At 41.2% G+C, this 67064-nt stretch overlaps 1 protein-coding gene across 2 annotated transcripts; it reads right to left on the minus strand.

Moving 5' to 3' along the window:
• Positions 1-1235: 1235 nt before the first annotated feature.
• Positions 1236-35916, minus strand: Il20ra (interleukin 20 receptor subunit alpha). 2 transcript variants are annotated; one of them, XM_042697254.1, is made up of 7 exons: positions 35818-35916; positions 15158-15293; positions 11207-11385; positions 9368-9543; positions 8419-8560; positions 5162-5301; positions 1236-2711 (listed from the first exon to the last, which is right to left on the minus strand). In XM_042697254.1, the coding sequence occupies exons 2-7, from the start codon at positions 15271-15273 to the stop codon at positions 1974-1976; spliced, it is 1491 nt and encodes a 496-aa protein (XP_042553188.1). In that variant the 5' UTR covers positions 15274-15293; positions 35818-35916; the 3' UTR covers positions 1236-1973. The 2 variants fall into 2 exon arrangements, with proteins under 2 accessions (XP_042553188.1, XP_042553270.1); XM_042697336.1 differs by lacking the exons at positions 11207-11385; positions 35818-35916 and having other exon boundaries at positions 15158-15227.
• Between the last annotated feature and the right edge of the window lie 31148 nt (positions 35917-67064).

The raw sequence follows: 67064 nt of genomic DNA on the forward strand, positions 1-67064 counted from the left end.
TATATTCGAATCAAAATAGTCAAATGTCTAAATGGCTTCTCTTTCTGATGCTAAAATTGTGATCTGACAGCTAACAAAGAAGTCATATTTACATAGCCCCCATCAGGTGCTGGCATTGCTCAAATGCCTTCTATAGTCTAAGTCTTCATTTTCAAAACAGCCTTAAGGAAATCATCGTGAATGTTTTGCAGATGACGACTAGAAAATGTTCAACAAATATTTTGTGAATGGCATCCATAAGCCAAGCTATCATAAATTATTTTTTTTTACTCTTGATCACAACTCTTTCTCTCTCAGTCCCAAGCTTCATTTATAGTTTGTGTTGTACATTTGTTCTTTAAAGCCAGCAGAATCATTTCTATCAAGATCAAGAACAGAACACTCTGATAAATATAATTAGGCTCTAAATTAAACCATTAAATCAGAAACTGTTTGGATCTGTGGATAATTGCAAAAGACTATGACCCCGGATCTATCTCTTCTACCAGGCATGTCTGCCTGGTAATAATAATAAGAAGAAAGATGTCTGTTTTTCTGAGAGCACGTCAGTGGATTATGAGTTCATGATGAAAACAAATATATATTAAGATAAACCATAACAGTTTCTACAATCTTACATGGATTCTATTACATGCAATGTGACTGTAGGATTTAATTTTCTTAAGTGGTGGTGGATAAGAAAATAGCTAATGGAATTTAATTAGGAAGGTAATCTTTCATGGTATATTTCAGTGTCCACCATAAGTTGTTTTAGATTTTAATAAACTCTCCCTTCCATATTCATTTTTTTCTTCCTTCTTCCTCCCTCCCTCCCTTCCTCCCTCCCTTTTTCCCTCTCTTCCTTCCTTCCTTCCTTTTTCTTTTCTTTCTGCCTGTCCTGGAGCTTGAACTCAGAGCCTGGGCACTGTCTCGGAGCTTTTTGCTCAAGGCTAGCACCCTACCACTTGAGCCACAGATCCACTTCTGGCTTTTTGATGGTTAATTGGAGATTAGAATCTCATGAACTTTCCTGCCCACACTGGCTTTCAATCATGATCCTCAGCTCTCAGCCTCCTGAGTAGCTAGGTTACAGGCATAAGCCACCATTTCCTGGTCTTATTCTTTTCTACATCCTGTGTTTACTTACTGATATTCATTCCTAACATCTTCTAAAGAGTCTTAAAGGCACAGCCCCATCCCTGTAGAATATTTAATTATAGTAACAACATACTTCAACTACTGAATATTTCCAAGTTCATAATTGTGTAAATGGCTTTTTAAACACCACATTTTCTGAAATAAATGTGATATTTGATTATAAATGTGTCATTTTCTTTTGTGTCAGTTTTGAAGGACAATAAAATGTCCCTACTGAATTATAGAGAGGGCATTTCCTTGACACCCAAAGAGCAATTATCTAAGTTCACACTCCAAAAGTACTAATAAGGTCTGAAGGGCAGGCAAAGCACATGATGTCATGAGGGTCATGCGTGATGTATCCATCTAAACACGGATTATTATGGTTAAATAGTAGGTTGAGACCTTTTCATGTGGCCTGCTGACTGCTGACTTAATGACATTTGCTTATTTGAAGTATTTCATTGTTCTCATAAACAAAAGTTCTGGAAAACCAGTATGTATAAAATGAATGCTCTTTATGAAATATTTTTTCAGTGTTATATACACATAGAATAACCAGAAAAATAGCTGGAAAAAGCATGCTTATTAGAATAAAAAAATAAGCAGAGTGGTCATAGTACACCTTTGCAAGTAAATTCTGCACACAGCCTGGCAAATACTGCCTGACCTCCCACCCTCTGTCCCCTGCAAGGGACCTGCGCGTGTATCTCAACCACCGGCAGAGGGCAGCACCACACAAGTGCAAAGAGCCGAGGGCGGCAGCCCGCGCGCGCAGGTGGGTCGCCCGTCTGAACCGTCCATCCCCGCGGGCTCTCCAACGCTACGGAGGGGTCGAGCGAGGAAAGCGTGGTAGGTTAGCTTCCCATTTGTACGTACAAGCCCCATTCCTCCATGAACTCCACGAGACAGTCTCCACACCCCTCTGCTGGCTGGTCCGGGGCCTGCTTCTCATAGAGTCGAGACAAAAGGCTCTGTTCTGGGAGTCCGTCCCCGTCCCCGGGGGCGCGGTCCTCGGGCTCCGGGTCCGAGCTGCACAGGGACGAGATGCGCAGCCTGCCTGTCCGGGGGTCCCAGTCCACCAGGGTCCTTGGCGGCTCTTCCCCCCCCTCTTCCGGGACGGTGTGTTCCCGCGCCACGTCGCAGAGCCGAGGGGTGTAGCCGCACAGCAGTGCCTGTTGCACGGGTAGGGCTCCCGGTCTGGGCCCCTGCTCCCGGGCCCCCGGCGGGTGGCCTGCAAGCCCCCGGGGGAGCTCAGCCCGGACGTGGTACTGGAGGGCAGGGGCTGCCTTCTCCGTGGGCGTGGCCGCGCCAGGCCCCGCCTCCGGGGTCAGGGCCGCCCCTTGACCGCTTTCCTCCACCTCCACCACGTGTGCGGCGTACCCCGAGGGCTGCACCCACGCGTCCTCCAGACGGGGCGCCCGGCCCCAGCTGCGCGCAGGCGCACGGAGCGGGGCTCCGGCATGGACGCTTTCCACTGTCTCCTTCGGAGGAATTCTGGAATCATCCCTAATAGTGAGGGTGATGAAGTTGACCACGGTTTGCTCGGCAGGCGCGAAGAACCTTTGGTCCAGTTCACTTCCATAGAGCAGAATCTGCCACGAGAGAAGAGTGAGTTTCTTACTTTAGAGAGAGATTAAAAACAGCTGTCAAGTAGAACTCCTGGGTAGCAACTGAGCAGCTCAGGCCAAAGTGGAAGACACGCTTGGAACACGTGGAAAGCCAGGAGCCACGAAAGGTGATGGAAGGGAAGGACTGTGGTTCGCACAGGTGAGGCCCATCCCTCCCCTTAATGTCCAAGAAAGTGCTTAAACTCTTGAGTGTGTGTGTGTGTGTGTGTATGTGTGTGCTCTTATGGAGCTTAAAATTAGGGGCTGGGCTCTGTCCCTTAGCTGTTTTACTCAAAGCTAGTACTCTATCACTTGAGCTCCAGCACCATTTTTCCCCACCCCCAAGTGGTTAATTGGAGATAAGAGTCTCACAGACTTTCTTGCCCTGGACTGGCTTTGAAATAAGATCCTTGGTTCTCAGCTTTCTTGGTAGCTAGAATTACAAGTGTGAGCCACTGGTACCCATCTACTGAATATAGTCAATTCTGCAAAATCAGAATTTCTGCCACACAGACAGTGGCAAAGACTAAGAGTCTGTGAAATTGATTTGGAGTACAACTATGTATTTGTTGATAAGCTGGGGTCATGTGGATACCATTCCTTTCTTGCAATTATGGTGGAGGTGAAATGTAGGCAGATATGAAGACTGAGAGTAGAAAGCAGATAGTTACCTGACTAGGGATTTTCCCATGTGAAAATCATGCTAGAATAAGGCCAGAAAAGGAAATGCATCTGCCAGCTGAGGACAGATAGGGTAACTCTAAATGAGGGATTTGAATTTGAGATTAAAATTTGGTAGGGATATGTGGAAGATGCCTATTATTTAAGAAGACATCGGTTAGTAATGAGTTAGGGTTCAACTCCATCGTCACTTTAAGATAGGATGTAACTTAGCATTGCAAAGTAGGACCTTCAACCTCATTCTTTTAAAAATGTTTTGATTAAAAACATTTTATGCAATCCTCCTGTGAATTTTTCTCCAAGCTAAAGTCTCCCTGTGCCATTAAGAAGCTAGTACCAGCAGAAAAAATAGAAAAATGTTTCAATTGATCTAGGAAAACACATGCATGTACAGTATTGTGTACTGTACATATACAGGAATGCATCTTTTAATAATTCCCATGGGAAAAATGTTAATGTCCATCATATGCCGCTTAGCTCTCTTTCATGTGTTAGCCAATGTTTAGTAAATCAGGTTTGTTCCTTCTACTTGCTTGCTTTTCCTTGCCCTGAATGGCCAAGTCTGGCCTGTGTCCCTTAACTGTGCACAGTTCCATTCCATCTCAATCCTGATGTTCTACCCTCCCCTTCTGGACTGCTATTGTCTTTCCCCTTGACAACTGTCATAGCCTCTTAGCTGCTTCTCTTGTTTCTAGTCATGTTCCTTTTAAAGTTACCCTAGAACTAATATCTAGTTGGATCTAAAAATTCAGAGGTGACTATAACACTCAACTTGATGAGCCCATGGCTCAGGCAGTAGAACACCTATGTAGCAAAGGTGAGGCCCTGAATTTGGAACCCTACCACTGTAAAGAAAAAGGTACACTAAATTTAAATTAAAATCTTAACTGAGATTTCTCTAACAAAGCCCACACTCTTTAGAATATTATCCTAGGTCTCCTAGTACCTGCCAACATCTGCTTTCCAGTTCAGCCGATTAGCAGGAACCAGATGGGCTGCTCATGAGTGGTTTCCCACATGTCTTCCCTTACCCTGCTCCCCTTTGCTCTGCTCTTTCTTCTGCCCAGAGTAAGTATTCTAACTCTTACTTTCATAACCAAACTTGGACATGAGATTTGAGTCCTCAGTGTATCTTCCTGCCCTCCCCCACCAAGCCACCAAGGGCCTGTGTTTATCATCCTTCACAACTTATTTTGAAATTCAATATGGTGACTAAGCAGAACCTCAAGAAAGGTAGGGATTGTGTATAACTCATCTATATATCCTAGGATTATGCAATCTAATCATTAAATATAAAGTCTTTTCAAAGCTAAGGAAATTGTACTTTATTGTTTTGTGCTTGTGCCAGTCCAGGTGCTTGAACTCAGGGCCTCACACTCTCACTTAGATTTCTTACTTATAGCTGGCTTATTGAGCCATACCTAGAACCATGCCTTCAGTCTTATCTTTCATTTCTTCCCTCCCTCCCTTCCTTCTTTCTCTCTCTCCTTCCCTCCCTCTTTCTCTCTCTTTTTTGTAGTATTGGGGACACAACTCAGGCATCATGTTTGCCAAACTAAGCAAGTGTTCTACCACTAAGCTATATTTCCAGCCCATATATATATATATATATATATATATATATATATATATATATATTCAATCCATCAAGTTTTTAAGTTTAAATCAATTCTGCTTTTAACAATTGTATCGGTTGTAGCATTCTGCTGGAGTTTGCTGCTATAAAAGAAATTCTTGCTGTGCCAAGTACTCACCAAATTCTCCGGGTGTTTCTCTTTGCCAACATGGATATATCGGTAGATGGAGCAGCCGATCCCAGAAAAAAGAAACAGGACAACAGATATGGGCAAAACATACCAGAAGATGATTTTAACCTTCAATGTTGATGTTTGATCTGTTAACAATACAAAAAAAGAGAAGTGGTGAATAGTTATGATTTTGAAAGGGTGAGAGACAGAAGTGTTAGTTTTCTCATTTGTACAGTGAGAAGCTTAGGCTCAGCGTAAGGGGGGTGGTCCCAGGATTCTTAGTCTTTCTGACAATAGATGGTCTTACTCTAGACCCGCCTTACATTTTGACCTTAAGGATGCATTAATAACTCAAGTCATTGGATATTCCAACAGTTTATGTCTAGCCTTGAGATTCCTGATGGTTCCTATATTTGAAGGTGAGGTGTCTCAGATAGTGGAACTCACCAGCTCTTCAAACCATGTAAGGCTGCTCCACTTTTCTGTGCTGCCCATGGAACTCCATCTTTTTCATGCCTTTGGCAAAGAACATGAATGTCTAGGTCACCACTAACATGCCCATCCTGGCACTGGTCAGCTCATGCTTCTGGGTATGGCTGGAGCAGGGGAATGTGTGGAGAAGGGGCTCATCTTCCAAGTGTGTTGACGCTCTAGGACCTGGTATGATATAGGCCTGTGCTGATGGGAAATCCACACAAAGAGGAATGATGAAGAGAAAAATTTTGAGAAAAGTAGGGTGCCTGCCAGTAACGACACCTTAGAACTGATGTCTAGGTTCCATTGTTACTGGCATATTTGTTAAGCCTCTGAGCTGCACTTGGATATTGGGATGGTTAATGTTGCATGTCAACTTGGCCAAGCCATAGTACCCAGATATTGGCAAAACATTATTCTAGATGTTTCTGTGGAAGCATTTTTTTAGATGAGATTAACATTTGAATCAGATTCTGAATAAAGCCTTAATAAAGCTCTGGATAATGTAGTTGGGTCTCATCCAGTCAACTGAAGCTCTTAATCTAAAATAACCAATGACCCTTGGGGAATTCTGCCAGCAGATGGGTATGGAACACACACTGGAAATCCATTTCTCACATGGGGCTCAAGCCTGATAACTGCCTTACAGAGTTTGGACTTGCCAACATACACAATTGCAAGAGCCAACCCTTTATTCTCTCGTATCTGTCCATTCTATTGGTTCTGTTTCTCTGGAGAATTCTGGCGAATACAGCAGTAGAGAAAGGAAGCAAACAGCACAAATGACAAATGCCCTAGACTCTTCTTCACATACTATTAAAATCACCAAGTGAGGCATGAGAGCATTCCAGTCTACGTGTACCATCGAATGCTGCTGATGCCTGGGCCTGAGACAAAGCAGCCAAGTCACTATTGAGTCTATTATTCAGTTATGCATAGAAAACAGAGGTATCATGGACAGAGAGGGTTCTTTCCACTGAGGGTGGACGGGGGACCATTGTAGGCTCTTCTATCCAGAACAGGCCCCAGAGAGCATGTTCAGCAGCAGGTCCTGCATAGTAATGTACAAAAGATAGTGAAGAGATGTGGCAGGTATGTGAATTCAACTTACTGTAGGCTGCAGCTCAGTCTAGTCCTCTTCATACAGCCCCTGGCCTGAGCTCGTTCTGGGTTGTGATGACAATGACTATGGCATTTAGTGTGATCTAGCATGTTTGCTACTGTATAGCTAATAGCTATACATAATATAATATATATCATAATATATTATAGCTATTTATATATATTGCTACAATACAGCCAATGCACTTGAATTTAGGAGATTGCTCAAAGAATATTAAGCAGAAATATTCTTTAGGCATAGCCTCAAAGAAGTCATACTAATTTTCTCGGAGGTAGTGTCTCTGGTGACGTCCTATGAAGGATGTCCAGGCAAAGCTCAGAACCAGAATTGGTAGTCCTTTTACCTTGCCCCCTTTCTTACACCAGTGAGTGAGCAGGCTCCATCTGCTTACTAGAAGTAGCTTGTTTAATCCGCTATTGAGTGGCTTTTGCTCTGCCAATGCAGTCCATGATTTCCCCCGGAAATTCATTCCTACCATTTGGCACTGAACAAACTGTGTGCACAACCAACTTTCCCCCCAATATGAAAATGATGTCTTCAATCTGCTTTGCTTTTGTTTTCCCTTCTGCTGGCTTGGCACTTCTCTTTCATTTGTAAAGTGGTAGCAAACCCTTCATTTCAAAGGAAGTTATGGTAAGGATGGGGATTCAATAATAAAGCTTTAACCTTTTTATATGTATTCACAGTAGTCTCCTTCTCCTCAGGAAAGTTTTCCTTTAAAAGATGGGAGGCCCGAGGGCACGTGAGAATGGGAATCCAGCGAGGGCCTGTGGCCAAGGTGAGCATTTGTTGAAAGAAAGAGGCAGAAAAGTATTGGATGAAAAGCCAGTGCTTGTGGGCAAACCTTAGGATTCTTTTCTTTCAGTTTTCAGAGTCTGAGTTAAAGCTCTCCTCACTCCATGGACAGAAAGATTATAAATGCTCTGTTTACAAAAAAATGCTCTGTTTACAACTCCACAATTCCTCATAGGATTGAATGACTTCACTACTTAGAAAAAAAATGACAAGAGTTATCCAAGAAATAAAAATAGAAAAAGGAAAGAAGGAAAGAAAAAAATCTCACAAACAGTACAATAAAAAAACCTCTTGCAGGCTGGGAAGTTGGCTCAGTGGTAGAGTGTTTGCCTTGCATGCCTGAAACCCTGGGTTCAATTCCTCAGCACCACAGTTGAGCTGTGGCTCAACTGGTAGAGTGCCAGCCTTGAGCTGAAGAGCTGAGGGACAGAGCCCAGGCCCAGAGTTCAGGCCCCACGACTGGACCCAAAACAAAACAAAACAAAAAAAACCTCTTGCTTCCATTTCTTGGAGTTCATTTTGATAAGCATCATTCTATATGATCATATGCACATAGCTATTGAGCCCTTGTGATCCCCTCCTAAGAATATCGTGTTCTCCTGTTAATGTTTAGAATACTGTTTAATCATGTCCAGGTGTAATGAGTTGTCTTTTACTATCCATTGGGTTTACTTGTAGATTTATAGGCACATTCTGATGATTACAAATGAGGGAAGCCATGCAGCCTATGTTTCTCTGTGTCTGGCTTACTTCACTTAGTATAGTTTTTTCTTAAGCCTTTCCATTTCCTTAGGAATGGGGCAATGTCATTCTCTTTGATGGAAGCATGGAATTCCATTGTGTAAATATGCCACATTTTCTTGGTGCTTACCTTGCAAAGTACTGACACACTGCTGAGATGGCTGAGTATGGCCAGGGAGCCCTGGGACGAAGGACTCCACAGTGACACAGTACAGAGTGTTTGGCTCCAGCCAGCTGAGCACCAGTGTGTGATTGGTGACAAACTGGGACCACTAGGGAGGGAATTGCAAACAGCAGTTAGAGCCAGAGGTCCTGGGACCACCCCAGACAATTCTAGGAGGAAACAAAACACTGAGACACCATTGGATCCTTTACCATCATTGTATGCTTTTTACCCCTTTCTTCAACAACAATTTCAAAATACCTTTTACTTTAGCCCAGCAGACCATGGTTGGGAGTTGGCCCAATTCTAGGACAACTCTAAAGTAACACAGGATGTCTTACTTAATGTTTTTCCTATGTTCTTGTTGACAATTTTGGCAGTACTGGGATTTGAACTCAGGATTTTGTACTTGTTTGGCAAGTTCTCTACCACTTGAGCCACACCTCCAGCTCTGCTTTTAGTTATTTTTTTATATAGGGTCTTGCATTTTTGCCTGGTCAGGCCAGAGGCTGTAATGCTCCTGCCTATGCCTGCCCTGTAGCTGGGGTTACAAGCTTGAACATCACCCCTGGCTTACTGACATTTAAAAAATCTGTTGTGGAGAGTGATTGATAGATGGTATGCAAGTAAAAGCTCTTCTTCCAAGTGAAGTGTACTACTGCTCTATGCTCCCAGAGCAACATCGTGCATTATTAGAGGGTTCTATCAGCATAATCTAAAGTCCAGGAAATTGATTCCATATCAGCTTCAACTGTATCTTGTTTAGTATTTGTTTCAAGTAGCATAAGATTCTGGATTTTCACACAGAAAATCAAATCAAATCAGATTAATATACAAACTAATGCTTTAGATTCCAAGGCATGTCCCAGAATCAGCTACAGAAGGTGATACATGCCCTATCCCATTTCAGGCTTACCATTCTTTTTGACTTAGTGTTATACACAGAGATGTTGTAGTTCAGACTGGAGTATATTTGTTGCATGGAAACAGTAGGGTCTTCTGGATTTCTCTTCCATTTCTCTGGTGCCGTTAGGACAATTGAAATGGACTTTTCACTAGCAGCCAGAGCAACCTCTGGTGGGCCAATTTGTGCTAAAAAGGAAGGGAGAAGATATCATCATGTTTAGGTATGAAAAATTAGCTTAGAAAAGGCTGCAACTCAATCCCATTTAGGTAAAAGACCTGAACCCACCTTCTCTTCTTCTTCTTTTTTTTTTTTTTGTCAGTCGTGGGGCTTGAACTCTGGGCCTGGGTGCTGTCCTTAAGCTTTTCAGCTCAGGGAGAGTATTATACCACTTAAGCCACAGCGCCACTTTTGGTTTTCTGGTGGTTTATTGGAGATAAGAGTCTCACAGACTTTCCTGCCAGGGCTGGCTTTGAACTGTGATCCTCCGATCTCAGCTTCCTGAATAGCTAGGATTACAGGCATGAGCCACCAACACCCAGCTTGAACCTACCTTCTTATAAGTCAGGAGGTACTCTGAATATAGTAAAGTAGGCACGAGTTGTATTTATTTAATTCCTAGTAACACAGTCAGTATAAGATGGTGCTAAACACAGTCAAATGTGTTTTAACTTTCTTGTGATTTAATAAAATTGGTGCTAAGTAACATTAACATAGTTTGATCAGTGGAAAAATCAGAGATGGGATTAAAATGACCCTGAACAGAGGCCAGTAAACTTTTATCACAAAGGTCAGGAGAATAAATATTATAGGCTTTGTTGTTCACAGCACCTCTATCTCAATCAATTTTGGATATGGTGTAGAAACAGTCATAGGTAACTATGTAAACTAATGAATCTGACCGTTGTCCCAATAAAACTTTATTTATAAACAGACATTCAAATCTGAATTTAATTTTCATGTGTCACAAAATATTCTTCTTTTGATTTTTAAAACTATTTAAATATGAATACCATTCTTATCTCTTGGCCTGTAGAAAAGTGTTGGATCTTGTCCACAGGATATAGTTTGATGACCTCTAATCTGGAAGAGTACTGAAGAAGGCCAAGGTCCCAGGCCATGCAGTGTCCTTCATGGCTGAGTCAGCCATCGATTAAAAGAAGGAAAATTATAAAAGCAAATTAAAGAAATACATTGCTTTAATTATGAATTACACTTCAATACATTACCAAGTTCATAACAATAAAACTCTTCCTTATTTGGGCAAACAAGACATGTTGTGTGTGTGTGTGTGTGTGTGTGTGTGTGTGTGTGTGTGTGTGTGTGTGGGGCACTGAGGATTGAACTCAAGGCTTCATACTTGCTTGTAGGTACTCTACACGTGAACCACATCTCCAGTCCTTTTTCACATTTGTCTTTTTCAGGGTGGGGTCTCACTTTATGCTTGGGCCTACCTATGTTACAATCCTACTTATATGTTCCCATGTTGCTGAGGATGACAGCCATGGATGTGTTTCTCTTGTAGCTGGTATAAGAGTTATCTACCACCATAGCTTGAGATGGAACCACACAAATTTTGAATAGCTCAGCTGGTCAGGACATTCCATTAAACAAAATCAAAAGCTGATAATATTGGCATCTGTCCTTAGTTTTGGATCTGGAAGAGATCTTAGAGATCCCTTGGCAGAAGTTTTCACCAACTGATGAGATTCTGAAGCCCTGCTCATGTAGAACAGAGCCAAACAGACCTTTTCCTCTGGGACAAGGTTGTCTATGGAGCCAAGACCATTACACCAAGGGTCAGATTAATCTGAGATCAATCCACATGCAACAGACAATGACATTACTTACTTTCCAACAAAGGATAGAATCGCTCGGTTTCAGCCCACTCAGAACAGTTTGCTTCCCAAATGGCTTTAACTTTGGCATAATACTGGTGTTCATAGTCAGAAGTTTCAGCAGAAAGATCACAGTAAGTCCTGTTGATTTGTCTGCATTCAGATTTACTCAGCCATTTCTTCTGCCCATATCTGCTCAGAAGGAAACTCTGAGTTAATAAGGAGGTGCCCTCCATGCCTTACAATTAAAAAACCAGTCATTATTTGAAATTGAATGGAAGACCTTTTCTTCTGAAAAACAAAAGTGCCTGTCATTGAGATTAAAAGGAATTCACTTTTGCTGCTGGCAAGTTTTCTTTTTCTTTTTCTTTTTTTTTCATTAGCTGTCAGGAACATGAGTCAGAGTTTCTGTAATCGCCTTTCTTTCCTCAGAATTATAATGAGGATAGTACATTTTGAAAGCATGTATAATATTTATTCTTCAGCTACAGTAAGTTTATATGAATTATGTGATCAGTTCTTCTAGCAATTATCTAAGTTTTTAGTCCACTATGAGGCTAGAAAAAGTACTATGACATTTTCACAAAATTTCAAACCTGATAGGTGTTAGAGTTTAGGGATAATTCACTAGGTTGGACAGCACAAGAAAATCTGCATTTTCTGTGATCATAATGATGACTGGTGACATTGGCTAGGTTGTTCATACTTTTCTTTTCCTTTGTTAAAACACAACATCTGGATCTGACATCTGAGGATTATGATTCAAAGCTGGCCTGGGAAGGAAACATTCACAAGATGCTTAACTCCAATTATAAAAAAAAAAGAGCCAGAAGTGGAGCTATGGCTCAAGTGATTGAGTACAAGCCTTGAGTGAAAAATCCTGAGTTCAAGTCCCAGTACTGGTATTTCCTCCACCAACTTTCATAACGCTTAGAGAGGGGGGAAATACCTTCTGCGTTTTCAGAAGAGAGAGAGACTAGTATAAAGAGTTTAGTAACATGAGGAATTAGTGGAAAGGATGGGATTGCATGGGAGGATACTGAAAAGACTGAGACAGAGACGCTGGAGCCAGAGAAGGGGCATGGCTTAGATATCATGGTTTTGCATGGAGAATGTGATGGGTTATGAGTGGCAGCCTGGAAAGCACTGGGGAGAATGCTGCAGTGGTCTGGATAGATGACTCAAGTGCCTTAGGCAAAGATGGTGGCAATGGAATGGCGGGAGTGGGGGTGGGGGTGGGGGTGGGGGTGGGGATGTTAAGATGGGACATAGTGGTTGAATGTGTGTAAGTAGTAGAACAGAATATAATTACCAGAGTAAGGAACAACAAAGAAGAATGAGTTTGGAAAATGGGGAAGAGTGGGACAGGAAGAGGGAAAGGTCAGTCTCACGTTGACATGTTGATCTTGAGGTGCAGAAGAACTACCCCAGTGCAGATGCTCAGTGCTGGAGAGGTGAAAGTGGACGGAAGCTGTTTGGGAATCAATGATGTAAACTATGCATTAAAGGCATAATAGGCAGGAATGAACTTATCTGGGGACACAAAGCGAAGTCTGGGCTCAAACTGCAGGAATGTAAAGATTTGAAGACTAGGTACAAAATTGAGTTGCAAACAGCAGCTATAGGTGGGTAAGGGTAGAGGGGAGAAAAACAGGCCTCACAAAATATATCTTGTTAAAGTGGATATGGCAACATCCAAGGTTTGAGGATGCCTTTCCTATTCAGATGTAGCAACAGTTCTGAATGCAAAGATCTCCTGTTCCATCAATACCATAGCTACCAAAACACAACAGAGGCACAGCCAGATCTTGCTGTTCAGGTCTCCCACCCAGGGAGCAATACACCTAGGGACCTTCAAACTTTTGGGGGGCTGTAACTAATGTATATGTGTGTATACATATTTATATGTATATATACATATATATTGTGGTTCAGCTCACCTAATACATATATTTAACCTACAAAAACCAAAGTTTTATAAGAGAATACCCAAGCTTTGCTACACGCTGCATGGCTGGTTATTTTCTATTCCATACCTCCCCACATTTTTCACTCCTTTCCATTAGCCATAATGCTAGTTGTATGAAGTCACTCCCAATTGATTTCTTGACCTACAGAGTTTTGACCTTGTGGTTTGACCTCCCCTCCTCACATTTTTCTCAATGTGTCAAGAGAAGGGCACCTTCCCCTCTGCCCACCATGGCTTCTGACAAGGGAGAAAATGTCTCTTTTCTAGATTCTGAATGAAAGATATCGAGTGAATCATTCAACTATTTTACCTATAACACTTATGAGAGTCAAAAGAAGTCTTGAGGGACCTAGGTGTCTGTTTCTAGTAGCAAATGCTAGTATCTGCTAAATGCCCATCATGCTCTGAGACAGTGCTCAGGATTTGCAAACTTTACCCCAGGAAGTAGCTTCCATTATTTTCATTCTACTTTACAGATTAGCAGATTGGAGCTCAGCAAGACTAAGGGATCCATTCAGATTCACACGACTATTAAAGGCTTATCTGAGATCAGAACCACCTTTCTCTGATGCCAAAACTTATGTTTTTGGCATGACCCACTACTGTCTGCATTAAATTCTTTGGTTGGATATAATTTAATCTTTCATTAAAATATCCCTTTGGAAACAAAGTACTCAAACAATATACAGAAATATATAGCCTGCCCAGGCTCGTCTGGCTTACTTCACAGCCTGGCCAGGGACCGAGGGCTGGCTGACTTTAGAGCAGCACTGGGAAACTTCTGGTAGTAGAATCCGGGCCTGGATTCCTTCCAGCCCACCTTCCACACCTGGGAGTATGTCAGCACTCTCACCAGGCAAGCTTCCTTTTAGGCACTGTTTTAATGATGCATAATCTAAATTATTTGCTCTCACAGAGCAGTAATGAATCTATTTCTAAGCCTTATACAAAACATATACAAATATAAAAGACAGAGCAAGCTCTTCGCTCCATCTAATGAATAAAGAAAAGAGGGTGCTCACAAGCCATTACCCTTTCCTAAAATACCAGCTCCTGAGAAACTCCTGATCTCCTGGGATGGGGTTCATATAAATAAGGTGGAGATGAACAGCCTTAAAACCTTTTATGGGCTTCATTTTTATCTTTCTTGCAAAGACAAAACCCCCCAGAACTAACTTGATCCAAGTGCCAGTGGCTCATGACTATAATCCTAGTTACTTAGGAGGCTGAGATCTAGGGATTATGGTCTATGTGACTCATCTCTAATCAACCTACAAAAAGTTGCAAGTGGAACTATGTCTCAAGTGGTAGAGCAGTAACCTTGAGCAAAGCAGCAAAGGGACAGTTCCCAAGTCCTGAGTTCAAGCCCCAGTACTGGCATACACATACATAAAAAGCATGTGGTCCCTTCTCCTTCTTTCCTTCCTTCCTCCCTTTTCTCTTCCTCCTCCTTCTTGTGGAATTATTTTGTGAAATTATTTTGCTGCTGTTCAGACTGACGTCAACTTCTGCATTTGTTTTACTTCTGATTCTACAGCTGTTGGTTGAGTTGCATTACTTAGTGGTCTGGGCTGTGGCTATTTTTCTTCTTTTCTGGAAGATAGACATTGCCTATCTGTCCTGCATTCTTTCTCACCTGCAATGAGTTTTGATGGAGAGGTGAAAGGTCACAATGTAGGACCAATTTATGGCACAGAATTCCACACTGTTTTATTTGCTCTAAAAAGGTCTGAAACTCCAATAAGCTGTCGAGACTCAGCGTTGGTGAACTGCCTTGTTAGCTTAGCCAGTGAATAATGTTCTGAATGACTTCTTTTGTCCATTTAAATAACTTCCCTTGAATGAGCATTCATAGATAATGTGTCAAGGAAAGTTAAGACAAAAGATCCAAAACTTTACCAACCTTAAGACCATAAATATTTTTTTATTTTTGCACAATAAGCAAGAGTATGAGTGTCATGTTTCTAAAGTAGAATAAAAAAAGAACCAGCTTACATGAAATATTGCACAGTGTAGGTAAGTTCAATTCCGTGTAGACCCTCTGGTGGATTCCACTGTAAAACATTCTTCATGTTAATGGAGAAGAAGGTGATATTTGTAGGTTTCGGCATACCACTAGAGACACAAGGCACTGAAAAAGGAGTAGAGAGGATCTGTGGTCTATGTGGAAGAACAGTAAAACTCTATCCCTGGAGTAAATAGCTGCTCTCCAAAGATGGCCCCCAAGAGCCATGTCTTCCCAGACACAGGCTGTGTACTTAATTCCACTTGGAGCCTGAGCTGGCTGTGGCTTCCTTGTACAAGACATGTATGTGGCAGAAGTGGCTCTAGTACTAAGCTGGTAGGTGGTTGAAAGCTTTTATTTTGGTGCCTTTGAGAGCCCTGAGTTGCCATATAAAACAACAGCTAAGTTGCTGGAGAGAGTGTAGCAGGAAGTCAGGTGAAGGAGAGGCTCCATGGTCCAGTGTCCCAGCCGAATCTAGCCTTCCAACCAAGGGGCCTGAATGCAGTTATTGTGGTCATCCCAGCCCCTACATGAAGGCCTTATGTGAGACCAGCAGAAGGACTGCTCAACATCATTACGTTTTGGGGTAGTTTGTCACGTACCAGCAGATAACTGAGCAATCCTATGTTTTAGGGGATCCTGCATAGGAGGTTCTATTCTACACCTGGGATATATTTTGGTATTTGTACACATGAATAAATTGTGAAAAAATCTAACTTACATGGTTATGAAAAAGAAAATTGGGGACAAATGTTTCTGAAAAGCTAGAGTTGAGAGTTGGATGTTGGATTTGGGTTGGATTTATTAACTTATACAATAAAGCAAAATAAAACACCAGAAAGTGGGTGCTTGAAAGGGGTGGACAAACGAAGATGGGAAGAGGGGAAAATGCAGACGAGAATTCAATGTTAATTCTAAATATCTATTCGCCCAACAACAGAGCACCCAAATTTATCCAAGAAACACTACTTTCTCTCAAGTCCCACATATATCCAAAGACATTAATTGTTGGGGACTTTAACACACCACTTTCCCCACTAGATAGATCAACTCGGCAAAAACTCAACAGAGAAACTGCAGATCTGAACAGCTGCATAGATCAACTAGATTTAACAGACATCTATCGAATATTTTACCCAGCAGCATCAGAAATACATGTTTTTCTCAGCAGCACATGGAACTTTTTCCAAAATAGACCACATTTTAGGCCACAAATCAAACTTGTCCAAATTCAGAAACATTGAAGTTATAACTTGCATTCTCTCAGACCACAAAGGAATAAAATTAGAACTCAACACCAAAAGCCACCGAAGGAAGTCCTGTAACACATGGAGGCTGAACAACACACTGCTGAATCACGAGTGGGTCATGGAAGAGATTAGAAAGGAAATTCAAATGTTCGTGATATTCAACAAAAATGAACACACAAATTACCAGCTCCTCTGGGAAACAGCAAAGGCAGTACTCAGAGGCAAGTTTATAGCTCTGAGTTCCTACATCAACAAATTGGAGAGATTTGAAACCAACAATTTAATGAGACATCTGAGCCTCCTTGAAAAAGAGCAGCAATCGGGGCTGGGAAGGTGGCTCAGTGGTAGAGCTTTGCCTTGCATGCATGAGGCCCTGGGTTCGATTCCTCAGCACCACATAAGCAAAAAGAAAAAAAAAAGCTGGAAGTGGCGCTGTGGCTCAAGTGGTAGAGTGCTAGCCTTGAGCTGAAGAGCTGAGGGACAGCGCCCAGGCCCCACAACTGGACCTCCCCCCAAAAAAGAAGAAAGAAAAAGAGCAGCAAGATATGCCCCAATCCAGTAGATGGAAGGAAATAATTAAAATTAAATCAGAATTAAATGAATTACAATCCAAAAAAACATAGAAAGAATCAATAAAACAAAGAGTTGGCTCTTTGAAAAAATTAACAAAATTGACAGACCCTTAGCAAATCTTATCAGAAAAAGAAGAGAACACACCCAAATAAATAAACTCAGAAATGAGAATGGAAACATCACCACAGAAACAACCAAAATTCAGAACATTATAAGGGAATACTTCTCAAAACTTTATGCTAATAAGTTTGAGAACTTGGCAGAAATGGACCTTTTCCTAGCAAATACTGACATGCTGAAACTAAACCAAGATGAGTTAAACCATCTTAACAGGCCCACATCAAGCATTGAAATAGAAACAGCAATAAGAGACCTCCCATCTAAGAAAAGCCCAGGACCAGATGGTTTTACAGTGGAATTCTACAAGGCATTCAAAGCAGAGCTCACACCAATACTCCTCCAACTCTTCAATGAAATTGAAAGTTCACTACTGAACTCATTCTAAGAAGCCATTCTAACCCTCATCCCAAAACCAGGCAGGGACTCACCAAAGAAAGAGAACTATAAACCCATTTCTTTGATGAACATTGATGCAAAACTTCTCAACAAAATTTTGGCCAATCGACTTCAACAATTCATCCAAAAAAACATACACCATGATCAAACAGGATTCATTTCAGGGATGCAAAGCTAGTTCAATATACGCAAATCAATTAATATAATTCATCACATCAACAGGAGCAAGGATAAGAAGCACATGGTTATCTCAATAGATGCAGAAAAAGCATTCGATAAGATCCAACACCCCTTTATGATGAAGGTTCTGAAAAAATTAGGAATCCATGGAACACTCCTCAATAAAATAAAGGCTGTATATGACAAACCTACAGCCAGCATTATACTTAATGGTGAAAAACTAAAGCCATTCCCTCTTAACTCAGGAACGAGACAAGGATGTCCACTCTCTCCACTTCTCTTCAATCTAGTATTAGAATGCCTAGCTATAAGACAAAATGCAAGCATAAAGGGGATCCAAATATGGAAAGAAGTAAAACTCTCCCTCTTTGCAGATGACATGATCTTGTATTTAAAGAATCCCACAAACTCCACTCCCAAATTAGTCAAGCTGATTCAAAACTTTGGCAAAGTAGCAGGGTATAAAATTAACTCTCAAAAATCAATGGCTTTTCTGTATGCCAACAATGAGAAAGTGTGGTTGAAATTAGGAAAGCAACTCCATTCGTAATAGCCCCACAATAAATAAAATACCTAGGAATTAACCAAAGAAATGAAGGACCTCTATGATGAAAACCTTAAAAACTTGAAAAAGGAAATCAAAACAGAACTTAGAAAGTGGCAAAAACTCCCATGCTCCTGGATTGGAAAGATCAACATTGTGAAAATGGCAATACTTCCCAAGGCTATCTACAAATTCAATGCAATACCTATCAATATTCCAACCTCATTCTTCAAGGAAATAGAAGAGGCAATCCAAAAATTCATATGGAAAAATAAAAGACCCCGAATAGCAAAAACAATCCTCAACAGAAAGAACAGTGCTGGAGGAATATCAATACCAAATTTCAAACTCTACTACAAAGCCATAGTAATCAAAACAGCTTGGTACTGGCACAAGAACAGACCTCAGGACCAATGGAATAGAATTGAAAATCCAGAAATGAACCTACAGACCATCTAATCTTTGATACGGGAGCTAAAAAAAATAGAATGGAAGAAAGACAGCCTCTTCAGTAAGTGGTGCTAGCAAAATTGGTTAGCTACTTGTAGAAAACTAAAGCAAGATCCTTATGTATCACCCTGCACCAGAATCAACTCTAAATGGATCAAAGACCTCGGAGTCAAAGCAGACACTCTGAAATCATTACAGGATGGAATAGGAGAAACCCTAGGACTCCTTGGCACAGCCTGAAATTTTCTTAATAGAGACCCAGAAACACAACAAATCAAAGAAAGGTTGGACAAATGGGATTGCATGAAATTGCAGAGCTTCTGCATGGCAAAGGACATAGCAAGATCAATAGAAAGCCCACAGATTGGGAGAAGATCTTCACTAGCCATATTACGGACAAGGGTCTCATATCTAAAATATACCTGGAACTCGAAAAATTAAATCCCCCAACAACAAATATTCAAAGAAACAACTGCCCAATAAATAAGTGGGCTAAAGACTTAAAGAGAAACTTCTCTGAAGAGGAAAGAAGGATGGCCAATAGACTTATAAAGAAATGCTCAACCTCCCTAGCCATAAAAGATATGCAAATCTAAACAACATTGAGATACCACCTCACCCCAGTTAGAATGGCTATAATCAAGAACTCTAATAACAACAGATGCTGGAGGGGATGTGGACAGAAGGGAACCTTACTGCATTGTTGGTGGGAGTGTAAACTTGTTCAACCTCTTTGGAAAGCAGTATGGAGGTTCCTCAAAAGACTCCACATAGAGCTCCCCTATGACCCAGCAATCCCACTTTTGGGCATTCACCCAAATGTTCACAAACAAGACTAAAGCTACCAGCACAACTATGTTTATTGCAGCATTATTTACCATAGCTAAGATCTGGAACCAACCCAGATGCCCCTCAGTAGATGAATGGATCAAGAAAATGTGGTATATATACACAATGGAATTGTATGCCTCCATCAGAAAGAATGACATTGCCATTTGTTAGGAAATGGAAAGACTTGGAAAACATTACATTAAGTGAAGTAAGCCAGGCCCAAAGAAACGTAGGTCCCATGGTTTCCCTTATTTGCAATAACTAGTATATGTCTGAGCCAAGCAGAAAAGGTCAGTAAAGTTGATGTTAGGGAATTGAACCCTAAGATATGTATTCAAATGGTTTTTTTCTTTCATGCGATTGTTTCTAACACATTTATAAGATTATTTCTTTGTTGCTTTGTATGGTATAATTTGTGGAGGGGAAGGGAAAAAACAAATCGTTTAAATAGGGATACAGGTGGACCCATTGCAACAATGAGATGTACAAGTCGTTAAGTTGAAAACGAACTTTACAACTTTGGTGGGGGAGGGGAAGAGGATTGGGTGGGAGGTGGGAGGAGGATGGGAAAGGATGGGAAGGGGAAACAAAGGAGGAGGCTACAATGCTTGATAAGAAATGTACTCATTATCTTGCCCATGTAATTGTAACCCCTCTGTACAGTATTTTCACAATAAAAAAAGAAAGAATTCAATGTATAGCGTACAAAATTAAGAAGAGTGAGGGAAGGGGTGGGTAATAAGAGATGAGTAAGAATGTTGAAGAGGGTGACATTGAATAAGATATTATATTCATAAACTGCTTTGGTACATGGCAACTCCTTTGTATAACTATTTTAAAAAGATAATAATGAAAGAACTAAAAATAATACACAGGGAAACCAATGAATGAAATAGGCCAATACAATTAAATATTGATATGTTTATATAATCACACTGTAAGGAAAATTGTGTCCTAGGAAACCAATTTGTAGAAACGCTCTGGAAGAAATGGTAAAGGATTGAAAACCTATCAAAACATTAGAAAAGGACATGGAGGATATATATATAGATTGAGCCTTTTATTTTGGTGTCCTGAGGATAGATCCAAGCCTTGGTCATGCTACACAAGCTCTCTGCCACTGAGCCACTTTCACACCCAAGGATGATCCTTGAATTAAAAAGAATGAAAAAGTTTTGTGGGAAATGTAAGAATCAAAATATTCATGTAACACACTGGAGAGACCAAAGCTCCCAAGTAATAATCAATCTGATTTTATGAATAACATATCTGAACATATGCATATTCTATAATTAGAATACCAGAAAATCTAGAGTCTTGATATTGCAAATCAAAACTTAGGATAAAATTTAGTTCAGTCTCTGAGTCCCTTCTTGGCTAAGACCTGTAATTCTTATGTAAATTAGAGGGAGCTAATGTCAGAGAAAGGAATTAACTTGGAGCTTGGGTAATCCTTTGCTAATATTAGAGATATATAATGTATTGTATTACCACAAGGCAAATACAAAAGAAAGAATGATTTTAAAATTAAGCTTTGCAATATGATCCTGATTCTGAGCAAAAGAAGCTCTTAACATCTAGGTGGTTGAGCCTTTGTGTGTGTGTGTGTGTGTGTGTGTGTGTGTGTGTGTGTGTGTGTGTGTGTGTGTGTGTGGTTTAGTTGTAATGTTTCCTGCATTTTACCTTGATCATTAAAAAGAAGAGAATTCTTAGTTTTATCTCTTCTTTTTTTGGAGCTTATCCTGGGCATCATCTCTGAGTTTTGTTTTGTTTTCCTCAAAGCTAGTGTTCTACCTCTGATCCACAGTTTCACTTACAGCTTTTTTGGTGGTTAATTGGAGATATGAGTCTCTTGGACTTTCCTGCCCTGGCTGGCTTTGAAATGCACAGTTAAAGATTACAGCTGTAGGGCTGGGAAGGTGGCTCAGTGGTAGAGTGCTTGCCTTGCATGCATGAGGCCCTGGGTTCGATTCCTCAGCACCACAGAAGCAGAAAAAGCCCAAAGTGGTGCTGTGGCTCAAGTGGTAGAGTGCTGAAGAGGTGAGGGACAATGCCCAGGTCAAGATTTCAGGCCCCATGACTGACAAAAATAAAAATAAAAAGATTATAGGAGTGGCCACTATCTTGGCCTCAGTTTTAAGAAGAAAGTGAGATACTCAAAGAGACACATTGTTAACCCAACTTCTCACTGGTGTTCAGCATGCGTTTGGTATGTGTGTGGTCAGAGTACAACGAGTCTCAAAAAGCTACAACCAGCCATATATCTTTGCTTTTGATTCTTCTAGCTTTTGGGCTGTATCGTGTATTAATTAGTATTGGCACATTCTGGAGAACATATAAACCAATCATTTGCACTGATTCAATACTGCTTTGTGTTATTATTAGGTCCTAATTTTTTAAACCAGATTTTTGAAGTCGGCACTGAAGACTGTAATAATTGTCAACCCTTTGTAGCTTTAAAATGCAACCCCACATTTTTAGATGATCCTAATATGTGCAGAGTAGTTAGCATCTTGCAGGAAATAAAATAAAAATAGTGCATTAAAATATCATAGATGGAAGACATTGCCAAAACATGGCTTTTTAGAACTGATAAGGAGATGAAATATTCTGGTTTGTTGCAACATGAATTTGGAGATAGAAATCACAAGTAGTTTTAGATATTAGAATCCAGACATGTTTTCCCAATGTTTAAACTACACAGATATCTTCTATAGCACTGATTTCTTTCTTTCTTTCTTTTCTTTCTCTTTCATTTCTCTTCCCTCTCTCTCCTCCCTCCTTCCTTCCCTCCCTCCCTCCCTCCCTCCCTTCTTTTTTTTCTTTCTTTCTTCTGGCAGTACTGTCATTTGAACTCAAGCTTTTATACTTGCTAGGTTGCTTTTTCACTTGAGCCTCACCTCCAGCCCTGCTTTTTGCTGATTACTTTGGTGATAGAGTCTCATAAACATTGGTACCCAGACTGGCTTCAAATTGTGATTGTTTGGATCTCTGCCTTCTGACTAGCTAGGATTACAGTTGTGTGCCATCTGTGCATAGTGGATAAATGTCAGCAGGAAAGTATATCAGTTTTGGATCATCTCTTCAATGAATCAGGTGTTATCTAATGGCAGGCTTATAAAGAGCAAAGTAGGCCAATCTTATCTCTGCCTCTCCCCAGGATACTCAGTCTGTTCTCTTTATTGTAACACAATCTGCTTATTTCCCAGCCCCCCTGTCCTTTTTATTAAATCAGAGCAAATTAAGCCATTATTCTCATTTGCCTTGATTCAGGTACAAGCCATTTTGTCTCTTGTTTAGTAAATATTTTGTTTCAAAAATAGATATGGATCACCTTTGGTGGGTTGGCAGTAACTTGGCTATCTGCATCAGTTTTAATTTTTTTTGTTGATTATGGAATTCTATGATTTGCTTTAATCAGTGGGAATAATGGCTTTTACTACAGTGAGAGTTGGCCATTCTTCAGAACTATAAGAATTCTCACAAAGTTGACTCCCTGCCTCCGTGGACTAGCTCTTGTGTCAGTAAAATCTAGAAGGTCTTTGGTATGATTAAAAATGACAAGCTAACTGCTGGGCACTGATGGCTCATGCCTGTAATCCTAGCTATTCAAAAGGCTGAGAATCTCTAATTAACCACCAAAAAGTGGTTAAAAAGTGGCGCTATGGCTCAAATGATAGAGTGCTAGCCTTGACGCTCTCTCTCTCTCTCTCTCTCTCTCTCTTACACACACACACTCACACACACACACACACACACACACACACACACACACACACACACACACACAAGCTAGCTAACTGCCAGTGGCTTATGTCTATAATCCTTGCTCTTCAGGAGGCTGAGAGCTGGAGATTTGAGGCCAGCTGAATAGAAAAGTAACTAGCCCAAAGTAAGCCTGGCTCAAGTGAAAGAGCACCAGACTAGCCAGGATGAGGACCTGTGTTCCAATCCCAGCACTTCTTTTTTATTTTATTTTATTTATTTTTTTTGTGAACATACTGTACAGAGGGATTAAAATTACATGGGCAGGATAATGCGAACATTTCTTATCAAGCATTGCAGCCTCCTCCTTTGTTTACCCTTCACATCCCTTCCCAGCCTCCACCCCCCCTCCCAGCACTTCTTAAAAAACAGATAGCTCAAGAAGTTCTGTTTTAATAATGGCTAGAGTGTGTACATCAAACTCAACTTGCACCACATTTAAGAATACACATATATATAGTTGGTAGGAGGTAAGTTGGCTAGTATAGGAGAAAATAGTTGCTAGCATTTGCTGAATCCTTCAGTCAGTGTGGATCTACATGGGAAGGAGTCAGTAAATGTTAGGGAGTCACCCAATCTTCACAGCAGCCCCATAGCAGTTATCTTTGCATTCGGCTGCACTGCATAGATAAGGAAATAAGCACTGCAAAGCTGTATAAGCTCATGCTGGGTCAGAACAATTTTTAAAAACACCATTGAGGTTTAAATTCAGGGTCTTAAGCTTGCTAGGCAGACCTCCACCATCTGAGCCACCCCCTCAGCCCTTTTGCTTTAGATTATTATCTTTGGTGCGCAGATGGCAGTTATGAGACTTGAACCAAGGGCAGAACCCTGCCCCTAAGCATTTTTGTTCAAGGCTGATGCTCCACTACTTAAGTGACAGCTCTACTTCTGGCTTTTTTAGTATTTTACTTGGACATAAGAGTCTTACTGACTTTGCTGCCCAAGCTGGCTTTGAACTACTATCTTCAGATCTCAGATTCCTGAGTAGCTAACATTGCAGATATGAGCCACCAGTGCCTAGCTTTTAGATTATTACTAGATAAGGTCTTGTTTTATGCTCAGGCTGGTCTGAAACCTCTGCCTTCCTACTTCGTCTCTTGGGTAGCTGAGATTATAGAACTAAAGCATACCATACCTGTTCATTGAGATGCAGTCTTGGTAACTTTTTGCTAGTACTGGCCTCAAATTGTGATTTGCCCCATCTCTACCTCTGGGTAGTTAGGATTGCAAGTATGTGCCACCACTCTAGCCTAGGACATACACCTTTAACCTCCTGACTCATCTGCTACCCTTGCACATTAATTATAATCTAAACAAACACAAGGCAAGGCTGATGGGAAAACTTATATTATTCTAAGATATTAATATATAAAATAATCTAAGAATTAAATATACTCGATACCGATCTGGCATCAAATTCCTTTTGAATCCTACCACTTCTTATAGTAGAAAGGCCTTTCCTTTCTCCTCTAGAGTATTTTCTGTTGTTTCCCTCCATACCTGGTTCTCAAGCATGCACGCACAAATTCCACTCAGTTTCCAGACACATTCCCCAGCCAATGATGTGACAGCAAAATAAGGGCTCCTAGATCTTCCAGTCTAGTCTGGTTTCTTTCAAGTTTGTGAGTATTAGACTGCTGTTCATTTGAAACCAGCATAAATCTTAGGGAAGATGGACAAACCTTAGATAGATGGACATGTTTCACCTTTGCCTTGAACCTTTACTCATGGTAGTGTATACCAGAGTCAATCCTATCTATGACATGGTAGTGTATACCAGAGTCAATCCTATCTAGGAAAACCTTAACACCGAGGGCACCATGCCCAACTTGGCCCAGGGAAAGACTCCAGATTCTCTAGTCATTGAAAAATCTGGGAAAGACTGGACATTTCAAACTCTCCAATAAAGTAATGATGCCTGTCAGCAGGGGGGCACCATGAGTCTGCATATTCACAGTGAAGGGGAGAAAGACTGGATGGACCCTAGAACAGAAGTGGAAAGTGATCCAATGAAACAACCTCAGAATGGGGAGGGATTGGGCCAGAATGTCGGCTTGGAGACAGCCATGGGCTGGAGCAGAGCCTAAGGAGCAGAGCTGTACCTGGCTCTGAGCTCCTTCCCTTCCTTCCCTCCCTCCCTCTCTTCCTTCCTTCCTTCCTTCCTTCCTTCCCCCTGCCTCCTTCTCTCTCATTCTTTTTGCAGCAACAGGATTGAACTCTGGGGCCTTTTGGCTTGCTAGCAAGCATCTACCCCTTGAATCACATTCATCATCCTTTTGCTTTGTTTGCTTTTCACATAACTTTGGTTTTCACTAGTTTTGCCCAAATGGCTTCAAGCTTGATCCTCCTGCCTCCTCCTTCTGAGTAGATGGGATGACAGGTTTGTGCCACCTCATCTGGCCTCTTTTATCTGTTTTCATGACTCAAAAGAATGATAAAATAAGAATTAGCATTCTTTTTAAAGGAACAAAATGACCAAGTTAAATTAAAGAACAACAACAAAATAATTTGGCCAAGCACCCAGTGGTGGCTCAAGCCTATAATCCCAGCCTATAATCCTCAGGTCTCTTGTGGTTCAAAGTCAGCCCAGGCAGGAAAGTTTGTGAGACTCTTATTTCTAACTTATTGCCAAAATGTCAAAAGTGGAGCAGTGTTAGCCTTGAGCAAAAAAGCTCAGGGACAATGCCTAGGCCCTGAGTTCAAGTCCCAAGATCAGCATGTGCAAGTACACACACTCTAAGGTAAACAATTCGATCATTCGTATTCTCTGGTTTTAAAGATAATGCAGAAATGTTTGACATTTTAGGCAACATTTCTAATTTGAAATCTATAAAGACACTGCTAAATAAACATTGTCATTTTGATAAGTCATTTTTCCAATCTGGTATTATTGATAAGATAATCTAACCAATATCAAAGTGAAATTAAGTCATTCCTACCTTGTTATCAGGATTCACATGACAATTTATGGGTTAGAAAGAAGCATCTTTGCTCCCATTGATTGATGGCCTGTGAGCACAGCTCTGACTCTGGGATCCTTCCATACCAAAGTTTTTGTTTTTGTTTTGGTCCTGGAGCTTGAACTCTGGGTCTGGGCACTGTCCCTCAAATCTTCAGCTCAAGGCTAGTACTCTACCAGTACTAGAGTACTAACCACAGTGCCACTTCTGGCTTTTACTATGTATGTGGTGCTGAGGAATCAAACCCAGGAGCTCATGCATGCGAGGCAAACACTCTACCACTGAGCCACCTTCCCAGCCCCCCATACCAGAGTTTTATCTGCTCTTTTAAGCCTTTGCAATTTTGGTGCCCTGTGCCTGCACTCTCTCAAAAGGCAAGATTCCTTCTTCCTCTATGTGTGAGCATCACTGATTGAACATATTGGCCTGTTTTATTTTTGTCAGTATGATCACCGAGTACTGTTGTGTAGGGGAAGAGTGGTTCAGGGAAGTGAGGATTCTTGACTTCAGACGTCTGGGTAGGAGCCTGGTCTTTGAAGAGAAAGTGGAACTCTTAAGACTCAGGAAAGGGGAGGAATGCTGCATTCCTTTAGAGGGTTTCTGACAAAATCAGCTCTAGGTCCTTTTGAGTGGTAAAAATGGCTTCTGTCTCAACCAAGCTGTGAAAGACCATTAAAGATGTGTTCACAAGGTGAACTTCCTTGCCAGGTGATGAGAGGTGACATATCTCATGAACTGAAGCATTTAGATTTGTATCTGTTCTCAGGATTTATTTCTCTTTTGTTATACTTCGGTGCTGTGAACTGAATCTGTGCATCACCATTCACATGTTCAACTCTAAAGGCCAGTGTAGTGATCTGTGGACGTGGTGCCTTTGAGAGTTAACAAGGTCATTAGGGCAGAGCCTCATGTATAGAATCAGCAGCCTTTCCCAGAGAAATCTATCCTCCCTTCTACCATGTGAAAAGACAGATCAACCATGAACTTGGAAGTCGAGTCAGGCTAGAAACCATGTCTAGTGGTGCCTAGATCTTGAACTTCTCCAAGTCTGTGAAAAATGGATTTCCATTGTTTATGAGCCCTCAGTCTGTGGCATTCCATCATAGAAGCCTCAGCAGATACAACTTTTGGCCTTTGGGAGAGTCTTCTAGTAGCTTCATCACCAACAGTAGGAAGTACTGAGTATTCTTGGGTTCTTCCAGTAGGAAGAGAAAGAAAATGGGAAAATGAGATTTAACATGAGTGAGTCAAAGCAACTTTGTTGGTGGAGTTTTATAAAATGTGACTGCTTCACTAGTTCTAAGTGATACCTTTGAATACAGAACTTTAGGTAGACCAAAATGATAGGTGAGACTTCTCTAATGGTCTCAAGGTTAAAATCAAAGTATCTAAGTAAGCTGCAGTTTTCATTTTATTACTGAGCATAAAAGGTTATTCTGCAGAAAAGGACTATGCATGGATGTGTGCCTGCTGAACACACCTCAAAAAGGGGTGAGGTTCTGGGAGAGAGCTCACAAGGAGGAAGGGAAACCAGCTTCTGTGGTTTCCCACACCTCTCTCCTGGGGGCTGGGGCATTCTGACTTTCCAGTTAAGGAGAGTGTGTTCGTCACCCAGTGGCACAACAACCAGATCACAAGACAGAACAGCCAAGTGCATCCACTTATGAGAACTTCCTCTTTGGGACTATTCAAGTTACTCAAGTTCATGACTAAGAAGGGAAACCTTAGTATTGAGAGCATGTTGCCCTGCCTTACCCAGAGAAAGTCTCTGGATTCCCTAGCCCACTCTGCCCTCTAGACTGCAGCCGTGGAGGCTCTGAGCTGTTTAACATAGCAGCATCATGTCTTGCAGAGCCTTTGTAGCCACAATGTTTGACAAATAGATACTTTGGAACTGGGCTAATTGGGGACCCATGGGGGCATATAGCAAGTATGGAAATGGGACAGGAGCCAGAATCCCATGAGCATCTCCATTTGAGTAGGACAGCTGGAATCATCAATTCTTTTTTTTTTTTTTTTTAGGGGATGGGGTCCTGGTCGTGGGGCTTGAACTCTGGGCCTGGGTGCTGTCCTTCAGCCCTTCAGTTCAAGGCTAGCACTCTACCACTTGAGCCACAGTGCCACTTCTGGCTTTTTACCCCCTGCTTATGTGGTGCTGAGGAATCGAACCCACCATGCTTGCCTCATGCATGCAAGGCAAGCACTCTACCACTGCGCCACCTTCCCAGCCCCACCAAATCTTTATAGTTAGAAATCACCTAGGCAGGAATCCCTGCTGCCCGCTCTCCCCACCCCCTCCAGGGTGGGGGTCAAGGTGGAGGGTGGAGATGAGGAAGTGCTTTTGAGTAAGAGACTGCCACCCCAGGAAAGTGATTGCTGCTTATTCCAAGCATATTTCTCAGTGGCAAAATACCTTAATAGGCTTGGAAGTAAAACATACCTTCCACCCTTGGGTGAGTGTGCTACAGTGGGAAATGAGATTAAAAAGAGCTGAAGTACAGAAAGTACCAGAGGGTGATTAGCCAATTTCAGGAAGTCAAAGTCATAAATAACTACATCCTAATCCTCCAGGAAGAGCAAAAACATGCATGACTGCCTTCAGTAGATTATCTTAATGTGGGTTTAACTTCATCACACTGGAAGCAAAGACACATTTTCTTCTGTCTCTTTTTCAAGAAACCATGACTCTTGAAAAAAAATATGAACTGTCCTCCCTTCTTCCTAATTGTATATTAAGCACCCTTGAAATGGAAAAATCTAAATAGCGCTTAGAACATGATTCAGCAACCACTTACCTGAGAAGCAAGATCATAATGGCTAAAAGGAGAAAATAGGGTTTGGTGCCAACTTATTGCACTTGATTTCCTCCCTTGCTACCATCCCCACTGATTAGCTGCTTACATACTTATTTTGCTGCCTCCATTTCTCTGGGATGTCGATAACCTAGTATTCTGCCACCAATCCTTTCCTGTTGGTTTCTACCAGTTGTTACGTGAAAGATGTGAGAGAGGTTTTGGAGACACGCTGGAACCTACTCTGTCCCACCATGAATTACATGCGTGCCCTTAAGATACTTACTAACTGCTGTGTCTCCGTCTCCTTATTTGGCAAATCAAATAAGATTTCCTGTCTCTTAAGCTTGTTGGAACAATTAAATCAGATTGTTTATACACAGCTCTTGGTTCAGCACTTGGTACAAAGAAAGACCTCAATGATTGTTACCTTGGCATAACCACCCTTACTGTTCTTTTTGTGCTATTCTCATTTTACAGCTGAACAGAGGAAACTTAGGGAGGTTGGATGGCTCAGTCCCTTTGGCAGATGCTCCATCCTAAGCATTCTGAGTATAGCAGGGAAGTCTCTGCTGGAACACTCAGCTATTGCATCTAGGAAGTGCTCCAGAGAGCAGGGCTGTGGAGAAGAAGGCATTACGCAACCATTACGTTTAGCTTGCTATGGATAGAAGAAATCCAGTGAAGGAAAGCAACTACTTATTCTGTGAAGCTTTTCCTGGTGGAACTTTGCACAGTCCTATCGTTCATTTGATGGAGAATGACAGGGCACCTATGATTGTTTGGAAACAGAAATTATGGGATGATTAGAGACAGAAGCATATAGAAGGCCAAGTGCATTTCCTGAGTTAAGCACATGACCCATTAGTATACACTTCATCAGCCAGGAACATGCATGTTTATTTGAATAAGTGATGCATAAATCATGCAGGAAAATCAATGCTATTTCTTTATGACCACACCTCAGTATGTATGTCTATGTGCCTAAACACGTTCGTATCTATTTTGCTGTTGATGCTTGCTAGTAAGACTTCAAAACAGAGACTAATTGTCACAATAAATACATTGAAGTTTATCCACCAAGGAGAGTGTGAGATTGATTCCTTTCAAATCTAGTGTTTTCAGAAGTAGTTTATTAACATGCTGATGATCCAATCTCATTTTTATATTGCTCTTTGCCTTATCTCAACACAGAATTTTTTCAGCTTGATCCCCCAAGGTGGGTTGGAAGTCGTTTTGAAAGCTTGTAAAAATAGAATTCACTTCCCAAAGATTGTTTGCCACTGACCCACCAGTAGAGCCAGGCTCTACTGCAACACTGATAAAAAGAAATAGTTTGAGAAAGTCATTGTTGTGAGATGCATACCTACATACCTGCATACGTGCATACCTGCCCAAAATGCCTGCTTAGAAGATGCTATTATTTCTGTGGACATGCCAGCTCTGTTGTTGATTCATGAACCAGTCTCACCATACAAGAAGGACAGTCATCTCTTATGACAGTCTTCCCTGCCCTTTGAGAAATGAAGCCTTTGAAAAGTAGATTTGAAAGTGGCCTGTTTCTTCTACTATTTGATAATATGCCTCAGAAAGAAAAGCATAAAAGAAAAAACTCGATCAAGAACAAGTCACTGAAGTATTGGAAAGAATTGCAATTAAAACTCCAAGTTCAGTCGATAGATATTTATTAAATATCAACCTACACGTTTCATTTTACTTTTCAAATTATTCCCGTAAGTTGTACTTCTTTCTCTACTCCCAGAGGCGATACAATTCTTCCAGTGATATGTCTATTGCTTTGAAAAAAATCCAGAAACTTGACAAGATAAAAAGGTGAAAAGGAATTAACACAAAGAAAAGTAAAGGAACCTTAAAACAATTGCATATTGGAGATTTGAAGTAAAATGATAACTGCTGGTTAAAAGAGCAGTAGAGAGGGAGAGAGGGAGGAAAATGAAGGATTGGCCTTGCTTTATTCAAAGAATTACAGCGAAGAATGCCAACAGCTTGTGAGCTTTCAATCCAGAGGTGGCCTGAGCATCCTTAACCTGAAAATCTGAATCTGAAATGCCACAAAATTGCAAACTTTGCATGTGCACATGATGCTGAGTGGTTCATGTCTCAAGTAATAAGTTGCAGTTACAATGTAAATACATTAAAATATTACATAAAATTATCTTCAGGCTATCTGTATATAAAACAAAAATGAGATTTGTGTTTAGACTTGGGCTCCATATCCCATAGCCATTTCATTTTTGTTGGTCCTGGGGCTTGAACTCTGGGCCTGGGCATTGTCCTTCAGCTCTTCAGCTCCAGGCTAGTGCTCTACCACTTGAGCCACAGCACCACTTCTGGTTTTCTGGTGATTAATTGGAGATAAGGTCTCACAGACTTTCCTGCCTGGGCTGGCTTTGAACTGTGATCTTCAGATCTCAACCTCCCGAGAAGCTAGGATTACAGGTGTGAGCCACCAGTGCCTGGCTCCCATGGCCACTCTTGTATGTGCATTTTTTTAAACTAAAAAGGCTTATGGAAAGCCAGATTCAGTGGCTCATGCTACTAGCTACTTAGGAAACTGAAAGCAGGAAAAATCAAGATTTAGGTCAGCTCCGGCAAAAGTTCTTCAGACCCTGTTGCAACCAATAAAAAGAAGAGCACTTTGGTATGTGTGTGTAATCCCAGCTATGTGGAATATGAGAATCACAGTCCTGGCCAGACAGGGCAAACAAAAAGACACTACCTCAAAAAATAATAAGAGTGAAAAGGGCTGGGCATAACTCCAGTGATCATTCACCTGCCTAGAAAGAACCAAGTCCTGAGTCCAAACCTCAAACTGTCTTCCTTTTTAGTTTTTGTAGACCGTCTTGCTATGTAGCCCAGATTAACCTTGAACTATGTAGCCCAGATTAACCTCAGCTTCCAAGTGCTGGAGTTTCAGCAGTATGCCACAATGCCCAGCCAATATTTTTTAATTACATAAAATTATTAAAATTACATATACCTATATTCCAAAATATGAAAAGCTGAAAAACTCTAGAATTGGAAACACTTCTGGTCCTAAGCACTTCAGATCAGGATCCCTCAACCTATAAGTGTTTCAGTCAGTTGATAAATGGCGGCAATGCTATTTAGCAAAGAATAAACGAGCTTGAGACACTGAAAACAGAGTAGCTCTTTCCCTCATGACACATATTTCTACGGGGCCTCTTCATTCATGAAGATTACATGTTGCTGAGACCACCTTTCCTTGATTCTTATATTTATTTATTTACTTTGCACTTTCATTTGAGACATTATTTTCCTTATGAAGGATAGTCATAAAGACAAAAGAAACAGATGGGTAAGATTTAATTTTATGAATCTCTTGACAAAAGAGTTAGTCATTGGTGAACTCCAAGAAATGGTTATGTTTCTTTTTAGAGGGGAGGAGTAAAGGAAGGTTAAGTAAAATTTAAATTTGATCACTGGATCCATCCATGGGTGCTTTGAATGGTGTTTAACTCTCTACTTTCAATGCGTATTCAATCTTGTCTTTCTCTCCATTCCTGCCAGCATCCCATCTATCTTTCTGCAATTACTTCCCATCCAAATAGTTGCTATTCATTGAAAGCATTTGCTGCCCATTATTACTCACATCAACTATTATTGTAAAGATAACCAGCATTGCCATCAGTAACAAATATGGCCATGACACAGGAAAATGGGAGAAAGGCCGTGGCATGGGAAGTGATTGTCCACAGAGAGGCACTGGGAGAGGAGGGGCTGGAACTTCCACCTCTGACTTCCTGTCCGCCATATTGCCCCCTTTTCCTTGGCATCCTAGGCTGCAAGGACTTTATTGAGAGACTAGATCACAAAAATAGAAAGGCAAGCCTTAGGGGAAAGGTATTTACAACATGCATAATTTCTCAATGCTAATACTCACCATTGTAACAAATTCTTTCAAACCAGTTAAATATACAATAAAAGAAAACCTAACTGAAGCCAATCTAGCCAAGAAATTTGAACAGGTCAATGACAAAAGGTGATATCTAAATGGTAAATACATTTACTAAAAAGTCTCATGTCATTATTCCTCAGAAAGATGCAAATGAAAACCCCAATGGATATCACTGTATGCCCTAATAAAATGGATAAAACTAGGAGGCATTTTGAACAATAAGTCAACATTGTGTTTCCTCTTAATTCTCAAGGAAGTGATCAAGAGAATCTTTTTCTGTTTATTGTTGGTTTAGATGGCAGCAAATGGCAGCCATCAGTTTCTATGGCTGTCTCTCCTCTATACAAGTAGATACTTGGGTGGTTTTCTTGATAGCCTCTTCAAGTTTGGACCGTGCTTTGAGAAAGCCAGGTAAGTAAATACTATAAGATGAACAAGGATTCTTTATGTCACCCAGGCCCTGTAGTAAGCTGGCTGGAAGAGGCCCTGTAGTTTGCCACAAATATAAAAAGGGAGTGGCCAGGATGAAAGCAGAGCTGCAGTGAAGACGTGACTCACAGGGAAGAGTCACAGGCACCTGTGGCAGCTCCCCAGGGCTGCCACAGTGTGCCACAAGCTGGGTGGCTCAGAGCAGCATCATTGTATTTGCTCACTATTCTGGAAGTTAAATGTCTCAAATAAAAGTGTCTTCAGAGCTGTCGTCTCTCAGAAGGTTTTTAAGGACGGCTCCTTCCTTACCTCTTCCAAGTTCTGGGGTATGGATAGGGGTCTTAGATGATCCTTGACATGTGGTAGCATAACTCACCTATTTGTCTACTTCTGTCTTTTTTTTTTTTGGTTGGTCGTAGGGCTTGAACTCTGGGCTTGGGCACTGTCCCTGCGTTACCACTTGAGCCACAGCGCCACTTCCGGTTTTCTAGTGGTAAGAGTCTCACAGACTTTCCTGCCCGACTGGCTTTGAACCAGGGTCCTCAGATCTCCGCCTCTGGAGTAGCTAGGATCACAGGCATGAGCCCCTGGCACCCGGCTCTACTTCTGTCTTCACATGACCTGGATCCCTCTCTTCTTGTAGGAACTCTAGTCCACTCTAATTCTGAGATGATTGCATCAGGAAACCATCAACTAATTACATCTGTAAAGGACATACTCTGAGGTTGTGGACAGACACAACTATATACATATGTATATACACACACTCACACACACATATATACATTTGAGATACTGTTGGATGTAATGTTGCATTGACAATATTGGACCTTCTCCAGAAACAATGCAGAGCCTGGGCCAGTCAAAGCATCCTCCTAGCTCTTGTTCATTGAGCAGAAACTTGAAAGAACTACATTGACTCAGGAAGTGGGAGATAGCACCTCTAGTAGAAACCACAGCATGACGTGACTGCCTTTCAGGACCGTCTGTGGTTTGAAGCTGTGTGGCAAAGAGCCACAGGCCAAAGTGACAGAGGCTGCTGGTGACCCGGGGGTCAGTCTGAGCCACAGACAGAGCTCCTGACTCCCCGCCTCGATTGTCACAGGACTACATGGGTTCCACGACAGCTTTTCTCCCACATTCACCCGGGCTATTCATTTCTAAATCTGAGCCAAGTGTATACAGGCTACAGCATTCTGAGAAGCTATGTGGTGGTTGTCTCTAATCAAAAGCTTAACCAGATTCCAGATACCTTGCTTTTTTGAAAAGTTCATTTTTACACATATGCCAAAAATACAGAAGAAACGGGCTGGGAAGGTGGCTCAGTGGTAGAGCGCTTGCCTTGCATGCCTGAGGCCCTGGGTTCAATTCCTCAGCACCACATAAGCAAAAAGAAAAAAGCCGGAAGTGGCGCTGTGGCTCAAGTGGTAGAGCGCTAGCCTTGAGCTGAAGAGCTGAGGGACAGCACCCAGGCCCAGAGTTCAGGCCCCATGACCGGACCCCCCCCCAAAAAAAAATTACAGAAGAAACAAAAGAGAAATGATCATGAATCGCCCCGTTTTACTGGTTTCCAATAAAGACTATAAACTTTTTTTTTTTTTTGGTCAGTCGTGGGGCCAGAACTCTGGGCCTGGGCGCTGTCCCTCAGCTCTTCAGCTCAAGGCAAGTGCCCTACCATTTGAGCCACAGCGCCACTTCTGTTTTTTTTTTTCTTTGTTTCTGCTTCTGTGGTGCTGAAGAATCGAACCCACGGCCTCATGCATGCCAGGCAAGCGCTCTACCACTGAGCCAGCTTCCCAGCCCGAGTCTACAAACTTAAATAAGCAAAGAAAGCCTCCTCCATGACTGGATGGAATAACTCTGAAGTTTAGTTTTTATTTTCTCTCAAAAACCAACGAGCACCTGTCTGTACCTGGCTGCTACGCGAAGGAAAAGCAGTGCACGGGACTGGGGGTTCTGGGGCACGGGGTGCGGGGGGGGGGGGGGGGGGGGAGGGGGGCGGTCTTTGAAGCAGTTGCTCTCACCTTGTGTTCCCTTCCGAGCCCACCCTTTCCCAGAGTTTGGCTTTTGTAAGCGCAAACCTCACTTGGCACCTGGCACAAGATCACAGGCCCCCCGGGTCTGCGCGCTGGCGGCCGGGGCAAGCTGGCCAGGCACGGTCGGCCACCGTGGGTCGCCATCACCGGCCGCTGTCACCTGCCACAGGTGGTAGCGCTCAGAGCCACCACTGCCCAACCTCCCCTCCCATCTCCCATCCTCTCCTGGAGCCGCGCAAACCTGAACTTGAACCTAGGCGCCCAGGGTGACAGGTTTCTCTCCACACGCCCAAAAACCAGCCCTGAAGGAGGCTGGACGCGCAGTGCCCGGCGGGCCGCAGGTTCGCGTCCTGTCCCGCCCCAGGTGGCGCGACCACCTACCTGCGCGTCCCCACGAAGGCGCGGCCACCAGCAGGAGCAGAAGCCGAAGCGCCTGGCGCCCTGGCGCCGGGGTTCCCGGGGCGCGCTCAGGGGCGGCGGGGCTGGCTCTCATATCAGGGACACCAGGCTGCAAAGGACGCCCCCTGCTCAGACGGTGGGCCAGTGCACGGAACCCCTGGGGCGCGTGGGATCCGCCCCCGGGGGCCAAGGTCCGCGCAGAACCAGGTGGCAGCGCGGGGGCGGCTTCGCGCAGCCGTATAGTCTCAGCCACTCCGGGTTTCAGTTTGGAGAGACCGCGAGCGGTTCCACCCCCCTCCCCCAGGTTGCCCACAGGTCACCACTGCGCAGGTGACAGCTCACTCCAGGAGGGAGTTGACCGCGCGGTGAGAGCTGCTGTCTGGTATTGAGGTTTATCTGGAACGTTGATCTGAATAAGCAAACCAGATTTTATTACAGAAGGAATCAAATGGAAGACTGACATTGCAGCCATTCCCCAGAGGACTGGAGGCCTTGTGCCATACACTGGACTGGATCAAGTCCAGTCAGAGCCGCCTTCAGTTTTAGGTGTGGTTCCATTTTACAACAGTCCGGAGGTCCCCCCGGGGCTGGGCCAGTGAGCACTTGCACGCAAGGCCAGATCTAGGTCCGTGCCCTTTATAATGGGAAAAAAAGGAAGAAAGGAAGGAAGAAGAAAGACAGAGTGAAAAACAAAGAAAGAGAGAAAGAGAGAGGAAAAGAAAAGAAAGAAAGAGAAAGAATTTAAGAAGAAAAGGAAAGGAAGAAAGGAAAGAAAGCTAAGAGAGAAAAGAGAGGGGAATAATTTGTGGAGGGGGAGGGGAATAACAAATCGTTTAAATAGGGATACAGGTGGACCCATTGCAACAATGAGATGTACAAGTCGTTATGTCGAAAAACGAACTTTACAACTTTGGTTGGGGGGCGGTAGGGGAGCTGGGGGGGGGGTAGGGGTGCTGGGTGGGGCGGGGAGGATGGGATGGGAAGGGGAAACAGAGGAGGAGGCTACAGTGCTTGATAAGAAATGTACTCATTATCTTGCCCATATAATTGTAACCCCTCTGTACAGTATTTTCACAATAAAAAGAAAAAAGAAAAAAAAGAGAGGGGGGGGGGAAAGAAAGAGAAGAAAGAGGAAAGCAAAGCAAATAAATAAGGAAAGAAAAAAAGAGAAAGAAGAAAAGAAAAAAGTTAAGAGAAAAAAGAGAGGGGGAAAAAGAAAGAGAAAAAAGAGGAAAGTAAAGCAAATAAATTAATAAGGAAAGAAAGAAAGAAAAAGAAAGGAAAAAGCAAGCAAGCAAGCAAGCAAGAAAGGGGAAAATGTTGAAAAAGTGTGAGAACAACCTCAAGGCTGGTCTCACCACTGATACTTACCTAAGTAGTTGTAAAGGCTGAACACAGACTGAAAATAGAGAAATAAGTGATTTACATCAAAAAGATTCTGTCCCTTTCTCCATAAATGTCTATTGCATGTGACAAAAGCAAGTTGCAGTGGCTTAGGACAGGAATTAACTCAGGAGGGAGAGGGAAAGTATATGTATTCTATGTATATGAATATAAGTGCTGGCTTAGTACATTCATTTTGTGATTTACTCATCTACTTAATTATTGCTTTTATTTTTATTTTCTGCTTATACTAGGGCTTGAACTCAGGTGCTCACTGAACCACACCTTCACTTCTTGTTTTTGTTTTTGTTTTTGTTTTTAATACTAACTGGCTGAAGGTAAAGTCTCTCAGATTTGTCTTTCCAGGTTGGCTTCCAACTGAAATCCTGGTCCCTGGGTCTCTAGGGTTACAGATAGGAGCCAGGCACCTGATTGGCCAGGTACCTTTACATTCTAACCTCCTGCTTATCTCCATTAAGTTCAAGTATTAGAATCCTAGTCCCTCTTGGGTCAAAATAAACTTCAGTGTACCCTACAAAGAGTTTTTGAAGTAACTCAACTCACCGAAACCCATGACTTCTATTATCCACATGTTAGCACTTTCTTTTTTGATCATGATTTACCAAATTACATTCTTAATTTTGTTGAGCCTGACATATTATAATTTTCTACACTTTCTGGTCAGAGAGACCAGAAATCGCTACTTCCCTCACTTTACTGTCAAGCATTGGTACCACGAATGAAAAATTCATTTGTTTCGATTCTAGTTTAATTCTAAAATGGCTTCCAGGAATGAGATGCAGCAATGATAAAATGAAATACTGAATTCTGACTTTGTGCCAGATGCTATGCTTATTTCTTTTTTAACCTTTCCTTCCTCCTATTTAGTCCTTACGATTGTGTGACTTAGTTACATTTTCAAAACAAGGAGACAAGCTTGGACAAGTGGCTTACTTAAGGAGCAATAGAACTGGAATGTGAGTTCTGGTGAATCTAATTCCAGAGGCTGGGCTTTTAATAAAAATACAGCAAATGCATTTGAGTGTGAACTATAAATCACCACATGTATTAAAATGTGTACGGATTCATTTATGGAAAAATCCACTTTGTGTTTCATATAGTAAACAACACTGTAAATGAGAAAGAAAATGCTCATCTGGGTCATCATAGTCCGGGTCAAGTTCATTTAAAGTGAACTTGTAAGCTAGACTTGTAGATGAGTCTCTTTCCTGCTCAGGCTGCCTTCAAAACCATGATCCTCAGTAGCTAGGATTACAGGCAGGCACCTATCTCCAATCACTTTTTGAGGGCATTAAGATTCCCAACTTGAGGCTATTAGCAGTTGGACTTCTTTCAACCTATCACTCATGTAAGTACATTTCTCTCAGCCAGATACACCTAGGAATATAATGATGGGTCATAGGCTAGATGCAATTTTGGTTTATACTTAAGCCAAACCTGTTCATGCCAAACCTGTTTTCCAAGAAACCTTACTAGTTTGCTCTCTTATCAGCTGTGAAAGACATTTCTTACACATTTTTTCTGCCAGTTCTTGCTATTTTCAGGCTTCATAATTTAAGCTATTTTAGAAAGTATGTAATGGATAATATTCTCTGTGGATTTCACTTGCATTTTTTCTGATAACTGATGACACTGAGAGTTGTTAGTAAATTTATTAGTATTCTTTTTTTGTATATTCCCTTCCTGTAATGGATCTTAAATTTCTTGACTAAATTAGATGGACTCCAGTTAAATTGTCTTTTTGCTTTATTTTAATGTATTTGAAAGAATTTGTCACATATGTTGAATATCGATTTGAGCCTTTATCAGTTATGCACGTTGCAAATACATGTTCCCAGTGTCTTGCCTTTCTATTTTTAAATAGTGTCTTTTAAAAAAAGAATGTGTTAATATAATGATGTAATGTAGTCTAATTGGTTTCTTTTGCTTTCTCCTCCTCGTCCTCTTCCTCCTCCTCTTCGTCCTCCTCTTCCCCCCCCCCCCCTTCCTTCTGCATTTTCCTTTTTTTTTCCACTCAAGGCTGATGTTCTATCATGAGAGCCACACCGCCACTTCCAGGTTTTTGCTGGTTAATTGGAGATAATTGTCTCCTAGACTTTTCTTCCAGGGCTGGCAACCATGATCTTCAGATCTGAGCCTCCTGAGTAGCTAGGATTACAGGAGTGAGCCACAGGTGTCCATCTGGTGTGTTTTTCTTTTGTAGATGTTCTTTATTTTATTGTCAAGGTGATGCACAGAGGGGTTACAGTTACATAAGTAAGGTAATAAGTACATTTCTTGTCAGACTTGTTATTCCTTCCCTCATTTTTCTCCTACTTTCCCTCCCCCACCCCCCAAGTTGTGCAGATCATTTCCAACATATTGTCTTGTTTTATTGCTGTTGCATTGGCTCCCCCTTGTCCTTTGTCTCACCATTCTGTTGTTCCCCTTCCCTTCCCTAATTCAAATAAATGTATATACAATACCAGGGAACCAAAATCAAATACAGTGGTAACAGGGGATAAACCATAGGGAGAAGAACATATAAAAGAAACAAACAAATCACATAGTACACTAACAACAGCACCAATAACACAACAAGAACAACAACAACAAAGAAAAAAACCTCTGTGTCCATGTCTTGGAGTTGATTTTGCTTAGCATCATCTTATATGGTTGTATGTACATAGCTATTGAGCTATTCTGCTCTAGGTATTTTTCTTTATGTCCTACTTAAAACAAAATCTCACTCTGTTCTAAGATCATGAATATATTCTTATAAATCACACATGGAAGCATTATTCTTTTATATTCACATTTATAATTATGATCTATTTAAATTCATTTTTATAAATAGATAATATAAAGTAGGAGCTCATGTTTTATTTTATAATATGAAGTCAGGCAACCTAACATTATTTATTTAAAGTCAGTCTTCCCTTAAAGTTTTGCTTTTTGGTCTCATCTTTGTCATAATTTCAGTATCCTGAATGAATGGGTCTGTTTCTGGACAATTTTCTGTTTTCTGTCTATTTGCTATGATAGCAGCACTACTACTGCTTTGTTTGTTTGAACAGCAAGTTCTCTTCCCCTTGTTTTTATTTGGATCGCTCAGCTATTTTTCATTATTTGGATTTTCATAATAAATTTTAGAATCACTTAAAATTTTCCACAAAACAGTCCACAGGAACTATTTTTTTTTCTTAAGAATTTTTGTTATTTTGGGCTGGGAAGGTGGCTCAGTGGTAGAGCGCTTGCCTTGCATGCATGAGGCCCTGGGTTCGATTCCTCAGCACCACATAAGCAAAAAAAACAAAACAAAACAAAAAAAACAGAAGTGGCGCTGTGGCTCAAGTGGTAGAGCGCTAGCCTTGAGCTGAAGAGCTGAGGGACAGCACCCAGGCCCAGAGTTCAGACCCCACGACTGGGCCAAAAAACAAAAACAAAAACCAAAACAAGAATTTTTGTTATTTTAAAGAAGTTGTACCAAGGGGTTACACACAGGGATTATTTTATTTTCTAAAAACTTCTTTTGTTTTGTTTTCTGGTGGGTCTTGCTAGTTCTAGCCTAGAATCCACTGTGTAGCCCAGGCTGGCCTAGCACTCAAGATTCTCTGTTCTAATCCCTCTAAGTGCTGAGATGATAGGAATGAAACATCCTAATTAGACAGAAAATATTACAGTGAAGGTATAACACACATAAAAACACAGAGACCAGAGTTAGTTTTGATAGCCATAACTACCCTTGTTCCCCAGACCCATTCTTCTCCCTCTTCTGAAGTGATGGGATGAGCCAGAGGATCCTGGACACACAGTACAGGGACAGGAACCTAAGAAAGATGAAGATGGGGTCTATAAAGGTGACATATTGCTTAGCAGCCATGCTCTTATTCTGAGAGAGGAAGGGACATCTTTGCTCTGTAAGGTAAGCAAATTGTATGGAAAGTTGATCAATTCTCTTAGGCAGAAAAAGGGAAAGTATCTAGCCTGGAATGAAAACCATTCAGTTTCTAAGGAGATAAATTTTATTATCTTTTGGATGGGAACAGATGGCTTCATGTGTAACACCTTTACAAAGAGGAAAATGAGTCTGTGGAAAAAGGAGATATCCCACAGCATACCAATTTGCTTTCTCAGAAAGACAATGCAGCAGAGATAAGAACATAAATCCCAATATTTGAACTTATTGTATCCATCCATTCTCCTGTTAGTAGGCTTTTGGATTGCTATGTCTGATTGAACAGTGAGTGTTCTTCACATATTCTCCATACAAGTCCTTTGCAATAACTCAGTTATACGTGCCTTAGTGATTTGTTCATGCCAGGTAAGTACTCTAACACTGAGCTACACCAATAAACCACTTAGCTGTTGTTTAGTTCTATACTTTGATGTAGGAAAGTTTTCAAAGGCAATGTAGAATTTCTGTATTCTCTTCCTCCCCTTAATAGTACTATGGAAAAATTTCAAGACGAAGGAACTGTTAACCATTACCACTTGGTTAGGGAAGTGTCTGGCAGGTCACTATACTGATCTTTTTTGAAGGGGGAGGGTAAGGTCATGGGGCTTGAACTCAGCGCCTGGGTGTTGACCCTGGGCTTCTTCGCTCAAGGCTAGAGCTCTACCACTTTGAGCCATAGCACCACTTCCAGGTTGCTGTATTGCTAAGGTACAATAGTACCTTTTTCTATTTTGTATGAAACAGATTGTTTTACTTAGGTCTCAGAAGGCTCCAGTCTTGCTGCCAGCACCTTGATGTTTTGACTTGTAGCCTATAGAACGGAGGGACCATGTTCCTGTCAGTGGCCCCCCGCCATCCCCACCCGCTTGTGGTACTTTGCTATGGAAGCCTCTGCAAACCAGCCAAGAAGTGAATGTGAAGACAGACCTAGGAAGAGATTAGAATGTCCATACTAGGATGTCCATATGACCCTTTTGGGTCATTTCTTTCTTTTTTGCATAAGTGGCTTTTATAACACAATCAGTCATTGAGACTGATTTATGGAGAAAGATATACAGCAGAGATGAACAGTGTGGCATGAAAGTAAATATAAAACTTGGCTAAAGTTATTATATGGGAAAGTAATTCCATAGCCTGATGGCCTTTAAGCACTTCTTAAATACAAAAAGCATAGTCACAAAAAAATATGATAGTTAAGTTTTATCACATTAATATTAAACATTTTTGCTTATGAAAAATATCAAAAGGGAGTAAAGAGGTAAACCATAGATTGAAAGAATACATATGCATTATACATAATCTACTTTATGCAGATTTTTCTTATATATAATTATGTCCTAGATATTGACCACCACATATATAGGCACCATATATATGGCATTATATATATATATATATATATTTGTCCTGTATATTTGTATATACACATACATGTATATATATATATATATATATATATATATATATATATATATATCCTAGATATTGGGCACCTTTTATTTGTTTGTTTGTTGGTCATGGTGCTGGAACTCAGGGCCTGGGCTCTGTCCCTAAGCTCTTTTGCTCAAGGTTAGTGGTCTACACTTGAGCCACAGATCCACATCCCATTTTTGAGTGGTTAATTGGAGATAAGAGTCTCATGGGGACTCTTCTGCCCAGGCTGCAGTTGTCACATCTCAGCCTCCTGAGTAGCTAGGATTATAGGTGTGAGCCACTGGCACCCGACTTTTTACTTAATTTTAAAGAAGACTCTTAACTAAGGGATATATGATGTTGGCTTGATCATCTCTTACCTACATTGAGGTTGAACCTCCATGGGAAATGCAGCAGTACTTCTCACAATGGAAATAGTGACTTTTGGAAGGTTTTGTAAATAGCCACAGAAGTTCTTCAGTTACTACCATAAACAATGGTGGTAATAAAAAAGATGGAAATCCTAAGCAAGCATTGAATGACCTTGGTATTCATGATCAACAACAAAAATTCTTGATGCAACAACTGTTGCTAATAATTCAGCTGGTGGCTGTATCAGCCAGGCATTCTAATTAGCCCGAGTGTGTGAAAAGAAACTCAAGATTCTTCTTTTCTAGGTTGGAGAAACAAAGAGCGATGTTCAGCATCTGCTTGGGTCCAAATCTAGCAGTAGCTCTGGCATCATGTTAAGACATACTTTTCTAATTTAAGGAATTGGCTATTGGAAGAGGTTAACACATAGGTAATTTTGGAGCTCTTTATTTCAAGAAGGCCTAGAATAACCAAGACAATCTTGAAGTAGAATAAAATTGGGTAACTATCATTATGAAGATATGAAGACTTACTCTAAAGCTACAGGAAATTAACTTTCATTAGAATTAAGAACTGATACCATTTAAAACAATACCACGAAGAGAATGAAAGAGTAGATACATACAAGAACTTATTTGCAATATGTATGACAAAAGGATGCAGAATGTCTACAAAAAAGAGAATCCAATAAGAAAAGAGGCAAGCGTTGAAAAAATACTTTATTACAAAAGGCATCAAACTAGAAAACAGGCCTTTCAATAGACATTTCAATATTGGTCAAACCATACCTAGTACACTCCTATTTTGATGGTAAGCAATATCAAGTGTAGGTGAGATGCTGGAGGAATTGCAATTCTTATACATGGGAGGTGGAAGTGTTACTGATGAAGCTCCTTTGGAAAACAGATTTTTCAGTGCCAGCTTCATGCCCAGTATCATGAGTTATTGCTCCAGACGCCACATTCTATGAAGAACTCTGGGCATAATTCATTGTGGTGTAGCCAACATCTGAAATTCTTAATTTTATCTTTCTATTTGCTCCTTAAAAGTGAAATCTTGTGAGACTGTGGAGCCTGGAACTGAGCAGAGGCGGTAGATGCTTGGTGTAACCTGCCATTCTCCCTTGCTACCCCATTCTTTGTTTCCCATTAGGACAGAATTCTGGGGGAACCACAGGAGGGACTAAGGTTCAGTAAAGTTTAGTAGAGTAAGTGGTAGGTGGGAACGTATCTGAAAGCTACCAGAGACTTCATTCTTACTCAAACCATGTGGAAATTAGAGCTAAATGATAAACATATGTGAAAACATATACAGGGTCATATGAATATATGGTATATGCAGAGGAAGTTCCAATAGTGTAGCTCCTTTGAACAACTAACTTACAGTTTAACGAAATGAATACCAGGAGGCTTGAGCATGTATTGTCTGGGCGTAGGGGAGGGCAAGAAGGGGACAGATGAATGAGGAGAAGGGTGTATGAATGCAGTTGTAATATTCAGTGTATACGTATGAAAACAGAACCAGGTGACTTGAGGAGAGTGGTGTTGGGATAGAAGGAGAATAATGGAAGGGTGACACATTATTGTACTCATAAACTGACGGGAAGGGGGCTGGGAAGTTGGCTCAGTGGTAGAGTGCTTGCCTCGCATGCATGAGGCCCTGGGTTCAATTCCTCAGCACCACATAAGCAGAAAAAAGCCGGAAGTGGCGCTGTGGCTCAAGTGGTAGAGTGCTAGCCTTGAGCTGAAGAGCTGAGGGACAGCACCCAGGCCCAGAGTTCAGACCCTACTACCGGACCAAAAAAGAAAAAAAACTGACGGGAAGAATTGAGACCCCTTTGTACAACTACTTTAATTTAGAGATTGAAAAAAAATAAGGCTGTGTAAGGTTGCAAAAACAACCCTTAAAAAGTAGGTAAAAATATCATCTTGAATTTTTTTACATTCTCTTAAGAATTGAGCATCAGCCTTGAAACATTTTGATGCAATTTAAAGCATCCTACCTCTAGAGAGGAGCAGCTGATTGTCAAAGACAAATGCCTGGTGGAGCATTCAGACAGGAAGTATTATCTAGAGAATTTGAGCTGAAAGCAGAATCTTCCAGGAGTGGTGCAGGATCTCAGACTTGCCAGGGCAAAACTCTGCCCTGCACAGTAGAAATGTGGCCCCTTGGCCACTAGAGGTCACTCTTCTCTCACACTCCTTAGTCCTGGCAGGTCGCCATGAATATGCATTGTCCCAGTTTACAACCTCACAGAGGGCAGAACCTCACCTGTGCAGGCCTTTGCAATCTGGATCACTTCTGGTCCCTGCATAAAATTGATTTTCAGTTCTGAACAGCGCAGAAAGGTTCAAAAGACATGAGTGGCCTCAAGTGGGGCTCTCAGCTTTAGTCTCAGCCCTAAAGCTATGTGCAGAGGCTCCTGATCACCAGCATATTTCCCTGTCACTCAAGAGTGGTAGACTCAGCTATAGCTCTAGAAGCAAAGATTGCATATTATTCGGGTCTTACAGTTGGCTTAGGGTAGATTCAGATAACACTTACACCATTCCATTAAAAACAAGACACAGGAAGTGAAAAAATGGCTAAGGGTCAGTTTACAGTGAAGCATGACAGTTGCTCTCATTTGGAAAAAAACCAAAACCCCAAAACCTTTATTTATTATTATTATTTTTATGGTACTCAAGGCTTCTTGCTTGCTGATCAGGCACTGTACCACGTGAGGTAAATCCTGAGTCCTATTTTATGTTAGTCATTTCTGCCAGAAAGTTTATACAGACTATTTTATAGCTGTATGTAGGGCAGAGAACACTGCTCTGATTTTAAGGACAAAGATTGTGAGGCTGAAGGGTTACAGAACTTCCTTATGTCCTTGAATGGTGCTATGGTTTGGCTGAGTGTCTCCTAATGGTCCATATTGAAAGGTTTGGTCCCTACAGTGTGTCATTGGGAGATGCTATGGACCTTTAAAAGGTGGGGCCTATGTCAGGTCCCTAGGTCATTGGAAGCTTGCTTTCAAAGGAGGGGGTCCGGGAGCCCTGGCCCCTGGCCCCTGGCCTCTTACTCTCTACTTCCTTGGTTGAGAGATGAGCTTCTTCCAACATGGCTTTCTGCTGTAGTATGTGCTCCTCCGCAGAGGCCCAACCATGTAGCTGCCTCATCTTGCACTTGGACTTCCAAAGCCAGTATTTGCAATATTTCCTTATCTTAATAAGAAGCTGACTGATACAACTCGTAAGATCTGAGTCACAAGTCACACCTAAGTTCTTTAGATTTCCAAGCCTTAATGTTTTCCATTACACCCAAATGGACTCTCAATTAATTATAGCTGATCACAGGTAGTTATAGCTGATCACCCTGATACAGGGTGAGTTCCGCTCCCCCCCCCCATTTATTGTCCCTTTTAATTTCTTTCAAAAATCACCTCTGGGAGTATCCCTTAAGATTTTAGAAGGGTAATGGTTATCGTTCTGATAACTATTTATGTTGTACAATTTATGTTGTTTCTCATGTTTGTTTTACGACGGAATCTGAAGCCTAAGATATATATTAGCACTACAAGGTGACATATATTTTTCTGTATCTAATTTGAATCCTTAGAAAGAAGAAATAGATTTGAGGATACATATCACAGGTCAGTTCCAGAAGGTTCCAGGGGTGCAAATGAGCTGAGCTGTTGATTCAGCTGAAGTAATTTTGATGAGCACATGCTTGCATGGGGCTCTATAACGTAGTTCATTGCCATAAAATCCTAGGGTTTATGGGCTCAAAAGCACTAACTCATGTCTTAGGAACATCTCACATAGATTATTATAATTCTGAGTGTGCTGCCTGACCATCTGCTTATCTACAGGAATTACAATCAGACAGAATGGCCCTGCTCAAATTTAAGCTCAGAAAAGAAATATGAAAGTATGTCATTTTATTGAAGAATCACTGTTATTTTATGTCCGGCCCAGCATAATAATTTTTTGAGTTTTCTTGTTTCAAATTGGTCAGCAAGGTATTTGAACAAGCTTTCCTCCTTGTTGTATGATGAGAGCATTGCACTGATCTCATGAGGTTTGACAATGAGCTGATGATGTTGGACGCTGCCTGGCTTGTATCCTTTCACAGCTTCTACTAAATTTCAGTTTGCAGATTTAAAAAAAAATCATAGGGAAATGTCTCCTACTGAAAAAAATTTTATTTATTACCTTTAGGTAGTTATATGAGAGGGTTTCAATTGAATAAATATGTAATTATATATTCAGTTCAATTCATAAAGATTTATGAATACAATGCATCTTGATTCAAATGTCACCCCTGCCATCATTCTCATCTCTTCCAACTCTGCCTATCCGTTCAAGTTAAATGGTCCTATTTTCTCTTCCTTGAAAAGAACAATTGAGAAGAATGACTTAAAGTAACTTGAGCAAACCGTTGTCTGCTCTTTCAACTAGGGACTTAATTTGTTTGTGTAGATATGAGAAAGAGTACTGTCCTGAACTATTCAGCTTAGTTAAATCAATAAAATCAACCCAACTCTTCTGCTTTTCTAGCATATTTTACTTAGAATGGTCAACTTAAGTACATTAGAAATGCTACTTGAAGGAAGGTAAGCACATATCTAAAAATGAAGCCAATGGGACCTCAATGATGGCTGAACTATGAGTGCTCTATGGAAAAGACTGGTTAGAATACAGTGAAAATGAAAGTGATGCCATGGTTTAATGCCGATTGAATTAATTACCTATTGTTCTGGCCACAGATTATATTTTTAAGCCAGGTAAGGTCATACAAATCCATCATTACTCTGGGAAAACAACCAAACTTAAAAAATAATTTCTTCTTTCCTTTGTTACTATTTTTTTGATGCTAGTCTTGAGAACACAAGGTGAACAGGCAGACAAAGCCCTTTCTCTTATGAAGGTGACATTGTAGTGGAAGAGACAAAACAAATTAACAAGAACCTTGAGATTCCAATCATGCAAGTCCATTTCTGCTAACTGGCTACTGGGAGGATAAAGGAGGGGAAATGAAGAGCAACCTCATATTAGCATTTCCTTAAATGAGTTTTATTTTTAGTTATTTTGCTGTTCGAAATAGTATAGAATTCATCAGGCTATCTTTCACTACTTCTTTCCTCATGTCCATTTTTGACCATTCTCAATGTGTCTGTTGGTATTTTAAGCAAATACAGTCTTAAGCAGAAAAAAATTATAGTTGTAACACTTTCATTTAGTCTGAAAAAAACATGATATAACCCCAAGCTGACATTTTAAACTTACTTTTTATGACATCATTAGCAGGATTGGGGTTTGGACTCATGGCCTTGCAGGATTTTAAGACTACATGTTTAAGAGGAAAAAAAATATGATTTGCAAATTAAAACTTAAAACTCAAACAGATTATTTTTAATAGCTGTAAAATTGAAGAGAACTTTTATTATAGCAAAGATGTTTTTGTGAAGAAGTGAAATCCATTTATTCTAACTTAAATTCTGCTTGTGAGTTCTTGGGTGGCCTTTCCTGAGCTCCTCTTACTCCTACAACAGCCAACTCTCCATGTGTGAAGGTCTCCCATAGCACAGAATTTAACAAGTCATTTCTTATTCTTCCCCATTTTGCTAAGCCCTGATGCAATCAAGCTTTGTTTTTAAGTGCTCTAAAATCATTTTCATGAAGCATACCAGATTAATAAATTATTATAAGCCATTTGTAAATGATGAGGCCTTGTCTAAACATTACATAATGATGGAAGGGAAATGGAACGTAAGATCATGTCTGCTCCAGGCTGTTTTCATTTACAAGCCCTGATCATTGGATCCTCCTTCTTCAACTCTTAGATTGGATTTTTCACTCAGTTCAAATCAGTCATTTCAAATGTGGGAGTTCTTCCTTTCTTTAAAAAAAAAAAACAACTATTTATTTATTTATTTATTGTGCTAGTACTGAGGCTTAGATGCAGGTCCCTGGACTTAGACTTGCCTTTTTTTTCTTTTTTCTCAAGACTTACTCTACCATTTAAGCCACATCTCCACTTCCAACTTTTTGCTCATTGTTGGAGATAAGAGTGTTACAGATTTGTCTGCTCAGGCTGACTTCAAATCTCCATCCTCAGACCTACGCCTTCTGAGTAGCTAGGCATGAGCCATCAGTCTCTGGCCCCTTTTCCTTTTTATTTCTTTAAAATATACAATTATTTATCATCAGGAAATAATCCTGGTTGTAATTTGTTGACTTTTGAGATGTAAAGAAAGGCAGACAACCATTCAACAATTATGTAGATACTGTATGAGCTAAGTAGAGAGAGCATTCTCTCAATGTTGGGAGGCAGTCATGGCTGAATGGTTGAGGAGAGAGCTGTGGTGTGCCAGAGCTGTGTTTCACAGAAGGTGAGGACTCAGATAATTGGATATAATTAATCATTCAGTGTATCAGGAATCTATGTGAAGAGTCAGAGCTTTGAACATTGTAAAATAGAACTGAAGTTGAAATTATTAACAAGGATTGAAGGCCTGGATGATTCCCCAGGAGTGTCCTAGAACAGACAAAGGGATTGTATAACAAAGGCCTGAGTCTGGGTCAATTCTGTTCTGTTCTGCTGTTGGACTTCAGGTATTCAAAGATCTGGTAATTCCTGTTCTGAGTAGAGGTATTTGTTAATCTTGGACTGTAGTTGAAGCAGTTCATGAGCAATCCAGGATAATGTTAACAATGGAACTCCATGGTTATTGGAACAGGGTGTTTTACAGAGATCTTTCACAGCTAGGGATTAACTTCACCTTCTTTCTTCTATAAAAGAGAAGGCTATGATCAGCCAAATATCATATAAACATCTAAGAATGGGAGTGTTGGATCATTTGACCATTCCTTGTTCTCTCCTTAATCTGTTATCTTAGAGCATGGATTATTAGATTACAGCCTCAAGAATGAATTTTTGGTTGTTGTTGTTGGTTGTGAGTCTTGAACTCTGGGCCTGGGCAGTATCCCTCAACTCTTCAGTTCAAATTCTGTTTTTCTGGTGGTTAATTGGAGATAAGAGTCCCAAAGCCTGGGCTGGCTTTGAACTGTAATCCTCAGGTCTCAGCCTCCTGAGTAGGTAGAATTACAGGTATGAGCCACTGGCACCTGGCCAAGAATGATTTATGTTTTAAAATATTGCAAAAACAAAAACAAAAACGAAGAAGCATATGCAATAGACATAGCATTGTGGCCTCCCAAACCTAACATTTATTGTGTAGTCCTGTACAAAGAAAACAATTGCAAACTTCGGGCCTACATGCTGCTTATGCACTATCTCTCTGCTGTATACAGACTATTAGCATAATTCTCGAGAGAAAAGTATTTGGAAACAATCAAAAGTGATTTTAAAAATGTTTGAAAAGAAATGCACTCATTACCTTACTTTTGTAACTATAACTCCTCTGTATATCACCTTTATGGTAAAAAAAAGAAAAAAATGTTGTCTAAATTCTTGTAAAATTTTCTTAAAAACAAAGCAGTTAGCCTTTCTGATCCTTAAATGTTGTCCATGGCTGTAGACAGAATGTGTAAGAGCAAATCATATGCATCATTTCTCATCTCAGTTCAGTGATATCAATTTGAAATCTACTGTGATGAAAATATTTCTATCATAGAAATCAGAAAAATATACAAATTATGGCCTTCTTTCCCTCAAAAGCTATTTTAAGACATTTATTGACATCCAAAGTTATCTATCAACAAAGCTCAGGTATTTTATCCTAGTACAAAAGAGACCTGAGTTTTGTAATTTCAATTTTGGACAAATTGGTACATTTCTTGGAAGCTAAAACCAAGGGCATATATAGATAAGTGTCATCTATATGTAAGGGAAATGATATAAAAGAACTGCATTTTTGGGTTATTGTGAAGATGAAATCTGCTATTACATCTCCAATGAATTTCAGCGGTAAAGCATTCATAGCAATATAACACATGCTAATAGTCTCAGCAATATTAATCTCTAATATTTCCTATCCAGACTAATTCTGTGGAATAGAACACATTCAGACAAATTCCAGTTAGACCCTATGAGGAGGGGATTTTAAACATCTGCTGGGAGTCTAGGAGATGACTGTAATCTCAGGCGAGCCAGTCCTGATATGCCTGACTCTGCTCATCTCCAGGAAAAGCTTAATGTCATCTGCCTTGCCAGTTAGTGGGAGGATGAGACAAGATAATATCAGGGAAGGTGCTTTGCTAATGGTAGCATACCACATGAATGCAAGGCATTATTATCTTACAACAGCACAATCTTAAAATGTGTGTGGTGAGACGCAGGCTGACATTCTGTTGAAAAGAAGACATCAGAGTCACTTACGCCTCTGCCTCTCACCCTCTCCTGTCAAACATAGTGAATCACTGGCCAAACAATGACAACTTTATATAGGTTATTACAGACCATCATAAAACCTCCTGTGAGGATTTTTATTCCCTTAGAAGAGCTCTGATGACGCTGTGGGCTAGGGTAGCCAATATTCTGAATTCTGCAGAGAATAAACATAAGTATGTTCATTATTATTTATTTGTTGTTATTTAGAATCCCTTTTTATTTTTCATATTTCTATTATCTTTAAGTAGTTGTACAAAGGAGTTGCCATGCACTAAAACAGTTTATGAATACAGTGTGTCTTGATCAATGTCACCTCTTTCAACACGCTCACCCACCTGTCCAACCCACCCCTTCCATTACTTAGCTTACTTTTAGATTATGTATTGATTGTTTTGCTTTTAACAGCAGTTTATACATACAATGCATTTTGATCTGTGTCATCACGCCCTCATTTCACACCTCCCCGCTTCCACTCTCCCTTTCCCTTGATTTCTCGGGTCTGTGGTCTATACAATGAGTTCTTGCTGCATTCTCCTCCCCTTCTCTGTTTCATTATTCTGTCCCTCTCCCCTTAGCCTCACCTTACCCCTCTTGCAAGTATCCATTTCCTGGTACTTACTTTGTTGGGCTTTGACTTAGTCTTTTTAAAGAATTGCTTTGTTTGTGCTTTCCGTTAAGTCTATTACACTACAGTTAATTCATTTGTAGCCTCTTGCATACCACCCAGTGTATCTACTGGAGATTTATAGGCACCTTCTAGCTACCACAAAGGAGAGAGATCATGCAACTTATGTTTCTTTGGGTCTGGCTTACTTCACTTAATATAGTTTTTCCTAAGTCTTTCCATTTCCTTACAAATAGTATATCATTCTTTCTAATGGGTAAGTAAAATTCCATTGTGTATATCTACCACCTTTCCTTGATCTATTTGTCCATTGAGAGGCATCTGGGCTGATTCCATATCTTGGCTATGATAAATAGTACTGCAATGAATGTAATTGTGCTGGTAGCTTTAGTGTGGCCTTGTTTGTGTTTTATTGGATAAATGCCCAGGAATGGAATTGCTGGGTTATAGAAAAAAGTATGTATATATATAGTTGGTCATGGGGCTTGAACTCAGGGCCTGGTGCTGTCCCTCAGCTCTTCAGCTCATGGCTAGTGCTCTACCACTTGAGCCACAGTTCCACTTCTGGTTTTCTGGTGGTTTATTGGAGATAAGACTCTCATGGACTTTCCTGCCCGGGCTGGCTTTGAACCACGACCCTTAGATCTCAGCCTCCTGAGTAGTTAGGATTACAGGTGTGAGCCACCGGTGCCTGGATAGAATATATTTTTTATTTTTTATTTTTTGGGTCCTGTCGTGGGCCTGAACTCTGGGCCTGAACGCTGTCCCTCAGCTGTTCAGCTCAAAGCTAGCGCTCTACCACTTGAGCCACAGCGCCACTTCCGGCTTTTTTCTTTTTTTCTTAGGAATAGAACCCAGGGCCTCAGGCATGCAAGGCAAGCGCTCTACCACTGAGCCAACTTCCCAGCCCAGGATAGAATATATTTTTATAAAAATATTTTTCTTGCTAGGTGCCGGTGGCTCATACCTGTAATCCTAGCTACTCAGGAGGCTGAGTATCTGGACATCTCTGTTTGAAGCCAGCTTGGGCAAAAAAGTCTGTTGAAGACTCTTATCTCCAATAAAACAATCAGAAAACCTGGAAGTGGCACTGTGTGGCTCAAGTTGTAGAGTGCTAGCCTTGAGCACGAAGAGACTCAGGGTCAATGCCCAGGTCCCTTGGCCCTTCATTCAAGCCCCAGGACTGGCAACAAAAATTTTTTTCTTTTGCTCTCCTTTGGTAATATGAAGTGTGATAAATACTTGAAAATGGTTTTATATTGATACCATTTTATTAATATGGCAAAAGTTTGTGAAGAAATATGCTGCAAAGAAATATCTCATTAGTAAATGAAACAAAATGCTAAAATGGCATAAAATGATAAATCATTACAAGCTGCAACTTATGCTGTAAGGTTGAGTCCCATACTGGACTTAAAAAAAATTGTTACTAGCTGTCTTGAATATTGCTGCTCAAACTTTTACCTACTGCCTACAAATGACTATACAATCTTGTTAAACAGCTGATGCCTTGTTCTAGGTGTAGGGCGGGGCCTGGGACTGTATACTTCTCACTGTGCCTGAGTAAAACCCCTGCTGTTTCTGCTTAACACACATTGACTAGCAGGCAGGGGCTATGCAAGAATTGGCAGGTGGAAAAGAGTTTTCCAATTTCTGTTGATATGCTATCCTGCCTGTCCACTGTGGCAGTTCTCAAGAGGCAATGCCTGCCTCTGTGCATACTTTCTAAAATAGCTAGCTTGGAAACAGAAGAACAGGCAAACACTGAACTAAAGTTCAGTTATTGCTGGTAGGGGTCTAGTTGAGGAGGTAGCTTGGCATGAGAGCCAAATGGGCTTACTAGCTTCTCCACCACAAGGCCATTTTCCTGTCCCAACCAGGCATTGGAGGCCAGAAAAGAGAAAAAAAAAGAGTAAATCAGAATTCATATGCTTAGTTATTCTTCCCAAAGAGTAGCCCAAGTACTGAGAGGGTAGAGCTATCCTGGAGCCACCTTGGTTCATAGGAAATAAACGTCTATTGGCAGCAGTTCCAATGAAAGTCACGGAGTGAATTAATTAATTACTTAATTTAAATGATCGCTTTTCATTTTTACTTTATTTTTTTATGGTGCTGAGGATCATGCCCAAGGTGTCAGTCCAACGAGGCAAGCACCCTGCCACCGGCCCACATTCCTGATCCCTCCCTTCCTCCTTCTCTCCTTCCTTCTCTCCTTCCTTCTCTCCTTCCTTCCTTCCTTCCTTCCTTCCTTCCTTCCTTCCTTCCTTCCTTCCTTCCTTCCTTCCTTCCTTCCTTCCTACCTTTCTTTCTACCGTTCTTTCTCTTTCTTTCTCTCTCTTTCTCTGTCTCTCTCTCTTTCAAAGAAGTAATGTATTTATGTTTTCAGACTCTAACAAATACCTTTTATTTTAGAACATCCTCCAAAGCTCAAACTGTGATTTAGCAGTTTGCATTTGAATATGGGGTTGGGATGGGCCTCTAGCCAGGCCTGGTTACAGGTGCTGTTTGAGCCAGTGTGCCCATGGGTGTCCAACTCTAAAAGAAGGTCACAGATGCCTCCCAGGACTCATGCCTCACAGTTATTCTGTCACAGCCACTCAGGCCCCAGGAAGAAGGCAAGGTCATCACCACTCCCAGCCGCTGTCTCAGTGCCAGGCAGCCTGAGGCTGGTGGGTCTCCATTTTTATGCTTAGGAAGGACTGTTTGGAGAGAAGCAGGTGCCTCAGGACTCATCAGTGGGAGGGGCCCGGACAGGAAGCACCTCCATCTATTTCCTGCAGCATTCACCTCAGCTGTGCTTTGTGCTGCTCAGACAGAATCCCCGTGCTGTATTCTGATATTTGTGCTCTCTATCCCAATTCTTACATTGATGTCTCATCACCAGTGTGAGGGTATTAAGAGGTGGAGGTCCCGGGAGGTGACAAAATAGCAGAGCAGATACTTCAGGAATGGATTAGTGCACTTGTAAAAATGCCCCCGAGAGACCTCCCACCCTTCCCACTATGTGAGGACCCAGTAAGATGGGACCTTCTATGAAGGAAGGGGCCTTACCCAGATACCAGATTTGCCAATGTCTTGATCTTGGGCCTCTCAACCCCTAGAATCATGAAACACGTTTCTGTTGGGTATAGTGCCTTATAACCCAAGCTATGAGAGATGTCCTGTCACACTCTTGGACTCCAGCTCTGGAGACCTGTTGTCTTGAAACCATGACAATGCACACAGGGATTGTCACCAAACAAGATAGAGAGACAAGGGCAGATCTTCAGATACTGCTTGCAGTCACTCTGGCTACACTAGCTGCCATTCTCAAAATCCTGTAGGCCACAGATGGAGAATCTTTCTAGAAAGAGAAAAGAGAGCCAGACGCCAGTGACTCATGCTTGTAATCTTAGCTTCTCAGGAGGCTGAGATCTGAGGATCGCAGTTCAAAGCCAGCTTGGGGAATGAAAGTCCATGAAACTCTTATCTCTAATAAACCACCAGAAAACTGGAAGTGGAGCTGTGGCTCAAGAGGTAGAGCACTAGCCTTGAGCTGAAGAGCTGAGGGATGGCGCCCAGGCCTAGAGTTCAAGCCCCACAACTGACAAAAAAAAAGAAAAAAAAAAGAAAAAAAAGAATTGCTGGTGGTGGGAATCCAGCTATATGTTCAGTGTGTTGCCAGAATTCAATAGAGTTGATAGGTAAGAGAGATGAACTGAACAAGCTATGACAAGTAAGCATGGGAAAAGATGCTCAACTCATTAGTCACTGGAGAGATGCAAATTAGAGCTGCTAAAATGGCCAAAATCGCATTCTGACAATGTCCAGTATTGGTAGGGAAGATGGGAATAAGCAGAATGTTCTCATGCTCAATGTGAAATGGTGGAAAAGTAGTTGCACAGTTCCATAAAAAGTCAAACACCTGCCCTAGGGTTTGAACATTCCACTCACGTTTACCCAAATAGAACAGAAAGCAAGGCCCATGGCAAAGACTTGGACACAACGTTCATGGCAGGCTTATTCATAATAGCTCAAAACTAGAAACAGGCCACGTATCCTGTATCAACAGATAAAGAGCTAGGTAAACACATTGTGGTATACTCCTGCCGTGGACTTCTACTCTGTAAAAACACACATGACTACATGGATGAGTCTCAAAGTAACTATACCGAAGTAAAGAAATCCAGCACCAAAAAACAGGACCAAAAAATTGACTCCCTTGATCAGATAGTCTTTGATTTATTATGGCAGGATTTTTTTGGATGTTATTGTAGTATAAAAGTGATACGTGTTCAGTAGAAGATACACTTCCAATTCTGAATTTTGATCTTTTCCTGGGCTAATGATGTACAATAACACTCTTTTAAGATTCTGGGGATGGTGGTAGAGTGCCCTAGCCCCCCATTTAGCTCTATGATCATGAGAAGCAGATAATACTCTTCAGGGTGGTGGTACTATGTTTGTTAGGTTAGAAGTAATCCATTTTTCACCTAAGGTATTTCCAACATACAATGGATTTATCAGGATGAAATTCCATCACATATCAGGCAGTAACTGTACTCTGTGCTGCTTTTATAATTCCAGACTTGACGTCCCATGAGCCTGTGTGCCGGACATGGAGATGCCCGTGCTTTACAGCAAGGAGTTGGGAAATGTCAGCTATTGCCATCATTTCTACATCTGCAGAGATCTGATTTTTTCATTTGAGGTTTACAAACTAGACACCTCTTTTATTTGACTAGTGACCATGGAAATATAAAAAAAAATATCTGTTAAGTATTAATGTTGCAAGGAGGCAATATTTCTGAATGCCAAGAAGTCACAGATGACTTCATTGGAGGTATGAAAAAGAGATGGACGGGGACTTGAACTCTTTTTCTCAAATCTTTTTGTACATACGGCAAATCTTTGCACTTTAATTTCTAATGTGTAAGAGTGGGGTTAATACAGTCACTGTGACAACTAAATGAGACATGTAGGCAAAGTGTCTGCCAGATGGCACCAACATAATAACTACTTAATATTTTTTTAAACCACACAGAAGTTACGTTGTGGAGAGTTGGACAAATCATTAAGAACAAACCTTGGTCTATTAATTTAAGCAAAAGTGAGTTTAGTTAACTCAGTAGTTAACAGTTGAGTATTTAACTCAGTTTCCCTACTGTGACACATGGGGATCAAACCACTCACGGGGACCTCTCCTGCTGTTCCTGTCAAGTCCTCTGAACAGGCTGGTGGAAAGTGGCAGCTTGAAATATGGCCACTGGAGGGCAGTAGTGTGCTGTGCCTAAGAGGAGACACAAAACTGAGAGCCCCCTCCATGTAGCTTTAAGCCATAACTCAGGAGCAAGGAAGGCCTTACAGATACATTGACAGGCTTTGAGGAATGTATGCTGTTAGCTTCTGAAACAGGACAGGCACTAACATCTTCATGAAGATCCATGTACTGCTGTTTGAGTGAGTGGGTTATTTATATCGAAATTTTATTTTGGCTAGGAGTCTTGCAACACATTCACATTTAGATCATTACTTTTCAAAGAAAATATACTCACTCTAGTATTTGAATATTGAGCATAATCTAAGATTTCTTGGATCTATGGAAGGGCACTTCGATCCTTGGATCTCACACTGTGAGACATTGCTTATCTTTTTGTGCCTTGCATGTCTCCTCATTAAGAGGTTTTCACAAGTAACTGAGAAATGTGTAAATAAGTAAGTGGGAAAATGTAGGTTAATGCTCATCAGTTCCTAAACAGTTTTCTGGATACCCAGTGTCCTTCTATTTAAGGAGAAACCCAGAGTGGGAGGAAGATAGAGCTTTTATTTCTACCTGAGTGGAGGTCACAAAGAAGTCAGTCTCTTGCCTACTCTTCGACTGCTAGCCACCAGGGCAAAAGCCTGTGGCCAGAAGATGGCCAATTGGACTGTCTCCTTGGGACTGGGCATGCAAATGCTCAGAGCCATTTGGACATTTTTACCTGGTATGGATGCCAGGCTCGTGGCACCATAGCAAGTACCTAAGATAAGAAGAACCCAGCTGAAGCAGATGTACCTTAGTTCTTCCTAAGTCAACCTACCTCATGCTTTATTTATATTATTTTTATATTTATATTACCTAGAAAAACCCTTGTAATCCCTAACACCAAAGTGTACAAGCTGACAGTAGATATTCACAATTACTGATGAAAATGACTCTGGCTGATGGATTGTACAGGTTCTCTGGAGCTTTATTCCATAATGCAGTAATGATTGCAAAAGAAAACTTAGATGTTTCATCAAAGGACTAGTTTTGGGAAATGACAACAGCAATGCCATTTCCTAGGCCTTGGGACAAGGGATGCAATCAGCGAGCCTAGCAGTAAGATAGTCTGAGATTGGTCAGGGTGCTCAGCATGTCTAGCTGTCTAGACATTAACTCGGTTCTCCATGGCTTCCCTGCTTTCTGGCTTCAGAGGCTGCACTGAAGCTTGCTTCATAGAACCAGTGACTTCCTACCTCTGATTCCCACTCCGCCACAACTTAAATAAACTAACTGAATACATGAAATCCACTTGGAGAGAGCAATAGGAACATTGAATTTGCATGTGTGGGAAGAAATACACTTCCCTTTTTAAAACCCAGATTCATAAACAGAAATCATAAAACAGAACCATGTGGTTACAAACCATTGTATCAGAAGGCAAATATTTTCTCTTCAAATGTTTAGGAGAAATAATCACCGCTTAAATGTCAATGAAAATAGGCAGTCCTTCTCTGGAATCTAAAGACATGTAGCCAAGAAATGGCGGCTCATTCCTGTAATCTTAGTTATCAGGGGGCTGTGCTCTGAGGATCTTGGTTTGAAACCAGCCTGGTTAGAAAAGTCCATGAGGCCGGGCGCTGGTGGCTCACGCTTGTAATCCTAGCTACTCAGGAGGCTGAGATCTGAGGATTGCGGTTCAAAGCCAGCCCCGGCAGGAGAGACCATGAGACTCCTATCTCCAATAAACCACCAGAAAACCGGAAGTGGCGCTGTAGCTCAAGTGGTAGAGCGCTCGCCTTGAGCTGAAGAGCTGAGGGACAGTGCCCAGGCCCAGAGTTCAAGCCCCACGACCGACAAAAAAAAAAAAAAAGAAAAGTCCATGAGACTCTTGTGTCCAATCAACCAGCAAAAAGCCACAAGTAAAGGTACAGCTCAACTGGTAGAAAGCCAGCCTTGAGCTTGTTAGTTAAGGGAGAGTGCAAGGTCCTGAGTTCAAGCTTCAGGATCAGATATCTGTATCATTTTCTTCTGTGGCAGATGATAAAAGCATCTTTTAAGATTGATTAATTATACTGGGTTCAATTGTTGATCATGTTGAAAAAGGAGGTTTGGTGGGGCAGGTGTGAGATGAAGAAACTGGGAAAGAAAAGGCCAGATGTACAGATTTAGCTTCAGTAAAATCTTCAGACTATACTTCAGGCTTGAGTCTGGCAGACCCTGGTGATGCTCCAGTATGTAAAACTGAGGTGGCTTTTCCTGCATCATTAATATTTTATGTCCATTTGCTGACCATGGTGGGACACGTGTGCTTTGAGCACTTGACCCAACAGCTGAGATCACATTTATTGTTTTCTGTTTAATAAGATGCTTCAAACTCGGAATGTCTGCTTTCAAGCTTGCGATCTTTATAGACCCAGAGTAGCCCCCCAAAAAAAGTAAAAATGAAAGAAATTTTTGGGGGGAAAAAAAGGAGGCAGCCTAATCTCTTTTGCTTTTTATACGTTTCCTTTGAACTTACATTAATGTGCTTCTTGCAACGTAGTCTTTCTCCTTCATTCCTGAATATTGTCAAGTGCAGTTTACAATATTAAAGACTCCTTTTAATAGCAGAGCCAGATCTTAAAACTTTTTCTCATACCAATCCCCTCACCCAAACCTTAGTCCTAAGGTATCTCTGCAATGTGATAGAAATGGTGTTGCCTGTCACAACCAAACAAAGACGTGTGTGAGTAACAAAATCCAATAGAGGCAATACAGTTAACATCATGGTACAGTTAAGAAAAAAAAAAAGCCAAGCTAGTCTTTCTTGCTTGACTGATATTTATGAATCACTCGATGAGACCCCTCTGTTTATAGCCTCTGAAGTTGGCAGCTGGGGCATGTTAACAACAATCTGTTCATTAATTATTCAGAATCTAGGTTTTGATTTTCGGATTTGTACATTAATAGGCATGCTTACCCTCAGATAGCAGAGAGAATTTTTAACTAGAAAAAAAATAGCAAAGAGACTCTGTAATTATTTTTTCCTTATTTTAAACTGTTTTTGGCAAGTAAACGAATATGATTAGCATGATAATTCTTTCTTACAAGAAATCACATGAAGATCAAAATACCCACTTTAGACCAGTCATAGGCAGCAACCTTGTTGTACAGATATCCTAAAGGTCAAGGTACAACCCAAAGTTCAGCAAAGAGTTGGAAACAGCCTCTTGGTGGGACACAGTGTAGCAGTGTAGCTTATTGATGACACTTGAATCCTCTAGCCTTTGACAGCCAGCTACTTTGGGAAGAATGTGGGCGGGGCAACTGGGCCATTCTGTCTTCAAATTACGCCTCAGACAAATGCCCGAGCTTAACCTCATGGAACCATGGCTCCCTATCTTTGGAGGAGAGAGTGAACAAATGCCAAAAATAACTGATTTATTTCAAAGATTAAGTATGAGTGCCCACAATAGGCCCAGGCATTGGCTAGGAGCTTTTTGCACAAACTTAATGTAGCACCTAAATGGAGTGTAAAGGGAAAAGTGCTTTATGAATAAGGCCGGAGAAATGGGAATTTATTCTTCTATCCTACATCATTACACATTCTTCTAAAAGTATGCCCCCCCCCCCAATCCTGCTACTAGAGCTTGAACTCAGGACCTAGTACTTTTACTTTTTCACTCAGGCTGGCGCTCTAACACTTGAGCCACACCTCCACATCTGACCTTTTGCTAATTAATTAGAGATAAAAATCCCTCAGACTTTTCTGCACTGGCTGGCTTTGAACTTCCATCCTGAGCCTCCTAGGATGTCAGGCAGGAGCCACCAGCACTCAGCCTCTTCTGTTGTTTTTATTCTCTAAAGCCCTCTGTCTTCCAGAGATCAGAAAAAGAAAGTGCTTTCTTTTATGTTCTCTTTTAGTTTGACTTCTTTCCCCCTAATTTGATTCTGTGAACCATCTAGTTTGTTTTGATGTATGGTATCAAAGGAAAAGAGAGGGGTTTTTTTTGTTTTAGATTTTGTTCTTTGATCCACAAAGATGGATTCTACATGCCTGGATACCATAGAAAATAAAGGAATCATTGTTCCCGTCAATCACCCTGAGAAAATATTGATTAACAGATTTTCTTCTGGGAAAGACTTTTTTTTTTTTTACAAAACAAAGGCACTTAGGAAACTTGCATGAGCCTCAGGTTTGGCTCTGGATTTTTTTTATACAAAGAAAATTCTCTCTTCTTAGTTATACAAGGCAAAGAACACCTTACTCTTACCTTATTTTGGAGGATTTCTGTTGGTCAATGAAGACTTTGAGCCTTCCCCTCACGTCCATATATTCCACCAGCTCACCTCATGTACCTGCCGAACATGACATGATCACCTCCAGGGAAATGAGAACTGTATAGTTGAGACCCAGAGGACTTGCTGGTTAATTCTGGGCTATATTTCCAGTTAAGACCTCGGGAGGGGATCCTGATTGAGATAGAAGCAGACACATGAATAAATCCCCAGCCAATTCTTGAGTCGAACAGATATATGGGAGTTAGGGGCAGAACTGACCAGATGCTGGACCATATGATAAACACAAAGGATCATGGTGTGGTATAAAAACTGGGCATTTATATCACACAGCTGGCTATGCATAATCATCTCCTAATTTATAAGGCAGGAACATCTGCTTTCTAGCTGCCTCTCTTTCCAATTTTCTGACAGGCTTATCCTTGAACCTCCTGGGTAATGGCGCAGCCTCATGACATTGCAGGAAAAAAAAAAAAAAGGATCCGCCCCTCCCCTCCTGTCCCAGCCACCAGGGAAAGATGTCCTGGCCTAAAACCTGCCTTTCAGACAGAGAGAGAAAAGTGAGCACATTTGAATTCTTGGTTACCTTCCAAGTCAGGCTTCCTTTTGGGGTAGGGAGAGTTTGAATTCGCTCTTTCCCATAAAGCAGTCTGGGCTGCCATCCCTGGATAGGGTGTTTCTCTATCAGAAGTTCTCTCTCCTTCTTCATCTATCAGGAGAGAACGTAGGTTAAACTAAAGATTCATATTGCTTTTAGTTAGAGTCAGTATTCATTTCTGGTTGAGTCAACAAGTACTTAGGAAGTCTGCACAGGAGAGGAGAAAGTGGGTCTAAGATGTTCTTATAACCTGCCGTCCCCTGGGCCTTCTGACAGGGCCTACCTCTCCACGCGCCGGCCTTAGCTTCTTCTACCATGTTTCTCCCCTACTTTCTTTTCTTTCTACTTCCTGGAGTTGGGTGGTGGCACACTCTTCCTTTTCGGCTCAACCGAACTCAGCTTTCTACTATTTTTGTTTAGCCCCATGGGGTTGATGGAGACATGGGAGATATTCGTTTAAAAGAGACTTCTAAAACTAACGTTAAAAGACTCAAAGGAGCATCGCTTTTTTCTTTTTGCTCCTTTTTATTTGCTATTTTTATTGTTATTATAAAGGTGATGTACAGAGAGAGGGGTTACCGTTTCATGAGTCAGTTAATGAGTGTGTTTCTCTTTGGACAGTGTCACCCCTTCCCTCATTCTCTCCCAGTTTTTCCCCTCCTGTCCCCACCCACAAGTTGCATAGTTCATTTTCAACATAGTGTCTAGGGAGGACCACTGCTGCGTTTGTTCCCCTTCGTCCCTCCATGTCTGTGCCCCCTCTACTCCTCCCAAAGACAGATCAATGAACAAAGGAACATAACGCTCAACAGTGGGATTTCATCTTCTGGGAAACACTGGTAAAATAGTTAAAATAGCAAGAGCGCTTTTTCAAGTCAGACCATTTCGGAAGAAATCCATTGGTCTAGGGGTTAGAGGAAGATTTAGTTCCTATTCTGCTTCTGATAGCACTTGTGGTGTTGGGCAGGTCATTTAGCCTCTCTGAGCTTGTGGTCCCAATACTTCCCAATACAGGATAGGAACTCAAATCATTTCATAAAAGTATCTCTATAAGATATAAGACATTAGACAAATATGAGTGGCTATCATTAGAACCTTATGGACATGTGGAATACTAGGGCTATAAGATGATCATAATGTAATATTCATATAATGATCATCTTCTACCTTTAGTACTGCTGGCAGTAAATTATCTTGGAGAAACCTGGACATCCTGGTCTCTTTAGTGACAGAAGGCACTAGAATCTGTGAAGGCTAGCTGAGTCAAAGTGGAGTCATTTACGTGAACCCTATCAACAACAAAAGTAAATAGAGCTGGGTGCAGAGTGACTAAAATCTCAACTACTTAGGGTACAGAGAGTGGGAGGAGTGTACAAGGATGGCCAGCCTGGGCCAAAAGTTAGGGAGATTCCCTCCCCCCCATATCTCAACAAGTAAGTGAGGTATAGTGGGTCATGCCAATTACCTCAGCCATGTGAGAGGTATTGATAGAAGAATCACCATCTGCAGTCAGCCCCTTACAAAAAAATATGAGACCCTACCTGGAAAAAAAACTAAAGCAAAAAAGATTGGGTGCATGGCTCAAGTGGTAGAGAACTTGCCTAGCAAGTGCATGGTCCTGAGTTCTAAACCTTAGTATTGCCAAAGCAAGCAAACAAAATGGTTGGGCAGGGACTGGAAAGGTGGTTCATGGCAGAGTGCTTGCCTTGCATACATGAGGCCCTGGGTTCAATTCTTCAGCAGTTCACCTTTTCCTTTCCTTCCCTTCCCTTTCTCCTCTCCCCTTTCTTTTCTTTTCCTTTCTTTTCTTTCTTTCTTTCTTCCTTTTTCTTTCTTTCTTTCTCTTTCTTTCTCTCTTTCTTCCTTTCTCTTTCTTCTCTTTCTTCCTTTCTTACTTTCTTTTTCTTTCTCTTTCTTTCTCTCTTTCTTCCTTTCTCTTTCTTCTCTCTCTCTCTTTCTTTCTCTCCCTTTCTTTCTCTCTCTCTCTTTCTCTCTTTCTCCCCTTCTTTCCTTCTTTTCTTTCCAGCTAATGTTACTGAGAGTAGAATAGCTAAGACTTGTGTTAAGGAGTTGATATGGTTTTTACAAGATTGTCTGTGTATTGGGCTGGGAAGGTGGCTCAGTGGTAGAGCGCTTGCCTTGTATGCCTGAGGCCCTGGGTTCGATTCCTCAGCACCACATAAGAAAAAAGAAAAAAGCTGGAAGTGGTGCTGTGGCTCAAGTGGTAGAGCGCTAGCCTTGAGCTGAAGAGCTGAGGGACAGGGCCCAGAGTTCAGGCCCCACGACCGGACCCCAAAAAAAAAAAAGATTGTCCGTGTTGCGGGTAGGGATCTGGGCAAAGCTTTGTTCCTGCCCAGCCTTCCTGCCCCTGTCCTTCAATTTTACCCACTTCTCCTGGGGCAAGATTGTCTTTGTATGCACACATGCTACTCTAAGGACCCCTGAGTTTTGGGATAATGGAGTTCTTCACACTCCTGCCACTTTAAGTGTTCACTCAATGCTGCTGAGTCAGAACGTTCCAGCTAGGGATGGCTGACCTGTGTATTTGACCAAGTCCTCAGGGTAGTGTGCCGCAGGGCCTTAATAAATATGAAAGTAGAAAGTCGCTTTCATTTACTCTAATAATTCCCAAAGTGTGCCTCTCCAGCAGGATCTGGGTCTTCATTGAACAGGAAGTTGTGTTTGTAAGAAACTCTCCAGATCCTTCTCCTGCTGGCAAAAATTCCAGTAGCCCTGGTTTAACCCTTTCCTGCTGCCCTCAGTTTTGTGGATGAGGGGTGTTGGCCCTTTCGCTCTCACTCAGGGACCTGCGTGCTGAGGACTGGAAGGGTTAATGAGTGTCCATCCCAGGTAGTGATGAACAGGAGGAGAAGTCAGATGGTCAGGGGTTTCCGGGCCTCTGTGCTTGGTCTTGTCTTCCCCTACTCTGTCTCCACAGCACTGGAGTTGTCTGCATGGAAGAGCTCAAGTTTGCTCAAGCCACAGGCTTCTGAAGAGCCACGCCCTGTGGTGAAGCAGAGCCTGAGGGTTAGTCGCCACTTGCCACCTAAGAAATCCCCTGAGAACCCAGCCACCAGGACGCCCCAGTTCCCTCTGGTGGAAGATTATGGTTTGCGCTCAGAGTAGTGTTTCCCTCTGCTTTCTGTGGTTAGTCTCGGCTCCTTCTCAGGGTGATTCATGGGAGATTCTTCGAATTAGTGCTATAGCAAAAAATCAGCTGAAATTGCCACCTTTGGGCAGATTGGTATCTGTGGCTTAATCACACCACTTCCTGTCACACTGGGAGGAAAGAATGAGAGTCAGCAGCCGCTCACCACCCCTGTGATCGCATTAGCAGCATTGCCCAATGTTGGCCATTTAACAACCATTTTTTTTTTACCCATAATTCCAATACTCAAGTACAGTTCATTAATTTTTTTTAAAAATTTACCCATCTTTAAAACATAAACTATTATAGGAAAGTTTCAATTAGTAAAGTGAACTGTGTTGATAGCCCTCACATTTCATTTCCTTTATTATTAGCATCTTATATTAGTAAGAGTTCACTTTTCATACTAAAAATGACACATTCATTAGCCATTCATTAGTCTTTATGGTACTGGGCCAGGCAGACACGCTACCCCTCCAGCCATGCCTCCATCCCTTTTTGCTCTTGTTATTTTTTTTTTTTAGTAAGATTTTGAATTCATGCTTGAGTCAACCTGGTCTGTGATCTTATTATTATGCTACCCAAATAGCTGGGATGACAGGTCTGTGTCACCATGCTAAGTTTCTTATTGATTGAGATGAGGTCCTCAGGAACTTTTTCCTTGGGCTAGCTAGGATTAGAGATGTGAGCATCTCTAACGTCCTTTCCATCATGTTTACCTAATGTCCTCCTTTCTGTTCTTTTTAAAAATCATTTAGGACATCACATTAGAGTTAATTATCACATTGTATTTGAGCTAAAGCAAAATGTTGGTGTCAGACTTAGGATCCTGTCTCCTGTCTTTTGCCAGCAACTAAGATATATGGAGGTGCAAATCAGTTAGCTTTCAAGTAATGTAAAAGATCAGACCTTATATAGATCTTGATGAATATTTTTTTTGCCGGTTACTCAGTGAAAAAATTTTAAATGCCCTCAAATATGCTAAATTCATAAATATTTGAAAATTATTCAATTAAATGATAAGATTTTTTTTTCTTGAGAGGCTTGGAGGGCTGGGAGAATGAAACTTGGCCACTTACATGTTGAGCAAGTGCTCTACCACCCGGACCATGCTCCCAGCCATTTTTTAAAACAAAATGCTGCTATCTTTGGGTTGCCTCAAACTTGAAATCATCTTGACTGCATCTCTTGGTTATAAATGTGTACCACTCTACCTAGCTTAAATAATAAAAGCTTTCTTAAAAGTGATTGTTAAAAGTAGACAGACTTAAAAAATAATATATTTTATGACTTGAACTTAAAATCTCCAAGAATAGTCAGAGATTTAAAGTTATCATTTTAATAGAGTAGTGTGTGTGTATGTGTGTGTGTGTGTGTGATGCACACACAAGTGTGTACACTAGTACTAGAGTTTGAGCTCAGGGCATCTTCTTGTGTGGCTAGTTCATTAGAGATGGACTCTCATGAACTTTTCCACTTGGGACAGCGTTCACCTACCACCCTCCAGATCCTGAGTAGTTAGGATTAAAGGCATGAGCTACTAGCGCAAAGCATTAATTCTTAAGAAGCATAGAATTCCCCCAAATAATTTTTTCTGTGCATGAAAATCATTGTCATGGAAAGCATAAATTCACATAGAACTGACCATGGGTTTCTACTATCTTGAATCTACCCTATAAATGAAGTTACTAACACGTGTTTATAGTCAAGCTCTGCCATGCTCGGCGTATTTGCATTTTAGCATAAGATGGAACGTTTTATCCAGAAAACGAACATCTATCAGTGATAGTATGAAACTAGCATAGAAATTCAGGCATCAGTATGGGACAGAGCTCCCTAAGTCATATTGTGAGGCAGGCCCTATTAAGCAGATTCAGAGGATAGGTAAGGTCC

Source organism: Dipodomys spectabilis, unplaced genomic scaffold (genome assembly GCF_019054845.1).
Source record: "Dipodomys spectabilis isolate Male_0828 unplaced genomic scaffold, ASM1905484v1 ptg000001l, whole genome shotgun sequence".
In the NCBI taxonomy this organism is placed as follows: domain Eukaryota; kingdom Metazoa; phylum Chordata; class Mammalia; order Rodentia; family Heteromyidae; genus Dipodomys; species Dipodomys spectabilis.

What these genes read in the sequence shown, in the direction of transcription:
- Il20ra (XM_042697254.1), bottom strand. Translation starts at nt 15,273, where the DNA reads ATGCCGAAACCTACAAATATCACCTTCTTCTCCATTAACATGAAGAAT. An exon ending in ATTCTATCCTTTGTTGGAAA is followed by an intron (nt 9,544 to 11,206) that starts GTAAGTAATGTC and finishes CTTCCTTTTTAG; the next exon opens with CACAAATTGGCCCACCAGAG. An exon ending in AGAAACACCCGGAGAATTTG is followed by an intron (nt 2,712 to 5,161) that starts GTGAGTACTTGG and finishes CTCTCGTGGCAG; the next exon opens with ATTCTGCTCTATGGAAGTGA.